Here is a 64,166-nt window from a genome sequence, read left to right as displayed (position 1 = left end):
AGCTTCTGCAGATGAAGGAGGAAGCATAATCATGTTGCTAAAAATACACGTCCGTGTTTGGCTCTTAGATATCAAATGGCTCACCCAGTACAAAATGCATGAAGCTTAGAGCACCTTGCAAAATAGCTGTGAGGACATGCCCAGAATAGGTAAATCTATAGAGACAGACAGTAGATCAGGGGTTGGCTGGGACCAGAGGAGGACAGCAGACATGGGGAATGACTACTAATGGGATTTCTTTGGGGGCTGATGACAAGGTTCCAAAATTAGATTGCAGGGATTGTTGCAGGAGTCTGTGAATATATTATACGGCAATGAATTGTATGCTTGCAGTGGGTGAACTCTCTGGTATGTAAATTATATTCCAATAGAACTGGTTTTTTTTTTAATTCTTTAGAAAAGAGAATCACAGTGATACCAGCCCACAGCCCTGATATTTAGCTGCTGAACCCGTGTCAGCAACAGTGTACCTACAAAAAAACTTGTTGGGTGAAAAATAATCCTGGCTTTTATTATGTTTTTTTTTTCAGATTTTATTTATTTATTTGAAGGAGAATAAGAAAGAGCTTGAGCGGGGGGAGGGTCCGGGAGAGAAGATTCCCTGCCGGTCAGGGAGCCCAATACAGGACTCAATCCTGGGACTCCAGGAGTATTACCTGAGCCAAAGGCAGTCACCTAACCAACTGAGCCACCCAGGTACCCTAATCCTGGCATTTAATGACCACTATTAGGCAGGTTTTCTGTGCCTTGCAGTCAAATTATTCCTAACTAGGAACACCTGGGTGGCTCAGTCGGTTAAGCTGCCACTCAGCTATGAAGAGTGGAAGATCGTGACCTTCCACTCAGGTCATGATCCCAGGGTCCTGGGATCGAGTCCTGCATTGGGCTCCTTGCTCAGCAGTGAGCCCGCTTCTCTCTCTGCCTCTGCCTGCCACTCTGCCTGCTTGTGCATGTGCTCTCTCTCTCTCTGATAATTAAATAAATACACAAATAAATAAAATCTTAAAAAGAAAAAGTATTCCTAACAGATCTGAATTTTTTATTCTACGGATACATATTGAATGCGTTCTCTATGACATGTATTGTGCTACATAGTAGAGAATCAGATTGATGTGCACTGCATTCCCATAATGTGCCAGGTGATTTATATACTTTGTGTCATCGGTGTCTCCTGACAGCCTTGGAGAGAATGGCCTATCCTTTCAAGGCTCATAGGGTGTCAGGAATTGTTTCTCTCCAGTGGTCTGTGGACCACCCACCTCCTAGCTCTCCAATGGTATTGTTGACAAATGCAGATTCCTGGCTTCACTCTGGACTTGCTGAATCAGATGTCCTGAGGATCTAGCACGGGCTGATTCTCTGTAAAGGTGGCACATTAAACACACCTGTGCCTCAGGAAGCGTTCCACGTCAATCTGCAGTCTCTGCAATATGCTCACTTGAACAGAACTTCTGACAGAGGGTGCACATCACATCACCTTGTGGTAGGAAAGCCAGGGAGTTGAAAAATATGTGTAAGGCCCAGTCTCTGTCCTCCAGTAGGTGAGGTGAGCAGAATTCCCAGCCCCTGACGGATGCACACCTTCTCGAAATATCCAGTGAAACGCTAATCCAGGTATGGCTGGTAAGGGACCTACAGATGTCTTCAAGGTTACAAATCAGGTGAAGATAAGACAGGGAGGTTGTCCTGGTGGGCATGACCTGATCATGTGAACCCTTTAAATCCGGGTCTAGAGGGACAGAGGAAGTCAGATTTAAAGCATGAGAGGAATTTGATGTGTGAGAAGTTGTCCATTGCTGGCTTAACTCTGAAGGGGGCAAGAGATGGCCTCTGGGAGCTGAAGGTAGTCCCTGGTTTATGACCATAAAGAAAATGAAGACATCAGTCCTACAACTGTAATGAACTGAATTTTGCCAGAAACTTCGTGGGCAGCCCAGCCAACATCTTTTTTTTATTTTTTTTAAAAATATTTTATTTATTTATTTGACAGAAATCACAAGTAGGCAGAGAGGCTGGCAGAGAGAGATGGGGGGAAGCAGGCTCCCCACTGAGCAGAAAGCCTGCTGTGGGGCTCGATCCCAGGACCCTGAGATCATGACCTGAGTTGAAGGCAGAGGCTTTAACCCACTGAGACACCCAGGCGCCCCCAGCCGACATCTTGATTTCAATCTTGTCAAACCCTCAGCAGAAAGCTCAGTTTAGTGGTGCCAAGACTCCTGACACAAACAAACTGTAAGGTATGAATTAATGTTTCAGACTGCTAAGTTTGTGGTAATTTTTATGCAGTAACACAAAACTAATGTAGAAGCAAGCTAGGGGAAGACAATGAAGTCAACAACTAATAGAATACTTAAAATGAGAGAATGGGAAGAGCCAGAAATGGCTTCCCTATATCGAAGTACTTCTATGTCCCTTAATGATACATGTTTAAAGGTCATGTCCATAAGGAATGCTTTTGGTAGGTAAGTGGAAGGCCCAGCCACTACTAAAGAACACTGAGCAGCACAAGCAATTTTTCTCTCAGAGCTAGTGTGGCTACTCAATGATGTGGCATAAGTCCTTTCCATCTTTCCGAGTTCCCACCATTTTTAATATGTTGGCTTTTGATCTTCATGTGTCAGTGATGGTAACATACCTCTGGGTGTCTCGTGTTTTTTCTTGTCAGGAAGAAAAGGATGGACAAAGGGTTTTGCCAACTGAGTCTGATCTTTTGTCTTGAAAAAACAAACTTTTCTGAAAGCCTACTTAGAAAACTCATCTACACCTGGATTACAAGGCCACCCTTTGAGCAATACGGGCCAAGGGGAATGAACTTACCAGCACCGGTTTAGACCAATCACAACTCAACCCCTAGCCTGAGGACAGAGATACCTGTCACCACCTGAACAAATCAAGGTTTTCTTCACAAGAAGGGCAGAGATAAGAATGGATATTGAGTAGGCAGCAGACGGTGTCTCAAAGGGCAATTCATCACTAACTCAACAGATTTTTACTGAGCGCTTATTAGGGTAAGGCCCAAGGTTTACAAAGATGGTGTGTGTGTGTGCCCACATACACGTGGGTGTGTGGGTGTGTGAGTTGGGGAGGGAGGAGGACACAGGCATGTAAACAATAATTACAGTGAGAACTGCTTTAATTGCAAAATGAAAGGTCTCTCCTTCTGTACCGACCATAATGTACTCCTGACCATAGATACATCAGGTGAGTCATGGCAACAGCAATAATAGGGCCCAAGAAAGCATCTATTGATTAGTGCTTTTAAAAAAGAGAAAATGTTTTCATTGGTAGAAAATATATTTAGAGCAAATTTCTAAGAACTATCAAGCTAAGTATGAATCAATACCTCGAACTAAAGCTGGACAAGAGAAGTAGCTCTCATTTAAATGCAAAAGAGATGAGCACACAGGTATTCAGTGCTCTCTGAATGAAGTGTTGCAATCTGTCTCTTTTATGGAAACTGTAACACTGAGTTTAATAGAATTTATGCAAGATTCACAGGTGCACCACCCCTTTTAATGTACTTTGTTTAACAATTTTATTTATTTATTTGTCAGAGAGAGAAAGAGAGAATAAGCAGGTGGAGCAGCAGGCAGAGGGAGAAGCAGGCAGAGGGAGAAACAGACTCCCTCCTGAGTGAGAGCGAGATGCGGAACTCGAACCCAGGACCCTGGAACCATGACCTGAATGGGAGGCAGACACTTAACTGACTGAGCCACCAGGTGTCCCAATTTACTTTGGGATATCTATCTATCTATCTATCTATAGATAGATTTTTTTTTTCAAATATTCAGCCTTGGTTCACCAACTCATTCTTGTGCAACGTCTTTATGGAAATAATAGTGTTTTCCAAACCATAATTTGAAGATAAAGAATATGACACTTGATCTTACTCATATTCGATAAATTAATCCACTAATGAATTGTTCTGACATAAACTTGACTTTAATCATGATAACTGGTTCACACCAGCATAATTAACCAGATGGATTTTGCTCTGACTTCCTTAGCCCCTACAATTACTGAAGATGTACTTTAAGAGCCATGTTAGCATGCTTTTCTACTCCATGTTGCTCTTTAAAGAGTTCTGTAGGGGCGCCTAGGTGGCCCAGCTGGTTGATTGGCTGCCTTCTGCTCAGGTCATGATCCTGGAATCCTGGGATCGAGCCCCACATCGGGCTTCCTGCTCAACAGGGAGTCTGCTTCTCCCTCTGCCCCTTCCCCTGCTCATGATCAGTCTCTCTCTCTCTTTCTCTCTTTCTATCAAATAAACAAATAAATTCTTTTTAAAAAAGAATTCTGTAAAAATAAAAATCTTTATTACAATGACTGAGCATAAGCATTGTGGTGGTGTTCTCTAGGTCTTTCTGATTTTCCACCCCAGCTATCTGCCAACTGCACCATTTTGCCTTCTCTCCCCTCTGCTAAGCACTGCGTTACTCTCGAAGACAATTCCTGGTTCGAGAAAGAGGAATCAGCAACAGTATAAGTTCCATTTTGCTGTTTGTTCACAAATCCCCTTTAAAGACCATTTCTTGCAATGATGAACTTTTGGGCTCTGGTGGCTCCAACGGGCAGTGGCTGGGCTTCCAAACCTTCCGTTCCTGCAGCCTATCCCAGCCTGCAGCTTCTGACCTCACCAGATTCACCTGTTTCACCAGATGCAGACATTCACCACAGATTTCTCTTTTGTAAGTAGTAAACTTAAGGCGAAGGTATTTTTCATCAGTAATTCCAGCACATAGGAAAATTCCACTGTTTATCTAACTAGCCCGCAGTTGCTGGCCACTTGGAGCTGTTCCCAGCGTTTGCTCTCAGAAACCAGGATGCCGTGAGCATTCGATGATACTGCTCTTGGTGCAGAGCGTCTCTGAACATCTTCTGGATCAACTGCTGGGGTGAACTTGCTGGGTCAAAGGGCTGTGCATTTTTAATTTTGAAAGATATTCCAAAATTATCCTGCAGAGAGATGTCACCGATTTCAAGGCCCTCTAAGAACATATGAAATTCCTTTCCTACTCAATCAATGCTATTAAGCATTATCAATATTTTAAATATTTGCCTATTTGTCATGTAAAAAGGGCATCTCATTACCTTAATTGCTTCTTTGTAATTAGAAGGGTTTATTGCCCTAATGTATCTCCTTTATTATGAACTGCCCGATCATTTTCCTTTGCTCCTTTTTTCTATTTTTTCCATATATTTTTTTCAGTTGCTTATGGATTCTTTGTACTACCAGAAAAATGGCTATTTTTCCATAGTACATGGGAATTTCCCCTATTTTATCTCTTTACTTGATGTTATTTTTGCCATTCAGAACTTTAAAATTTTATATGGTCATGTTTAGCAATGTTTTTCTATCATGGAATTGGTTTGGGTTTTGTAATATGCTTTAAAACGTCTTCTATATGCTCCTATTATTTTTTAAAAATCCACCCATATCTTCTTCCAGCACTCTTATTATTTCAGCTTCTAAGTTTAATATGGATCCACCTGGAATTTATTATAGTTATAGGGAATGAGGTAGGGATTTGCTCTCCCAACCCAGTTTGGATTTATCTTCCATCTCGGCCTATTTCTCACTATCTATTAAGAGTGGGGTGGTTCCTATACATTAACTACTAAGGGCAGAAGCTGAGACCACTTGGATTCAACTGAATGAATGTATTAACCAGCTCCTTATCCATCCCCTCCCCTTTCTTTTTCTCCATCCCCTTCCCATCTTCCTCCTTCTGCTCCTCCTCCCCCACCCCCTTTCCCTTCCTACTCTTCCCCTCCTCTTCCTCCTCTCCCTCATCTCATTAGTTGCTGTCCATAAGTGAGAAGTGATTTTGCCTTCATGCTGCAAACTGATGATTTTCAAGCTGCAGTGGGACTGGAGGAAGCATAGCATCCTAGAGTCTGGGCGGGGCATGGTCAAACATAGATTAGAAACAAAGTGAAGCTGGTATCTCAGTGTGGTTTTGATTTGAATTTCCCTGATGACTAATGATGATGAACATTTTTTCACGTGTCTGCTAGCCATTTGTATGTCTTCTTTGGAGAAATGTCTGTTCATGTCTTCTGCCCATTTTTTGACATGATTGTCTATTTTTTGGGTGTTGAGTTTGAGGAGTTCTTTATAGATCTTGGATATCAGTCATTTGTTGGTAGTGTTATTTACAAATATCTTCTCCCATTCTGTGGGCTGCCTCTTTGTTTGGTGGGTATTAAGGAGGGAACCTATTGCATGGAATATTGGGTGTGGTACATAAATAATGGATCTTGGAACACTGAAAAAATAAAATTAAATTTAAAAAAAAAGAAACAAAGTGAAGAGCTAGACTAACTGATTTCATTTGTGTACATCATAAAGGAGGGATAGAAGCTTTATGTTTATGAAAGGGTGGATGACTTTCAGAAGAAACACCACTTTCTAGAATACCTACATCACATGCTTAATCATGTCTCAGCAGCATTCATGCAGCTCGAGTGTGGCTGGATCTTATGTTCCCTCCCCTTTCAGCAATGTCCTAAAGCTTTCTTTTTCCATCATCTTCTCTCCTCACTTCAAGGTTTCAAAGTTCTCCACTACAAAAGTAAGACCTTGTGGATGCTGCTGCCTATCTTGGTATCTTCCCAATTTCTTCCATTGTCCAGTTTCCTGACTCAGTGTCCACCTTTGCTGCTGCCTTATTGACTCAACCTGTTCTCTCTCTATCCTATGCTCTGACTTCAGTGTCCACTGCCATACGAAAAGTTTTTTTTCCTTAAACATTCTCCTTTACCTTTGTTTCCAATTCCCTTTTTTTTAAAAAAAGATTTTATTTATTTATTTGACAGAGAGAGATCACAAGTAGACAGAGAGGTAGGCAGAGAGAGAGAGAGAGGGAAGCAGGCTCCCTGCTGAGCAGAGAGCCCGATGTGGGACTCGATCCCAGCACCCTGAGATCATGACCTGAGCCAAAGGCAGCGGCTTAACCCACTGAGCCACCCAGGTGCCCCCCCCCCTTTTTTTTAAGATGAGGTATTTTTTGTTTGTTTGTTTGTTTTGCTATCTTATACCCAAGTGGTTCTTAACAGGGTGGTGGGATTTTGACCCCAGGAGACGTTTGGCAATGCCTGGAGATATTTTTGGTTATTATGGTGGGAGAGGGGTACTCCTGACCTTGACCAAGAGAACGCCAAGGATGCAACTAAACATCCTACAGGACACAGGATGGCCTCTGCAACAGAGGACCCTCTAGTCCAGAATGTCAGTCTTGCCAAGGTTGGAGGTTGGGTAATCCTGCCACATAACCAGTAGTAGAGTGCCTGGAGGGGCATTCAAAAATGTGAGGAGCAATGGCCATCATTTGGCCATTACAATGGCTGAATGACTGGAGCTAAAGATGCAAAACATTCTGGGGAGCTGCCTAACCCAACATGCAAAGAACACACTTTTTTTGGAAATGAGCAATCCTGTTGTACCTCTACTCGCTTTCTCTATTTCCTTTATTGGTCTTCCCCTCTTGCCAAATTTGTGAATGTCATTCAAGCCCTCAGTTTCTCTTTCTACTTCTGCGAGCTCATCCTATCTCTTGATTTACTCCAGCTTTAACCACCCAGCAATGAGGTTGGTGATATTGGGCTTCTGTGGATGACAGCACGAGTTTGGCATCAAGATAAAAGCTCGGAGTTATCTTTCTTTGCCTGAAAGATGTCACTTGATTTTGTTCTGGCCTCCACTGTTTCTGGTGATGTCATCCACTATTTGTATTGTGTCTATTGAATGTGATGTGTCTTCTCCTCTACCAGCCTTTAAGATTTGCCTTCATTTTTGGTTTTGTTATTCTGTGCTTACATGTGGATTTTATCGTGCTTTGAGTTTAGGATCTGCGAACTCATATCATTCATCATTTTTGGAGTGTCCTTGACCTCTTTTCACACACTTGTTTGCCCCATTCTATCTGCCGCATTTCTGGGAATCACATTTCGTATGTATGAAGCTGAATGATGTTGTCACACAGATCTGGAGACACTCTCTATTCTGTCCTCTCCCCCACCAGCTCTCCTGTGTTTCAGTTTGTGATTCAAATGCTCATCTCTTCCAGAAACATCCTAACAAAAATATCCAGAAATAGTGTTCTGCCACTATCTGGGCATATTATCAACCCAGTCAAGTTTCTCATGAGCTGAACCACCACATTACCACTAGACCCTGTACGGTATATCTTGCGCCTCCAACACCATCAGCCCTGATATTGGTTTCTACCTCTGGAAACTCCATACGGTTGTCCCAACTGCCTCTCATTGCCAGAATGGACTCTGCATAGTATTCATTTATTCAGGTGACAGATAGCAACTGAGCATTTACAATATGACTCTTCTAGGGGCTGCAGAAACCCCAATAAGCAACCAAGACTCCTGCCTTTGTAGAGCATATATGCAAACTAAATAAACAACTTGCCCAGTTTTTCTGGACTTCCCCAGTTTTAGCACTAAAAGCCCCACATCCCAGGAAATCCTTTAGTTCAATGGCTACCTGGAAGAAGAGCATTCTAGGCAGTGGGAAGAGCAATAACCTTGAGGAGAGTGAGGTTCTGCTATTAGAGAGCAAAGACCACAGTGTGGCTCTGGTGGACTGAGATTTATATATTATATATGAAATTAAATAATTCATAATGATATTAAATTAATAGTATCTCCAAGTTTTGGTTTCTTCATTAGTAATTTGGGAAAAATAGACAACATTTGCTAATTCCGGAGAAGGATCATTTACTCAGTTTCACAGAAGGCTCTTTGGCAAGATTAGGCATATGACTCAGGGATCCCCTTGGTCATCTCACCAGAAGCCAGGAATAGATTTGGGATCATTCAGGAAAGATGGGTGGAGGAACCTCTTGTCTAATGGAGTAAATCTCAGTGACAAATGAAAGAGACCCACAATTTGGTTAAGAATGTTCTACCATCACGAACCAGTTTGGATAGTAAGGTATAGAGAGAGAACAAAAGGAGAGAACACTGACACACTTCTTAAATTCTACAGACTGGAAATTTACTGATAAAACTTTTAAGCTACAGATATGTGTTACCTTTCATGAAAAAGGAAGGACAGGGATGCCTGGGTGGTTCAGTTGTTGAGAGTCTGCCTTCAGTTCAGGTCATGATCCCAGGGTCCTGAGATCGAACCCCTCATTGGGCTCCCTGCTCGGCGGGGAGCCTGCTTCTCCCTCTCCCACTCCCCCCTGCTTGCGTTCCCTCTCTCGCTGTGTCTCTCTTTCTGTCAAATAAATAAAACAGAACCTTATAAAAAGAAAGAAAGAAAGAAAGAAAGAAAGAAAGAAAGGAAGGAAGAAAGAAAGAAAGAAAGAAAGAAAGAAAGAAAGAAAGAAAGAAAGAAAGAAAAAGGAAGGACATTTTCGAGTGCAGAGCAGGGAACCCAGAGGGCAGAGTTGTTTTTCAGAAAACTGGGGAAATGTCCAAGTTGTAACAGTGTTTTGAGAAATGAAAACAAGATATGAATACAACTTTGAAGGCAGAGAAAACTTTCAGCTTTAGCTAGAATAGACACATTACATTCTATGTCATAAAATCTGCAAATAAAAGGTCTCAATTTCAATAATATAATAATAAAACATACTCCACCTTATTTTAAAAAATCCTTTTTTCACCATAAATATGTAAGCTATATTTGCCAGAGTATAAAAAGCTGTGTAGTTAATATTCTTTTGTCTTTATTTAATAAACAAAACATTTATTCCTTAATTTAAAAAGCACATCCTTTTCAGGTCTCAATGGAATATTGGTCTCCTGCCATCTTTAATTTAAGTGGGTAGGATATGAAACTTGTTTGTAGGAATGAGTAATTTCTGAAACTCTATGAAACTGACCCTAGGACCAACTGAACTAAGAAGTCTTGTCTGTGTTCAGTTATGACCTTAGGCTGAATGATTTTAAAGTAGTTTTAAAATGACTACTGAAAAACCTTCCATAGGAAGAGACTTCTCAAAGCCTACCAGAGAGAAGCAAGCAAGAAAACTCTGATTTTAGGGGCGCCTGGGTGGCTCAGTAGGTTAAAGCCTCTGCCTTGGGCTCAGGTCATGATCTCAGGGTCCTGGGATCGAGCCCCACATCAGGCTCTCTGCTCGGCAGGGAGCCTGCTTCCCCCTTTCTCTCTGCCTGCCTCTCTGCCTACTTGTGATCTGTCTCTGTAAAAGAAATAAATAAAAATAAAATCTAAAAAAAACACAAAAAAAACCCTCTGATTTTTTTTTTAAGATTTTATTTATTTATCAGAGAGAGAGGGGGAGAGAGCAAGCACAGGCAGACAGAATGGCAGGCAGAGGCAGAGGGAGAAGCAGGCTCCCCGCTGAGCAAGGAGCCCGACGCGGGACTCGATCCCAGGACGCTGGGATCATGACCTGAGCCGAAGGCAGCTGCTTAACCAACTGAGCCACCCAGGCGTCCCACCCCTCTGATTTTAAATGTAATTTTTGGCCCCTGGGTCTCATATCAGTTGGCTTTCTTTTGTTATTATGGACCTCATAAGCCAACCTAAATAAAAGATAGTAAATTAATTTGAAGTGATTCATGTTTCTAATGCAAATAGGATATAAAGAAACCTAATTGTCCAAGACTGGTTGAAACTACTAGGCTGCTTCTCATCATAGGAAAAATAAAACCAAACCCTTGCAAAGAAACTTTTGGAATATACTTCTTAACTCCTCTACAACAGGAAAACACCCAATCACAGATGAACTTTGAAAACCCTGAAACAATGCATTGCTCCAACTCACAATATTACCAGCCAAAGAGAAGAGGTTTAGGCCTTATGGTCTACAGAATATGTTAACAAAGGAGAGAAGTACAAGGAAAATAAAGAAATCCAAATATGCTTTCCAAGGACTAAAATAGAACCTCTCCAAAAGATGGGAAGGATTTCTCCATCTCATGGAAAGGCAGTGGTCCGTAGCATTGCCGACTTTGTGGGGTTGAGGAAATAACTCTAGTTTATTTTAATGTACCGTGTAATCTGGCTCATTTCCCATATTGTTCTGTGATCTTAACTGTGCAATTCAAAGGAAAAGTTGGGCCAGCGTTTCAAATGTCATCTTGATACGACCTTTCCCATTTCCAAGCCCACTTCAGTAATTTGCTTTCCTTTTCCCCCTTTCTTATTCCTCTTAGGAAGTTGCGCCAATGATAATAAAATAAATAGAATCAGACGACAAGGAAAGAAGTTAGCACAGTACATGAAGAGCTGGGGTTCATAGGAGTTGGAAGGCAGATTCCTGATCCTTGTGACACGCTTTCCAGTACACTTACATGAGGGGCATTTTACTTGAACTATTTCTTGTTGGTAAATGTTTCACTTTCAACTCCTTCTGCTTTTATTCCGTTTCTCCCTAGAGCGTCTAGGTGTGTTGTACCCCTTTGGAATTTGGGTGGGGTAGGAAGGTTACAGTTGACACAGTTCAGGCTCTAACTGAAGGTCATTTTCAACAAAGGAATTCTGGCTTGTGTTTGTGTACAGCAGAGCTGAACTTAGCAACATGTGAGGTTGAGATAAGGTCCACCAGCTGCATGGTGCTCTGTTCAGGCACAGTTAGCCTTGGCAGAAGAACACCCCAAAACCCCAAATGACTCCTGAGAATAGAGTCTATCCAAACAGACTGTGAACTTGGCCAAGAAGGACTGAGGTGATTTCTAAAACCCTCTACTGGGCATTTCTATCTGTTTTGGACATAAAGAGATACCCTCAATGCAGAGAAAGGGAAACCCTCTTACACCGTTGGTGGGAATGCAAACTGGTGCAACCACTCTGGAAAACAGTGTGGAGGTTCCTCAAAAAGTTAAAAATAGAACTACCCTATGACCCTGCAATTGCACTGCTAAGCATTTACCCAAAGGATACAAAAATACAGATTCGAAGGGGCATATGCATCCTGATGTGTATAGCAGCATTATCAACAATAGCCAAACTATGGAAAGAGACCAAGTGTCCATCGACTGCTGAGTGGATAAAGAAGAGGTGGTGTACATACACAACGGAATATTACTCAACCATCCAAAAAAATGAAATCTTGCCATTTTGCAATGATGTAGATAGAGCTAGAGGGTAATATGCTAAGTGAAATAAGCCAGTGAGAGAAAGGCAAAAGCCATATGATCTCACCCATGTGTGGAATTTAAGAAAGAAAAGAGATGAACATGTGGGAAGGGGGAAAAGAAAAACAAAAGGAGAAAGGGAAACAATCCCTAAGAGACTCTTAACCATAGAGAACAAACGGAGGGTGGCTGGGGTGAAGGGGGGGGCCCTGGTTGGGTGATGGGGATGAAAGACGGCACGTGTGATGAGCCCCGGGTGTTGTATGTAAGTGACGAATCACCGATTTCTACTCCAGAAACCAATATTGCACTATATGTTAACTAACTAAAATTTGAATTTGAAAAAAAGAGAGAGAGAGAGAGAGAGATACCCTCAGATAGATAAATGTGCATTTTCAGACATAGGAAATGGTGTTCTTGGGTATGAAGAGAATGACTATACATAGGCCCCCAAAGTCTTTGCATGAATCCTTGCCACAATGAAGGCAAAGCCTTTTCAATCAAAGATTTGCCTGCCATTATAATCAGGTGATTTGACAGAAAGTCTCACCTCCCTTGTAGTGGTCTAGAAAATAATGTGTTTCTACGCTCTAAACTAAAGGAGCACTTTTCTCTTAACGAAAAGAGCCGAATCACATGTTCTGTTTCTTCATCAACATAAACTGCAGCCTCAAATCATTTCCCATATTCAATTACAAGAGTCAGGATTTGGTCCAGCTCTAATTGACTCCAGGAATATTTCATTTTTTCATTTAAAAGATAATTTAATTCACCACCATATGTTTGCTGGAGTCGTTCACTGGTCTTGGCCTCAAGGACGCCTCTGTCCTCATTGCCAGGTGTGGTTCCAAGGAACGCAGAGACCCCTGCTTTTTGCTCTGGTCTCCACAGTTTTCACTGTCTAATCTTCTCTGAACAGAATTTATTCTTCTGTGGGTTTTTTTCCCCTCTAGCATCTTTTGCTTTTTTTTTTTTTTTAATCATGGAAATACTCACGCTTGAATTGAAATAGTGAAGCCAGCTTCAAATGCTAACTCAAAATATCAGAAAGGAGCTACCAATTTCATGGTTCACAAAATAATGGTATCAATCTGTACTGTTTAAGAGATAGCAGAATCTTTTGACCCAAATGCAAACTCCAGTGGCCTTGAAATAACTTTTCTCATATTTGATAACAGAGGAGTCATATTAAGGTTTTGCTTGGAATTTTCCAGGTCAACGACTATCATCACTGACCTTCATCCTTAAACGGGCAGAAATAGGTGGGGGGCAGGGAGGGGAAGTTTAAAAGAATACCCATTTGAACTTGAGAAGATTCAGAATTACATTTTTCTGGAAAAATCAAGTACCTTCATCCAACTTATAAGTTCATGTAACTCACTTTTGTGCAGATATAGGATGGCCATTGATTAATTTAGGTGTGGGATCCATCTTCCCCTCCACATCTGTCAATTATTATTTGTGTAATGAAATATCTCAAAACTTAAAGGCTTAAACCAATAGTCATTCATTACATCTCTTGAGTCTGTGGGTTGACTGTGTAGTTTTGCTGACCTGGTCTTGCTCATGCTTCTGTGGTCAGCTGTCTGGTTGGCCAAGGGCCGGCTGGTCTAGGATGGTCTCAGCCAATGACAGTTCCCTTGCGCATTTGCTCACACAAGGAGGCTACCTTGTGCGTGTTCTCCAGGTGATGGCCCAAGTATGAGAAGGAGGGCTCAATTGTGTAAAAGAACAAGAAGAAATCACACACTTCTCAAGTCTGCTTTGTCAAGTTAGGTCTTGTCGTGTTAGCCAAAGAAAGTCACATGGCCAAGTCCAGGGCAGTGTGGGAGAGTCTGACCAACAGACATGGATACAGGAAGGCAGGAAAAGCTGGGGCTATCAATACAATCAGCCTGTCATCCTTACTCAGATATAACTAGAGCATGACAGCTCCAGAGGCCTACTGATGTGCAAGCACAGGGGAGGAAGGCCATGGAAGTAAAGTCCAAGGATGCCAAAATAAAGACCTGGAAGTTTAAATCCAAATCAGTGGGTCAAACAGGAAATGAAACACAAAATTGGGGTGTGCTTCTATAACGAAGTGTTCAAAGAGACAGAAAAGCCTAGAATGGAGACATGGAGTATACAGCCATGAGACATTTTACCTTGCCTGTGGGAGCACATTTGGAAGAATGTGGATGCAAAAGCTTTGCACATTTAAAAGCATGCAGGACATAACCTACGCAAAATGGCCATTAAAAGACTCCAACACCTATAGGCGATAGAAGCTCTCAAATTTCTATGCAAAGGAGTTAAGGAGTTTTTGTTTTGCTTTGAAGAAATAGCTGCTATTATGCCATTTAGAATACATATTCAGTCAAAGCCATAATGTAAAGCATTCTACAGGACATGGGACCAGGTTTCTTGAAGAAGTCAATAACCCAGAACAAATATAAGTGGGGAGAGACCATTTCTGATTAAGAGTCAAGACAGATCTTGTTTGGATCTTGATATGTACCAGTTTCTTGATATGTACAGTTTTCAAGATGTTTTTTAGCAAATAAGAATTTGCTATAATAAAATAGAATTTTATTTTATTATAGCATTAGATAGCATTAGACATTATCATTAGCTTTACTATGCATGGCCATGCAATGCAGTTAAGTAGGAAAATGCTCCTTTTTTGAGATTCATGCTATAGTACTTAGGGATAAAATAACCTGATTTCTGAAATTTGCTTTAAAAACTTGAGAGAGGAAGAACAGAGGAAATTAGTGTGGAAATTGATAATGGACATTCATGGTGGCTGCCGAGTCCTGGGAGGATTGAGTGAGTTTGTGATATTTTCTATTTCTGCATAGTTTTTGGAAGTTTATATACTACAAAGTAAAATTCAGTGTAATTTTTTAGTGTAATTTTGTAATTTTAGTATAATTTTGAAATATTACATAGAAAAGAGTTTAAAAGGACACGATACTTTCTTTTTTCAATTTTTAAATGTTCTTATTAACACCTTTGTTGTTTTGTTTCTAATTATAAAAGTAACACGTACTCAATATTATAAAAACAGAACAATACAACAAAGAGCAACGAGAAGATGAAAGTCACATGAAATCATAGATAGATGATTTGAGGAGAAACAAAAGAGATTATCTGAAGAAATAATCATACATCTCTCTCTGGTCTTTTGAAATTATTACTATATTTACTTACTTAAAGAAATAGCTCTGAGGTCAGCTATGTGCCCAATATATTTTCTTTGACTCCTGGTTGGGTTCTATTCAATGACAAATGGTTGGCATTTGATAAGAACCCCAAATGTTGGGTCAATTAAGTCATGTTGCTTCCCTACTGTAGCAACTGGGAATGTTTCCAAGAAGAGGCCCAGAACATTGTAGATGGTCAATAAAAATGCTTTCTTTTTTTCTACTTCTTCTCTTCACTTTCTTTAACTTTTCTTATTCAACTTCAGCTTAAAAATATATATATATTTATTTATATATTGAGAGAGAGAGGGAGAGGGAGTACATGAGTGGAAGTAGGAGCAGAGGGAGGAAATCCTCAAGCAGACTTCCTGCTGAGCACAGAGCCCATCACAGGGTTCCATCCCATGACCCTGAGATCATGACCTGAACCCAAACGAACAGTCAGTCACTCAATCAACTGAGCCACCCAGGTGCCCCATCAATTTCAGGTTCTGATTAAAACAATACCATAATTTAGTAATTTCTTTGCAAGTGGTAATGGGAGGAAGTTCTCCCTTTATTTTGTAGTAAGTAACTACCTATTTCTTTAAAATGGGAGAGAATGGATAGTTACCAATTTGATCAACAGAAGTTATCCATCAGTTTGACTTTGCCTATATAGAAGGCTATCGACACAACTCCAAAGTGAGGTAGAGCAAAGCTGTTAGAATTATACCTATCAGCATTAAAATTTAAAACAATGGCCAGATGTGGCTGTAATTTGGAGAGATAATCTCCCCACAACAAAGTGGGTGCTACTGTTGGGTGTTGGTCAATCTGAACATGAGGGATGGGTATCATCACTTGTCACCAGTAGTGTCCTACAAACCCTGGTAACCAAAGGTGACCTGACACTAAATCCAGGGGAGATGGTACCTGGAGGGATGACATCAGCAGGAATCTTTCTTAATCCACATGTAATCAGGTTCAAACGTCAGCCTTCTATTGATGTTATGGGCTTTCTGTTTTTTAGGGTCTTTTTTTATTATTTTATTTTATTTTTTTTACTGGGGTAGGGCACAAGCAGGGGGAGCAGGAGTGGGAGAAGCAAGCCCCTTGCTAACCAGGGAAGCCCTATGCAGGGCTTGATCCCGGGACCCTGGGATCATGATCTGAGCCAAAGTTAGCTGCTTAACTGACTGAGCCACCCAGGCACCTCAGGGCTTTCTGCTGTAATGTGAGGGAAGTACCCAGTATCATCTATGACGTTTTCCTGCCAAAACAACTAAACTGAATGTAATCAAGCTTCTATATCTGCATTATCTGCTTTTGCTGCAGACCAGATCACCCCAAAACTTGGTGGTTTAGAATAGCCATTTATTATTTCCTATTATTCTTTGGATCAGAGAGATGATTCTTCTAGGTTGAGCTTGCCAGATAGTTGACAATGGCTTCACGCTTGACGTTGGCCGGGAGTATGGAGATGTTGCCACATGTTGCTCCTCAGCCAGCAGGCTGGCCCCACTCAATCACAGGGCCCCCAAGAGCAGTAAGGACTGGAAAGTCCTGCCATACAAGCACATTTCAAGCCTTTGCTTCTGTCACATTTGCTAAGGTCACATTGGATAAAGCAAGTCACATGGCTGGGCCTGAAGTGAAGGGGAGGAGAAAGAGACTCTGCCATGTAATAGAAAAAATATTGTCAGTCCTACAATCTAACCACATCTAACTTCTAGTTTATATAAACACAGTCTGGAGAGGAACAAGTTAAATTATATCATAAGGAAATAATTAGTCAAATCTAAAATGTGAAACATTCTATAGACAACCTTCCTGTGTTTTCAAGAAAGTTAGTGCTATGGGGGGAGGGGAGACGGGTGGCAGGTCAGGGATAGACTATTTTAGATTTTTTTTTTTTTAAGATTTTTAAGAGAGAGAGAGAAAGCATGAGTAGGAAGGAAGGGCAGACAGAGAGGGAGAAGCAGGCTCCCCGCTGAGCCACCAGGTGCCCTGAGACTATTCTAGATTTTAAAAGACTAAACGGACATGAAAACCAAACTCAAGTATGAATCTTATTGGATCATTATCCAGGAAAATATAAAACAGTCAAAAAATTCTCTGGATAATTGGGGAAAATTGAATATGGATTAAATATACAGAATATTTTACATTTTCTCAAATGTAATAATGATATTAAGATTACATAAGGTAACATTCTTATTCTCAAGAGATGCAAAGTGATGTATTTAGGGGGCACCTGGGTGGGGAAGCTATTTGAATGTCCACCTCTTGGTTTCAGGCAGGCTGTGATCACAGGGTCATAAGATAGGGCTGCTTGTCTGGCTCTGAGCTCAGCACGGAGTCTGCTTAGTACTGTCTCTCCCTTTGCCCCCTAACCACTTTTTTTTTTTTTTTATTAAAGGGGATATATTTAGGAATGAGATGTACTAATGTCTGTTACAGATTTCAAGTAGATCATCAAATCAATACATCCGTATATTTATATATAGTAGAAAGAAATGGGCTGAATTATGATCTCCCAACATTCCTATGTTGAAATATCTTCACTACCAGTACCTCAGAATATGACTGTATTTAAAAATAGAGCCTGTATTTAAAAATAGCTCAGTTGCTTAAGCGTCTGGCTTCAGCTCAGGTCATGGTCCCGGGTTCCTGGGAGCTCAGCAGGAAGTCTGCTTCTCCCTCTGCCTCTCTCCCTGGCTTGTGTTTACTTTCTTGATCACTCCCTCTCTTTCTCTCTCTCAAATAAATAAAATCTTAAAAAAAAAAAAAAATAGAGCCTTTAGGGGTGCCTGGATAGCTCAGTTGGTTGAACTTCCACCTCTTGGTTTCAGCTCAGGTCTTGATCTCACAGTCCTGAGATCAAAGTCCCATGAAGGGCTCATGGTCAGCATGGAACCAGTTGGAGAGTCTTCCCCATCCCTCTTCTGTCCCTTCTCCTCCACTGCCCTTCACTCTCTCACTCTCTCTCTAAAAAAGATAAAATAAAATCTTTAAAATATATAAATAAATAAATGGTCTTTGAAGAGGTGATTAAGTTAAAATGAGGCCCTTAGAATAGGCTCTAATCCAATCTGACCAGTGTCCTTGTAGGAAGAGATTAAGATACAGACATATCCAGGGAGAAGGCCATATGAAGACAGGGAAGATGGCCATCTATACAAGCCAAGGAGAATGGCCTCAGAAGAAACCAACCCCATCCACACCTTGATCTTGACCTTCTAGCCTCTGGAACTGTGAAAAAATAAGTCCCTGTTGTTTGAGTCACCCAGTCTGTGGTATCTCATTATGCCAACACTCGCACTCGAATATCAACTGATATTCACAACAAAATTCTGTTAATTGTTTAATCTGAGTGTGGAATATACAGATCTTCATTGTGTTACATTTTTTGACTTTTCTGCACGTTTGAAAAAAATTTTTTTGAAGATTTTATTTATTTGACAGAGAGCGAGACCACAAGCAGGCAGGGAGGCAGGCAGAGAGAGGAAGAAGCAGGCTCCCTGCTGAGCAGAGAGCCCAAAGTGGGACTCGATTCCAGGACCCTGAGATCATGACCTGAGCTGAAGGCAGAGGCTTAACCTACTGAGCCACCCAGGCACCCCACGTTTGAAAATTTATGTATTAAAAAGTTGGAAGGACAAAACCTTCTAGGACATTGTCTTTAGTCAATGGGCTCTTAAGAAAATATTTTCAATCAATTATAATTGAATTCTGAAATATAGAGGCTTGGCTGCAACTTTGCTTATAGAAGAGATGAGGGGTTGGAAGTCTGACAAATTAAATGAGAAAACCATTTCTCTCCACACCAGCAGTTCCAATGTTTCAGATTTCAAGCCATTATATCTAGAGAGACACTTAGTGACATGATAGATTTGAAAATTGTTTTGTTCAGGAGAAGAAAAGAACAATGCAGCATTTGCTTTGAGTTCCAGCTCCAAGTTCTTCCAGAACAGCAGCAATGGCCGTTGGCACAGCCTCGGACATGGTGACACGGAAAAAAACAAGGTCAAGCCTAGAATTATCCAATGGGTGCATTAACTCTGTCAGTCTGCCAGCAGTTCAAACAAATATTTCCTGATTAAGTTTTATTACTTTTTAAGTAAACAATTTGGAGGTCTTGGTCATCAGATTTGACTGAAGCAAAAAAGCAGATCATTTTGTATATGAAGCCTGTATTCTTTCTTTTTTTTCCTGCGCTTTCCAATTGTTCAGACACCCATTGTCCTAGCTATTTTGCTTCTCCTTGGGATCAATTAAATGTAAAAGGTGTTATGATTATATATGTATATATATATTATTGGCATGCTATTAGTATACTATTATGTATTTAGGCATATTAGTATACTATTGGTATACTATGCTAGTATAGTAGACTACTATACTATTAGATATATTAGTATCCTATTAGTATTAATATATTATCATATATTTAGGTGTTACTATTCCCGATGGGTGTTGGTTTGCTTAACAGAAGGGTTCTCAACTCTGATGGCAAATGGAATCACCAGGAAGATTTAAATAAAACAAAATACCAAACAAAGACCATGATGATAAGACAGACCCTTAAACATTCTGGTTTAGTATGTTCTGAGTCAGGACCTCAGCATCAGGATTTCTTGTAAAAATCTTCCCAGGTGATTACAACGGGCAGCCAGGTAAGAACACTTGTTCTAACCTATAGAGAATTCCTAACCTCAAGTCCAGGCACTTCTTGGGGTGGAGGGGCTCTGAAGAACCTTTGCAGGGTTCTTTAAATCATCTCCAAAATGATCTTTTTCTTTGACTTAAAAATTCATCTTAAAGAAATTATGACTAAGTGTGCTATTAAAGTATTATTTTACTCAAAACAATTTTAAGGTATTTGCCAGCATGGGAGGCTGTTGTGCATAAAAGGGTAAAAAAGTCTAATGATTGTAGTTACCAAGCTATGACATCTAAAATATTTTCCCCCGTTGACAGTGTGGATTTCTAGAGAGCCCAGACCTTGATTTGTAAGTAATAGTTTCCACTAAAGGGAAGCAGGGCTGCTTAGAGAAAGGAGCTGTTTCAGGTTTGGTGCATGGAAAGTATACTGTAAAGCGAACATCTGTTTGCCCTCAGGCATGAAAGCACTCAAAGTCGAATGGGGATGTTTCAAAAGGGCTCCGAAGCCAGAATGAAGGAGCTCACATTGGCTAAATTTAGGACAACTGGAGAAGCAGAAGGAATAATGACTATACAGTGTTTGTAACAAATAAATAAAATCCCTGGTCCATATGACACTCAAACTTAAACAAAAAGAAGGAAAAGAACAGGGGAGAATAAAAGAAGAAATTCACTTGCCACTACTGGAGGTGATTACTGATCACAAGGCTTTATTCTGGGAGGGCAGGAAGAGACAGTAACTCTGACCTTACAGAAGGAACGGAGGCTCATCTCCAGGTAATGAAAGAAAGCTCTTCTTTCTAGAGATGCTACCTAATAAAGAAGAAATGGAGATATCATCAGCTATGCCTTTCGTATGACCTGCCATGGGATCACTTTGTGTTGCACTATCACCATCAAAGAATTCAAACAATACCTTTTATAATCCCCTTTTTGACATACAGAGACCACTGATAACTTCAGAATGAAATCTGCAAAGTAAAACTTCCACTAGGAAAACAATCTCAATATTCTTTATAGAGATGGAACTCTGTGATGCTTTGTAGAACATCCATACCTCCAGCTTTGGGGAATAAATGTATGTGCTTTGGGGCTCCTGGGTGGCTCAGGTCATGATCTCAGGGTCCTGGGATTGAGCCCTGCATTGATCTCTCTTCTCAGCAGGAAATCTGCTTCCCCCTCTCTCTCTGCCTGCCTCCCTACCTACTTGTGATCTCTCTCTGTCATATAAACAAATAAATTCTTGAAAAAAAAAAAAGAGAAAGAAATGTATGTGCTTCGTGGCTTTCTACCTAGGCAAACATTGGCGGAAACTGCCAATTTTCCTGCATTAAGACTGGTGGCCCGTTGTCATGGAAGACTTCCACTTCAGAACCTCAAGTCACCACTTTTTGAGGAGTTAGTCTGAAACAAGAAGGGCATCAGAAAATAATGTAATTTTCTTATATACAGAAATATGCTGGATTTCTGGAAGACGGGTCTTCAGCCCCTGAATGACCTTCAGGAAAATGAATATGTTGCAAGTAAAGGAATATTTACTTAAGACAAGTGAACATGGATGACTTTACTCATGGCTTATTGGTGGATACTTTTGATCAAATCAATGAAGTCATTCTTTCCACTCAAAGTCTTACATTCTATTAGGAAAGCTGCTAAGCCTCTCTTCCCACAACTGTTCCTCTGGAAAAGAAGACAGGAAGAGGCAATCACATTGACTTTTCAATGCTAGAAAAAATACTTCTTTAGGCTGAAATAGAGAGTGATTTTTCTTTTTCAATTTTTCTGCAGGCAAAAATCTCTAGGCACCTGGAACCCTATAGAATCCTTTTGATGGTTATTTCTACTCCAGTGATCTTGAAATTAAATGTGTGTTCATGACCCTTAACTTGCTGACATCAAGCATGCAGGCAATGCCAAAAATGACCTCACAAAGGAATTGATGCTACATGGATTAACCCAAAAGAGTCCTGGAAAAATCTGACTCAAGCCTGCCCTTGTCTCAAAAAGCGTGCGATGGGAGCTCTGATTCTATTACTGCGTTAGTGAGCTATGTTTGTGAACAAGAATTTTTCATCACTTGCCGACCAAATCAAAAGACAGAAACCACTGAACGTCAAAGATGGCATTTGTGTTTTATCTCATAGCGCTCCACAGTTTCATCCTTTCATTCAAGCTCAACAGCAACAGCTTTGCTGTTAAATTCACTTTGAGTAGATGAAAGCGTATCTTTTATTGGTCTGTATGGAAAACTTCACATTTGGAAATCTTTGTAACAGTTTTGCCCCCTTTTCAAAAAATGACCATTAATCACCAGAAAAATGACAGTGAAGTACAAGCATAAAGAGTGTTTTTATATTCTGCACGAGAGTAAAAAGTAAATTTCCTTTGTTGCAAATGGTGTGAAACATGCTTTTTCCTGTGATGCACCCCACTACTTATCTTGGTTTCTCAACGTGACACTAAAACCTGAGATAGCAAGGAACTCTGCTAAAGGATGCAGCTCCAACTGGATTTCCAGGCATTGGTTAGTAGCCGGAACAGGATTCATCAAGTACCCAGCTCTTTCCAGTGGCTTAAAACCTCACCATTAAGGGGGTCTCCTCCATCATCTCTTGCACAGTGTACTTCAAGAAATTAACAAAGAAATAATATGGAAAGCCAAAAGCTGATCATTAAAAAAAAAAAAATCCAAACGTAACCCCTTGCAAAAGTGACTTAGAAATATTATGTTTGGGGCACCTGGGTGGCTCAGTCAGTTAAGCATCTGCCTTTGGCTCAGGTCAGATCCTGGGGTCCTGGGATCAAGCCCCACTTCGGGCTCCCTGCTCAGTGAGGAGTCTGCTTTTCTCTTTCCCTCTACCCCTCCTCCTGCTTGTGTGCTCTCTCAAATGAATAAGTCAAATCTTTAAAAAAAAAAAAAAAGATTTAGGGATGTCTGGGTGGCTCAGTCAGTTGGGCATCTGTCTTTAGCTCAGGTTATGATTGCAAGGTTGTGGGATCGAGCCCCATGTCGGGCTCCCTGCTCAGCAGAGAGCCTGCTTCTCCCTCTCCTCACTCCTTATGCTCTCCCTCTCTCACTATCTTTCTATCTCAAATAAATAAAATCTTAAAAAAAAAGATTAAAAAAAAAAAGCCAAGAGGCTGATAATGTTCTTTTGGAAGTAATAAGAGAAATTGGTAATGTGATTAGGTACAAGATAAATACATGAAAAACCTAGAATAATAATTTTATCTGTAATAGCAATAACCAGTTAGGAGTAGAAATGGAAAACAAATATTCCATTGGTATTAGCCAAATCAAACCAAATAAACAAAAGCCCACAACACAAGAGGGGCATGGGACCTGTATTTGGAAAACTATCAAAACATGAACTAATAGGGAAATATTTCTTGATTCTGTGTGGGCAGTCTTAATATTAAGAAGGCCAGTCATTTCCCAATGGTTACAATACTTTAATGCAAATGCAATCATAATACCAATGTTTTGAAACCAGGCAAAATGAACATAACATGTATATGGAAGGCTAAGTATCTGAGAATAGCCAATGGTGTTAAAGGAAGACGTGTGTACGCATGCATGGGCCAGTGCACAGGCGAACATGCAGAGCATGGGTATCATCTTGCTTTGCTAAACATCAAAATTTATTACAAAACTACTCTGATAAAATGACATCCTGTCCATTAGCCTAAAACATTTTATGTTTTAATGTCTATGGGGCAATACTGAAAGAAATGAAGAACACTTGGCTCCTAGTAAACAAGACAACATAATTATTTTAATTTACTTATTCCAGTAGAGAACACTACCAAGCTATATCACAGCATATATTACTAGATCAATGAAATAAAATAGAGAAAACAGGAACAAATCCAAAGACAGGTAGTAGCTTGAGGCATAACCAAGTTGGCATTTCAACTCAAAGTAATAGATGACTATTTGAATAAATAACTTCGGCACAATTTACTTTCCACCTGAAATAAAGTTGAAAACAATAAAGTGATTTTTAAAAAATATTTTTAAAAAAATAAACTTATTTTTTTAATTATGTGAGAAAATACTGTAAGTTGAAAAGTAAATGGTAGACTGGAGCAAAATAATTGGCATTGTATGCGACAGGGCAAGTGTCATTTCCCCTAATATACAAATTCTTCCTATTAATTCATAAGAAAGACAAATAACCCAGCAAAAAGAATGGGCAAAGATATGAACAGGGTAATTGCAGACAAAATGCAATCATCAACAAACACTTGAAAATATACATAACTCTATTAGTAGTACAGAAATGTAAGTTAAGCAAGACGGTGTTTCAAGTTAAGATTATCAATTATTAAGAGCAACAGAATCTGATGTTATTTAGGGTGGAGTTGAAACTGGCAATTTCATACATAGCTGATGAGAATGTTCACTGCTACAATCTTTTGTGAAATTAATCTGAAAATAGCTACTGAAAATTGAAATATCCATATGTCTAAAGGGTTTCACTTAGAAGAATGTAGCCCATAGAAATAAAAAGCAATATATAAGAATATATTTTAAGAATCTTAATTATGGGGGCGCCTGGGTGGCTCAGTTGGTTAAGCGACTGCCTTCGGCTCAGGTCATGATCCTGGAGTCCTGGATTTGAGTCCCACATCGGGCTCCCTGCTCAGCAGGAAGTCTGCCTCTCCTGCTGACCTCTCTCCTCTCATGCTCTCTCTCTTTCATTGTCGCTCTCTACCTCTCAAATAAATATAAATTAAATTAAATTTAAAAAAACTTAATTATGGCATTATTTGTAATGTAAAAAAATCCACCTCTAAATGCCCTGAATGTACATTGTGAGGAACAGTTGATTAAATTGCTATACCTATAACGTGTAGTATTAGGCAATTAGTAGAAAGGGTGTTAGGTGTACATTATTCCTTTGGAGATATCCATGATATATTACTATCATGGATATGTGAAAAAAGACATTGTACAATAACGTGTGTGACATAATGCTATTTGTAACTAACAAGAAATCCCAAACTCTCCTTGCATATATGTGTGTGTATATGTATAACCCATGATCACTAAGTGATCATGTTTATTTATATATAAACATGAGCATAGAGACACAGAAGGTTGCACAGCAAAAGGTTACATTTATCTTGGGGGGCAGGAGTAGAGGGCAGATTGTTACATTTCTTAAATGTTTCTGTATTATTTGACTTGTTATATCATGTCACTTTTGTTATTTAAAAAAATCTAATGGGGGCACCTAGATGACTGTGTTGGTTAACTATCTGACTTGATTTCAGCTCAGGTCATGATCTCAAGGTTGTGGGATTGAGCCCTGTGACCGGTTCTGTGCTGGGCGTGGAGTCTGCTTAAGAGTCCCTTTTTCTTTCTCCCTCCCTCCATCCCCCTCTAAAATAATCTAATACAGTTTAAACAAAACACCAATAGGGAAAGTGTTCCAAATATTAGCACTGAATCACTTTACCTGGACAGTTCTAGGACAAGTGCTTCCCAAAACCAAAATACCATTAGCATTAGTGACTGAGTCCCTGGGAATATGATCACAGAGCCTCTAGAATTCCCCAACTGTCTTCAAAAAAACTGGAAAGACTCAGAGAAGTGACTCTTTAGCATTTTTTTTTTAGTAAATTCCATTGCATCTTAAGTATAAATATCTAAATTTCCTATGAATTAAAATTAGTGGTAAGTGACTCTTTTGAAACAACTAAGCAGATTTGAACAAGTAAAATGTAGATAATAGAAGGATGCTCCCACATTCTAACAAAAACTTACTCTAAAATATTCAAAGACTAAGCATTAAAATTATTTGGAAAGAACTTAAAATTTCTACTTACAAATGACAAGTTAATGTACAATGAAAAATTGTGTTATGATGAAAAATTACATTGAGAAGGAAATGTAAATTTAGAAAATTTACATGAAAATTTAGAAAACACTAGGGAGGGATAGTATATGATCTTTAAAAAGTACAATACAGGGGTGCCTGAGTGGCTCAGTGGGTTAAGCCTCTGCTGTCAGCTCAGGTCATGGTCTTGGGTCATGGGATTGAGCCCCGAGTCGGGCTCTCTACTCAGCGGGGAGACTGCTTCCGCCCCCCCGCCTACTTGTGATCTCTCTCTCTGTGTCAAATAAAATAAAATAAAATAAAATAAAATAAAATAAAATAAAATAAAATAAAAATAAAAAGCACAATACAAAATTCTGTATGCTTATGATCACAACCAAGGAAAATGACAGCAACAATAATATAACTTTTGTTTAGAAAAAAGACCAAAAGGAAATAGACTAACACGTCAATAAGTGATCGTCTTTGGAAGTTGTGTAATATGGGATTTTCTGTCTCTTCTTCTATTTTCTATATTTTCCAAATATTCAGAAATAATTGTTATTATTATACACCATTTTATTTTTATAAGTGTATGAAAACTTTATTTATTTTTAAGTATTGATGTATGTGTCTTTATGTACTATTACATCTAGCTTATTTTATACTTAAATAATATTATTAGTAGTAAATGATTACTAGTTGCTAGTACTACAAGAATAAAATACTAATACAACTATGTACTAGTAGTTATATAGGGATAAAGTGTTATATAATACAATGAACAGAGTATGAAATTCAGATAGTAGACATTTTATTTCTCTTAACAAGTTCTATATGATGGGGTGCCTGGGTGACTCAGTTGTTAAGCGTCTCCCTTTAGCTCAGGTCATGATCCTAGGGTCCTGGTATCGAGCCCCATATAGGGCTCCCTGCTTGGCCAGAAGCCTGTTTCTCCCTCTCGCACTCCCTGTGCTTGTGTTCCCTCTCCTCCTGTGTCTCTCTCTGTCTGTCAAATAAATAAATAAAATCTTAAAAAAAAAAAAAGCTCCATACGATATGTATAATGACTTTATTTTTAATAATAATTATTACATATAGTACTCTACTCCTTATTATTGGTAACAGTTATTTTGTAAATAATAATTATTGAGGGATAAATAAAGAGCTAAATATTATAAGGCAATAGCTAATATTTAGACAGTTGATTTAAACCTGTAATTGTATAAGAGATTTACTTCCTAGAGCTCAAGGCTGAGACCTCAGACGTAATTTGCTTCAACTCTAAAACCCATGCTTCACGGGCAGTGTGGAAGTTCAGCCCCCTTTCACTATGCCTGCAGGTCCTTGTATGACATTCCTGTGCCTTAGCTTAAAGCAGTTCCTGTCAATAGTGTTCAAGACTTTTGAAAAAGTCATATTAATAGTCAATAAAGAAGGGCTATTATGTCAATCCAGCGTGACACACGCCACCACCACAGATCATCACAGAGAGGCTATATGACACTGAATAACGGACACGATACAGGAAAGTGTTGGGGGAAACAGCGTTTGTCTCATGCAATCTTACTGGACCCTCACTTAGCATCCTAGAGCCTTTGTCCTCCAAACTGTCAACAGATACCATGTCTCTAAGTGATCATGCTGGTTAGAGGAATAATGATATATCAGTAAAGAATATTCCTATTTCTGGGCACCTGGCTGGCTCAGTCAGAGGAGCATGTGACTCCTGATCTCGGGGTCATGAGTTCAAGCCCCATGTTGGGTGTAGACATTACTTAAATAAATAAAACTTAAAAAAAAAAGAATATTCCTATTTCTGACTTCTCCCTTCTACACCTAGTTGAATGTTGGTGCTGCCCTCATCTTGCCCATTTGCCAACCAGCAAACTTGGTAGCGTTAAAGAAATGGGTGAGCTAATGATGCCAAGGATCCCAGTCCCATACCAGTAACTCGCCCTAAATGTCCCTTTTTTTGGTGAGGATCCTCTACTCACCAGAATAAGAGACACTGATATTTATATGACGTTTTGACTGTCATTAGCTTCCAAGAAAGAGTTTCCACCCCGAGTCAACAGGAAACCCAGGAAAGTTATCAAGTAAAAAGGAAACCATTTTTTCAGCATCCACTGTGCACCAGGCTCTCGGGGTTTTAAGGCATAGAAACCCATTCACACGAGGGTACGTATGATGGGGAGGGAGGTGGCAATAATTCAGGGCATCAGGGAAATCTCCCAGAACGGAAGGGTCATCGGTGTGCATGAGTCTGGAAACAGAATCAGTTCTAACAAGGCCTTGTCCCCTGTCAGGGAAGCCTTGTTCACTGACTTTGCCTGAGCCTCACCTGTTTCTCACTCACGTTGTCTCTGGTTCTCATGCTCTCCCTCGTCTTCCTCCTTCTGCATCCTTATCTCCTGCTTGGCCAATTTAGCTGTCTCAGCCTTGCTCTAAATGACCTTTCAGCCTTCCATGGATTAAAATGTCCCCTGGGTCCCTTAATTCAGATTCTAGACAGAGGGAATGTGATCCCTGAATCCATGGCTGAATACAGGCATGAATGAGTCAATCAATAAATTCAGCATTCCTCTCCTTTGAGTTAGAACCATTATAAACAATCTGCTGAACTCACATATTTGCCCAAAACATCCACAGGTAGAAATTTGCAAAGAGGACTCCAGGCAAGCATGTTAAGCCATGCGTTTCATCAGGAAGGAAATTCTATATGTAATATTTTGATGTTTCTGTTGTGTTTACCCTCCCAAACCATATGTACCAAATAGCATCATGTTGAGTAATTTCCATTAAAATGTAACAAAACTTGTATCTTTTTAAAGATATTTTATTTATTTGTCAGAGAGAGCACACAGCTGGGGGAGCAGAAGGCAGAGCAGGCAGAGGGAGAAGCAGGCTCCCTGCTGAGCAAGGAGCCCAACGTGGGACTTGATCCCAGGACCTTGGGATCATGACCTGAGCCAAAGGCAAATACTTAACCACTGAGGCATCCCCAAAATCTTGTATCTTATAAGTTAGGCACTTGTCAAGTACTTTATTAATGATTTCATTTAATCTTTACAATACCTAAAGAACAGATATGATTATTGGGCCCCTGAATGAAAAAATTTGGGCTCAGAGGGTTTGGAAATCATCTTTACACTGTCAGAGCAGGGAAAGGATTCCCATAGGGTCTCTCTGACTGCAGCTCCTGTGCTCAGCCCTTGCCCTGTGAAGCCTACTTTGTTCTACTAGGTGAAAAAAGACGTTTAAGCCCTGTGTTATATAAATCTACTTAATACAGACACTTTGCTAAACTTTTAGCAGTTAAGCGCTGTGAAGAGTCAGCAGTTACCTTGAAAATATAGTAGAGTTGGCAAAATGAAAAGCTGACATTCGTCATCTTTAAAGTTTCTTTTCAGCGCTTGAGATGTTTTAAACACTGGCAATTGATTCGGAACTCTGCATTTTGGAGGATGTGCATGTCAGCCCCACACTGTTATCGGTCAGCATTAGTGGGACAGAGCTGAAGTTATTCCTTATTCACAGTGAATTGTGGAATTGTTCCTGACTTGCAAAGTTTAAAATAGCATTTCTAGATTCCATCTCTAATTGCCCTATCATTTAAAAATCATTAGCCACTACTTTAAAATGGACATAAATTCACATAATTTAAAAAGCCAAATCCAATATGTAATGTTTAATGGGTACTTTCCTTTGGACGGTGATTATTATATATTTTGGTGCTCTCACGTATATACTACTCTGCTGTTGTCGCCAATAAACTGCCATGTCACTGCATATCCAGTTCTATGTTACTGCAAACTAGGACGCCTCTGGCCGTATTACGTGAGATCACAGCAGCCGTCCCTCAGTGCATCTGCTTGTCTCCATACAGCACTTCCACCCATCACAGCTGGAAGACTGTCTTTCCAGTCATCTAAATCTCCGACAAAGAAATATGGGTCTTTGTTATCTACACAATGGCCTCAATTCTCCCTTGTCCTCTGGGTACGAATGCTGCCTGATACAGCTTTGCCTCATCTGGAATTCCATGTTGCATTTCTTCAGTGAGTTGAGCTCTAGATGCAGCACAGGGGCGGGTGGAAGGTTCTAGGAAGCCGTATTTCAGTTCTCCTTTCATTCTGTTTTTTTTGCCCTGCTGGGATCTTGACTCTAGGGTCATATTCAGGTGCAGCCTCTCATATCATCATGGCATCTTACTCCACTAAAGTTTTCTTCTCTCTCATAAAGACAGTTTCATTGACCAATATTACCTGGGCATGGACCTGGCCCTAATAACTTCCCTAGGCTTATAGGGTTTTTATTAACCTTGTTTAAACTTCAAATATACCTTGAGTTTTGTGGAGCTATTTCAAAGAGAAATCAAAGCAAATGTGGCTTTGAGATCAGAATACAGGGCAAAAGTTTTTGCAAAATTGTCGCTGGCGTTTCTCCCTTCCTTCCTTCTTTCCTTTCTTCCTTCCTGCCTTCCTCCCTTTTAACCTTTTGATCCCCTTCTCCTATTAAAAAAAAATCTTTGGCAGAACACAGGCAGAATCTATCTGAATTCATCATTCAAATCTTTCCATTCTAATCAACTGCAGCACAAATCTATTTTGCCAACAACTTCCCTTTCTTTCTTTGAATAGCGCAGACAAAAATACCAATATTCGACCCACAAAGCACAAAAAGAGAAATCTTCTTAAAGATTAATTGGCTCAGTAGAAAAAGATATATGGAGGAAAATAATATTAGCTGATAACATTTCCCCTAGGTTAGGTGTTTCTAGCAACCTGCTAAAGAGAGAAAATCAGAGCTGGAGGATGGGTATACAACAGAGCCTTTTGTGAGGGCTCTGTGGCTCCTTGCTGCTGTGCCTATCACAAGGTTTCTAGAGATGGCAATTTCACTCCCAGCCATTAATTAAGACAATAATTGAAATAACAAGACAAGCTATATCCCTTGTTCCTGGCTCCCTTGCAAATTGCACTACATGAAGCAGTGGTTCTTTGCGTCTGCCTCAATGCGCTATGACTCCCCCACATACGTCAGTTATCCTATAAATTAGGAACCAGCCATAACCATTAAGCACTACATTGTTATTCCTTATTTTGATTAATTCTCTTCCTCCAGAGCACATGTCAAGATGATGGCATCTGTTCTGAAGAGTTTCCATCTGGAGAGCTACAGTTCTCGTTTCTTTCCATCTGCGTATGTACAATTCATTGTCATGAAATTGGTTTTAAAAATAGTATTAAATATTTTATTTAATTAACTTGCAGAAAATGTCAGTCTTTTAAAACTTCAAACTGAGGAAAGGAAATGTGAGATTAGTATAAGTAAAGCCGTTCCATCCTTAAAAAAAAAAAAAATCATATGTCTAATACTGTCAGTATGTTTTGGATTTGTAGCAATAATTGATTAATACAGTCTGCATATACTGCCCTTCCCAGAGTGGGATCCTATTACAATGGGTGTTCAATAATGTACATTGTAATTAATGATTTTTTTTTCTCGGAAACCAAAATGCCAATATGATTGTAGTGCATTTGCTGAGGACAGAGTTCAGCAGAGCCTCTCAAGAAGAGAACTAAAATAAAAGACAACAGCCCACTTACCGCAAAAGACTTGTGGGTTAATTAAACCTGCTCCCTTGGAACATTCAGTCTTAGGTAGAGAGAAGGTTTTCTGGACTGAGCCTCAATTTCTCCATCTGTAAAATGAGCATTCAAGGAGACATTTTCTGTCAGGTTCTACACAAGGAGTTCTCATTCCTAATGAGAACTTAATTGTTTTATATTCAAACACTCTGGAAGTTTATCTTTATACAGTCTTCCGGGTGAAATGCGTCATAAACTTCCTAGCTTTTCTACACATCTATAAGTTTTTAAATGAAGGCAGGATGGAAAATCCTTACTTTTTTTTTTTGATTCACCACGGCAGCTACATGCTAAGCGCGAATTTTTGATTCTCTTCTCTGTGGAAATCCCATTAAAATAATAGTACAGGAATAAAAACAGGAATAAATGCGAGCTATTCAGAGGATGACCTTGCAGATGAGAGAGTTAAGCAAATTTCTGGAAGAAAGACAGCAACAGAGAGAAGTTTAATAGCTGAGGAGGTGACAGTTTAGAATATTCTGGGAAGTAGCTGCGGTGGAGAAGGAAACCATTCTCAACACAGCTTCAGGGTGGTTTTGGGTTCAGGTATGACAGACACGTATGAGAGAGGAGCTAAAAATATAGGAATAGGGGTGTCTGGGTGGCACAGTCAGTTAAGTGTCTAACTTCAGCGCAGGTCCTGATCTTGGGGTCCTGGGATCGATTCCTACATGGGGCTCCCTGCTCAGTGGGGAGTCTGCTTCTCTCTCTCCCTCTGCCCCTCCCCCAGCACATTCTCTCTCTCTCTCTCCTTTAAATAAATAAAATCTCAAACAAACAGAAGACATAGTACTCATAGGAAGTACTTACATAAGGAGACCCTCAGAAAGCAAGAACGAAACTTCAGGTCATAGGCCAAGGCCTGGGGTATGTAATATAAAGCACGGTGACTATAGTTTAAAACATTGTATTGTGTAATTTGCAAGTTGCTAAGAGAGTAAATCTTTAAAGAGATCATCACAAGAAAAAAATGTAAGTATGCAGTGATAGATGTTAACTGAACTTATCATGGTGTTCATTCCAGAATGCATACATATATCAACTCATTCTGTTGTACACTGTAAACTAGTATAGCACTATATATCAATTATATCTCAGTCTAAACAAGGAAACAAGAACCAGCTCTTTGAAACAAGAAAATCTGGTAATGATTTAAATAATTTAAATAATTAAAAAATAATAATTTAAAAAATAATTTAAAATCAAAGGAATAATTGGAAGATAGAGTCAAAGGATTCCCCTCCCAAGGAAATAACAATAAAAACCTCAAAGAAAAAGATAATAGGAGGAAAAAAGACACAGAGGATCAATCCATTCCACTAATAAAAAATCTAATAAGGGGGAGCTTCACGTGCCAAGGAGACTAAATGAAAAGGGGAATATCTGATGTTTTATTTCCATTATATTATTCTTTATGTCCCTTCATGTCTTAAATATGTCCTAATTTTTAAAGACCCAGACTCTGATATATCACTGTGAAATCTGGGGACACCAAGAATAAGAGAATTTTCTAAATTTTTCAGAAAGCAACAACAGGTCACCCACAGGAAAAAATAGCTGCCTTCTCAGCAGCTAATTTCTGAGGAAAAACAGTTTTGAAACAAGGGTGCCATACAAACTCTATCAAGTGAGAATGGGAAATGGTCATTTTCCTTTTATGAGATGCAAGAACTCACAGAGTTTAGATCGCACTATTTCTGAAGAATTTACCTGAAGCTGAACACCAAGACAGAGGATGATGAAGATCTAAGAAACCATGCCACTAACCAGGCATTTAATGAAAGCACACTTCAAGGTGACCCTTGAGGAGCTATTCTGAAAAAAAACATCAATCAGTCCATGTTAGAATGTGAAACCAGACCACTCCAAGGGGACACTCTCCAAGAGAGAGGAGAAGGAGAAGAAAAAATCCAATCAACAGAATCAATAAGATACGCAAATAACAGTGAATAAGGCCCATTATTTTCCATCCACCAACAAGAATAAGAGAGAAAGCAATCAGAAAGTAGGGAAAGAAGTCAATTAAAACTCACAATTCAGGGGCGCCGGCATGGTTCAGTTGGTTAAGTGTCTGCTTTCTGCTCAGGTCATGATCTCAGGGTCCTGGGATCAAGGTATGTCCGGCCCCCTGCTCAGTAGGGAGTCTGTATCTGCCTCTCTCTCTACCTGCTGCTCCCACTGCTTGTACTCTCTCTCTCTCAAATAAATTCTTAAAAAAAAAAAAATCACAATTCAAATATACAGCTACCAAACTGGAGTGCGGTTCTGAACAGGATATAAGAAAGAAGACATTCGACCTTGATGCCTAGAACATTTCCCTTTGGGGAGGTTCAAGTTTCATGACAACGAAACCACAAAGAGGTATGTTCGAAGCACGTGACAGGGCTCTGTGATAAACCACTCATGACGCCTAAGAGTAAACACTATTTTTTTTCTATTTCAACACATAGAAGCAACCTATAGACAAAGTTAATTATGATTACAACAGAACATAAATTTATCAACACTGATATCATAAAGGTTAAAAAACAGTGAACAGAGGTCAGGGAGGGAAGAAATGTGGAAGAAAGGGCAAGGGTGTTAATATTCTCATCAAAAAAAGAGCAATCATGAGAGCCTTTGAAAACCAATGGAATAAGACATAATTTTTAGCATATTTACCATTACAAAGAAGCTAAAAATAGAAATACAAATATACAAATTGGAACAATGCAGGAACTTAAATCCTCACCCACAATAGCAGAAAATCAATATTTAATATCCAAAGTTGACAGATCAAGAAGTGGCGATGTAAGAAGGTAATTTAGAGATGCATTAGGTAACCGCTAACAGAACTTACAGCATAAATGATTAACGGTGGCTGCTTTGGGAGAAAGAGGCTGGGAGTGAGGAGCACTGATGTAGGGTCTTTTTTCATTATAAGTTGTTCTGAGCTGCTTGAATTTTTTAGCTACGTGCTCTACGGCTTGGATTAAAAAAATACATTTTAAAAGTCTAAATTATGGTATTTTACTACATTTACAGAAAATAATTTAACAGGGACTCTAAAAACTCTAGGCCTCTACTAAGTACCTATTCTCCACAACTGTAATGAAATAAAACTGAGGTTCAAAATCATGTAGATATGCTTTTTTTTTTTTAAAGATTTTATTTACTTACTTGACAGAGATTACAAGTAGGCAGAGAAGCAGGTAGAGAGAGCGGGGGAAGCAGGCTCCCTGCTGAGCAGAGAGCCTGATGTGGGGCTAGATCCCAGGCCCCCGGGACCATGACCTGAGCTGAAGGCAGAGGCTTTAACCCATTGAGCCACCCAGGTGCCCCTGTAGATATGTTCTGAGATACGGATATGCCTTTGTGAATGAAAAATAATACCATTTTCCAAACAGTTTCAATGTTGAGTTTCATCTTTTTACTTAAAAAAAAAAAAAAATTCTTATTTATTTACTTGACAGAGAGATAGAGCAAGAGAGCCCAAGCTGGGGAAATGGCAGAAGGAGAAGGAGAAGTAGACTCTCCACTGAGCCGGAAGCCCCACATGGGGCTTGATCCTACATGACATGAGCCAAAGGCAGACGCTTAACTGACTGAGCCACCCAGGTGCCCCCTGATTTTAATTTTTAAAATTTTTGATAGAAAACATATGATGAAGACAATGGCTCCTCCCTACCCAAATATTTAATTAAACTAGATCTTTTTCCCGGCACAACTTCCTGTGAATTTACATGGTCCTCAAAGTTTGGCAAAATCAAAGAAAATATTTCACTCTGATTCCTAAGAGAGGCAATAAAGGGAATGGAGGTGGGGGAAACTGCACTTTGTTTATTTATTTATTAAATAGGGCAGGCTTCATGAATTTGCCTGTCAGCTGCCGCAAGGGCCATGCTAATCTTCTCTGTATCATTCCAGAAATCTGCACTTTAGAACATTTTTTTATATTATTGTGCAAATACACAGTTTAGAATTTTTCAATGTGATATCCTTATTTTTAAATTAAAAAAAAATCCCTGTATACTTAAGACACAGTGTTATATTAGTTTCGGGTATCACAATATCTTATTTTTTCAAAGGAAGAGAAGGAGTCCTACGTCTGTTTTTGTTTTTGTTTTGTAATGAAGTAAAAAGTAGTTTGCAAGTTGAAGGTTTCTTCTTACTTCAAATAGGCCGATCAGAATGTAACCTCATGATACTTATCACAGGGTGGGTTTTCCAGAAGCAGATACTGAAATGAAGGTTGGGGTTCGAGATGTTTACTGGGGATCAATAGTGATGAAAGCTTGTGGGAAGAACTGGGCTGAGGGAAAAAGGAGCTGCAGGCTTCATAAAGCCCCTGGACTGGTGGGGAACTATAGAGCACGCAATGCCTAGGAAAATTGTCCCTCAGTGCGGGGAGCTAGCTGGGTCTCCATATTACCTCTAGACGCAGGCTGTCTAGGGCGGGCATGGTTTTAGGCCCAGCTGCTGTTTGCGGCCCAGGGAGGCCCTGAAGGAGACATCACCTGGGAGCTGTGTGGTGATGGACCTCTCCACAGCTCAACGGGGAACCTTCCTTGAGCGGGATATAGGTGGCCCATCTCCGGGTCCGTCTTCCCACTGACTGGTGATAGTGTGATAGCCAAATGCAAAAAAGCACCCATCTTTTTACGGAGAAACACATTCGGTAAGCAGATCTTGGGGTTAGCTGTTCCAGGCCCCCCAACAGCTGCGGGAGATGGCCTTGCCAGTTGTTCTAGCCATCCTTGCTTCTGCTCAAAAATTACTTTCGCATGTACACCACCATGTACTTCGGAAACATCCTCACATGGGCTTCTGTTGACTTTGCTTCCTTGGGCTTTGGATCTTGACTCTGCATATGATGGCAGAATTTTCTTGGCTTAGTCTCCTTGGATCCACCACCTCATCTTGGACTGTTGCAAAACTGCTTGCAGCCCATCTCACCCGAACAGGAGGCAGAAAGCTGCAGATCGCCAGATGGGTTCTGGAGCACCCCTCCCCATGGCCCCATGCCCCCAGCTGTCAGGAGCCAGGCCTCAGACATGCATGGCACTGGGGCTGGGCAAGTCTGAGACCTGAACAAAGACAAAGCAAGTGTGCCCTCAGTGAGAAGCGGCTCTAGAGTTCACTGAGCCAACCACCCGTTCATCAGTTGTTTCTGCCTGCAATCCTGCTTTTCCTTAGGGGAACAACCACCCCCTTTCACAGGCCCATGGGTCAGTGAAGCTGACCAGCCCAGATGGCCCGAGGTGGTCCTCTGTCTCAGGTCTAGCCAGACAAATGTTCTGGATGCAGCCATTGGGTCAGAAATGGACACTTGATCCAGCCAGGGCAATAAAACGCTCTTGCAAGACTCATTATTGTAAGGGATGCTATCTCTCTGTGGACAGTGCTCCATGGAAGGCTATGTGAAACTTCAGTTCAACCACACTTGAAATGGGCATTTCAGCCACAGAAGCCTATAAGTTCCTAACTATGCCTAAACTAGTTTGAAATGGGATTTTCTATTTGCACCCCAAAGAGTCTGAACTAATACGAAACCTATGACAATCTCCTCACTGGGTGTTGGTATAGCCGATTTGACGGCGAACTCACCGCTCTTGCTGGCACCAGATCAAAAGCCTCTTTGTAAGTCCATCCTTTATTCCCATGGAGCTGTGGCAGGCAGAGGCATTCACCCAAATATTGTATCTACATTGGTGGTTCTCAAACTTAGCAGCTCATCAGAATCAGCTGGGAAACTTGAAAACTGGAGATTCCTGGGCCTCACCCTGGGTAGAATTCTGTAGAATTCTGATTTTACAGAATCAGAATTTCTGGGTATATTGTGTATGTGTATTTTTAAAAAGCTACAGAGATGATTTTAACCCCAAATTTAAAAGCTACTGATACCCCCGGGGCACCTGGGTGGCTCCGTGGGTTAAAGCCTCTGCCTTTGGCTCAGGCCATGACCCTCGGATTCTGGGATCAAGTCTCACACTGGACTCTCTGCTTGGCAGGGTGCCTGCTTCCCTTCCTCTCTCTCTGCCTACTTGTGATCTCTGTCTGTCAAATAAATAAAAAAAAAAAAAAAAAAAAGAGCTACTGATCCCATAATGCCAAGTAATTATTCTGTTAAATGTAATAAACTGGCCAGCTAAAATACAGCCATGTACACGTCTCCTACACGTTTGTGTCGTATTTTCTACAGATCTGGTCCTTAAGTTCAAGTTTCCTTCATTCCTAAGGAAACAACAGCAGCTTGGTGGAAGAAAATTGGGAGTGGACGAGAATGAAGAAATGGATTTACCATGAAGCTAATAAACTTGAAGTTTCATTAAACTTGAAGGCTCCTCGTGGGAAGCACCTGTATGTTTTTGTAAATGGCCATATGTTCTTGTAAAATTTATAGGATTAAAAAAAAATTTATGTGTGTAACTACACATGGCTGGGGCCAGTTTCTTTCCCACTACAGCTTCTCCTCAGTCATAGTTCTCCTTGTGTTGGGTTCTACAGGAGGAGCCATGGGCATTTTGGATCATGACTAAGGAAGCTGATGGGGTTACATCTAGTTTTGGCTGAGTGGGATATTTATGTGTTTCACAGACTCTTCTGTGTATAGTTTAGTTATTTATAGCTGCCTCCCTACAGGAAGAATTGTTAGTAATAGTTCTAACACCCAGTCTCCCAACAGAGCCCACCTTGATAAACGAAGGTAGAGGGTCTGATGTGACCATCATAATATGCCCCAACATGAGGGGCCCCTGAAGACAAGCTGGTCCATGAGTGTTAACCATTCAGAAAGTACGTAAGATTCGCTTCTCCAACAACAAACCTCTGAAATGCCTTGAAATCCTATAGCTTGCATGTGAAAGACACTTGAGAGAAGGTTTCCTAAAATTGATAACATTCCTAAAAAATGTACCAAGAATAAGAGGTGAAGCCAACAGAAATCTTTCCACACTATCAATCACAAAAAAAAGAAAAGAAAAAGAAAAGAAAAAAATCATTTCACTCAGGGCAACAAAGCAAAACAAAAACATCATTGCATCTGCCATGATGACTCACCACCAATCCATTATTGGATTGATCCAATCCAAGAAATTCTGATTTCTCTCTCTATTCTCTCTGTAGAAAGCTGGACAAAATCACTGTTGCAAGAATGGGCCATCAAGCATATGCAGATGAGAATTTTATTGAGTCATCTATCAAATAGCTAAGTAGTAAATATGTTTTTTCCTAAATTTGGAGATCTTCCCAGAGTTTATCAAGTCTAAGTGTTTTGCTGTTAGGGTGGTCATTTACATGATGATTCTGAGAGAATATTCAGTGTCATGTCTGAGAGTGTGAATTACTTAAAAAGGGTCTCCAACGAGCGCCTGTTGGGGACTGCCTTCGGCTCAGGTCATGATCCTGGAGTCCCAGGATCGAGTCCCACATCAGGCTCCCTGCTTGGTGGGGAGTCTGCTTCTTCCTCTGACCCTGCCCCCTTCTTGTGTTCTCTTTCTCTCAAATAAATCAATTAAAAAAATATGTATATATATATATATATATATATATATATATATAGAGAGAGAGAGAGAGAGAGGGTCTCCAAGGGGCGCCTGGGTGGCTGAGCGGGTTAAAGCCTCTGCCTTCGGCTTGGGTCATGATCTCAGGGTCCTGGGATCGAGTCCCGCATCGGGCTCTCTGCTCTGCAGGGAGCCTCCTTCCTCCTCTCTCTCTGCCTGCCTTTCTGCCTACTTGTGATCTCTGTCTGTCAAATAAATAAATAAAATCTTTAAAAAATTTGTCAAATAAATAAATAAATAATATAAAGGGTCTCCAAAACTGTCTGAGCTGCAGGTCCACAGATGCTCCCTTGGTTGGAAGTGACCACCTCGCCCCTGTGTGTCAGCAGTGGGTGTGATATCTTCTCATGTATCTGCCCTCTACCGCTTCCTGAGTCTCCTGAAAACTAAATCTGCTGATTATTAAGTCAGCAAATGTGCCATTGATGGATTTAATGACTCTGTAGAAATGAGTCAGTAATGACTCTGAAGGAATCTGTGTGGCCAGACAGATAAATAATACATCATTTAAAGGTTTCTGAGCTCTTAGTGTTTTAGAAGAAGCCATTCCTTAAAAGAAATTAGGAAGGAGAGTATATCATGGCCAGGGAGAGAAATACATAAACAACCAATATGATTAATCATGCTGAATGAAAGGTAATTTGTTTTGCTCTTATTTTGCTGTATTGAAAACACTCCAAATCATTGTCATGTGAAGAGGTGATTAAGTAGGTCTCGTCTCACAGATCTCGTCTGGCCTGGCTCAACATAACTGCAGAATCCATTCTCTCTTTTTCAGCAAGGGCATTGCTGCAAATAGGATGGTACACGGTTTCATGCACAGAGCATATGGAGGAAATGGTCCAGTTTCTTTATTATAAACACGCCCAGGCTTCCATGCATGCCGACTGTCACCCCAGGTTTAGCTCCTTATAGGCACGAAGGGAGAAATCCATCCTGTGCTGGCTGATGTGCCCCTGTGTCCTATGCATCTCGTTTCTAGCACCACTCTGAAGAAACTTAGTATTTACAATGCAGCATTTAAAAACTGTTCATCTACGGGCACCTGGGTGGCTCAGTTGGTTAAACATCTGCCTTCAGCGCAGGTCATGATCCCAGGGCCTGAGATAGAGACCCATATTGGGCTTCCTGCTCAGCGGGGAGCCTGCTTCTCCCTCTCCCTGTTGCCCGCCCCACTGCTTGTGCTCTTTCTCACTCTCACACTCTCTCTCAAATAAATAAATAAAATCTTTTAAAAAAAATAAATAAAATAAATAAACACTGTTCATTTAAATTCTCTGCTCTAAGTGCCTTTAGTCATACCTTAGATTCATGGAACATTAACAAAGTTTACTAAAACAACAACAACAAAAAAACTGTAGCCATAACAGTTTAGTAAACACTGGTTTATACAAAACTGAACTGATTTCTTTATATATCTGCAGCAGGATTTCTCAGAGCTTTTAACAATGAATCTCTAAGTGCAGATTACAAAAGAATGCAGTTTTGCAATGCTTCCCAAATTACTTGATCATAAAATGTTTTTTTGAAGAACCAGTATTACAGGGACCATAACTTTGGGACATGCTGCTTTGGACTAAAATACAGTGACATAATGGACTATAAATGCTTTATACAACATAAAAGCTAAACAAATTATATGATACCGTGGCGATCACTATTATTGTCGTTATTACTAAAATTACTATGCTCTTGGGGTGCCTAGGTGGCACAGTTGGTTAAGTGCCCAACTTTTGGTTTCGGCTCAGGTTGTGATCTCAGGGTCGTGAGATCGAGCCCTGCATGTCAGGCTCTACTCAGCAGAGAGTCTGCTTGAGATTTCTTTCTTCCTCTTCTTCTGCCCAACTCCCCCCCCGCTCACTTGCGTGTGCTCTCTCTCTCTCAAATAAATAAATAAAATCTTAAGAAAGAAAAAAGATTACTGCTCAAAGGAAACAACTGATTCTCTCTTTCCTTTCTCCTAAGGGCCATTTAACCTGTAGAGATCTGAAAAAGAGACAAACTAAGACAAATACATTTACTGGCATAATTTTCTGCTGTGATAGTTTTATTTTACAAAGAGGTTGAGAAAATTATACATGCTTCAGTTTTATTTTACAAAGAGGTTGAGAAAATTGTACATGCTTCTAGCTTCTGTCTACTGCCTTGGTAGCTTTCATGACTTTTTTTGAGATTCTTCACTGCATTTATTACAGAACAGTGACTGTCTGGGCAATCTCTATGAAAAATCCCAGTGGCATTTTTTTGAAGACATAGGAAAATTCATCATTCATCCTAAAGGATGGAATCTTAAGGAGCCCCGAATAGCCAAAACAATTTTGAAAAAGAAGAAGAAAACTGGAGGGCCCACAATTTCTGATTAAAAAAAAAAAAATCATAGGCATGCCTGGGGAACTCTTGATCTCATATTAGTTCTTGATCTCATGGTCATGAGTTCAAGCTCTGTGTTGGGATCCATACTGGAGTTTATTTATCTTACTTAAATAAAAAATTTAAAAATTACAGAGCCACAGTAATCAAAGCAGCATGGTACTGGCATTAAGACACATGAATAGACAAACGCAATAGAATAGAGAGCTCAGAGGGGTACCTTGGTGGTTCAGAAGGTTAAGTGTCTGCCTTCAGCTCAGGTCATGATCTCAGGGTCCTGGGATCGAGCCCCACATAGGTTTAGCAGGGAGTCTGCCTTTCCCTCTTCCTCTGCCCCTCCCCACTGCTCGTGCTCTCTCTCTCTAATAAAGTAAATTAAATCTTAAAAAAAAAAAAAAAAGAACATAGAGATCAGACATGAATCCTCACAGATACGGCCAAATGACCTTTGACAAGGGCTGCAAGATCAACCGAGGGGGAAAAGACAGTTTCTTCAACAAATGGTGTTAGAAAACTGGATGTGGGACACCTGGGTGGCTCAGTTGGTTAAGCAGCTGCCTTCGGCTCAGGTCATGATCCCAGCGTCCTGGGATCGAGACCCGCGTCGGGCTCCTTGCTCCGCGGGGAGCCTGCTTCTCCCTCTGACTCTGCCTTCCACTCTGTCTGCCTGTGCTTGCTCTCGCTCGCTCTCTCTCTGACAAATAAATAAATAAAATCTTTAAAAAAAAAAAAAAAGAAAAAAGAAAACTGGATGTGCCCATACAAAAGAATAAAGTTGGACCCTATACAACAATTAAATAAAAATGGATTAAATCCCTAAACATAAGACCTAAAACTATAAAACTCCTAGAAGAAAATAAAGGAAGAAATCTTCATGACATTGGATGTCACAAGGATTTCTTGCTTATCACACCAAAAGCACAAACAACAAAAGCAAAATAGACAAATGAGACGACATCAAACTGAGAAACTTGTGCATCAAAGGACATACCAATAGAATGAAAAGGAAACCTATAAAATGGTAGAAAATATCTTCAAATCATTTACCTGAGAAGGGATTTATATCCAAAGCATATGAAGAATGCCCCCGGGCACGTGGGTGGCTCAGTCAGTTAAGCATCCAACTCTTGATTTTAAGTCTTGACCTCAGGGTTGTGCGTTGAGCCCCTGGTTGGGCTCCACATTGGGTATGGAGCCTACTTAAAAAAGTAAATAAATCTGTAAAAAGAAACAATAAAAAAAGAACACCCACAATTCAACAACAGGAATCAACCAATTAAAAAATTAGTGAGAGATGTGATCAGACATTTCTCCAAAGATGACAGTATAAAAATGGTCAACAAGAATTTGAAAAGATGTTCAACATCACTAATATTCAGAGAAATCCAAATCAAAACAATAAGATATCATCTTATACCCATTAGGATGAAAGAAAAAAAGTACCAGAAAATAATAAGTGTTAGTGAGGGTGTGGGGAAATTGGAACCCTTGTGTATTGCTCGGGGTTGGAAGGGGGGGACTATAAAATGGTATAACTGCTACGGAACAGAAATTAAACTAAAAGAGAACTACCGGGGCACTTGGGTGGCTCAGTGTGTTAAAACCTCTGCCTTCAGCTCAGGTCATGATCCCGGGTCCTGGGATCCAGCCCTGCATTGGGCTCTCTGCTCAGAGCAGAGCCTGCTTTCCCTTCTCTCTGTCTCTGCCTGCCTCTCTGTCTACTTGTGATCTCTGTCAAATAAACAAATAAAATCTTTAAAAGAAAAAAAAAAAAAGAACTACCATATGAGCCGCCATCCTATTTCTGGTTTATATCTAATAGAACAGAAAGCAGGATCTTGAAGAGATATTTGCATATCCATGTTCATAGCAGCCCTATTTACAACAGACAAAATGTGGAAACAACCCAAATATCCATTGACAGATGAACAGATATATAAAATGTGATACATTAGGACGCCTGGGTGGCTCAGTTGCTTAAGTGGCTGCCTTCCGCTCAGGTCATGATCCCGGGAGCTTGGAATCAAGTCCCGCATGGGGCTCCTTGCTAAGCGGGGAGTCTGCTTCTCCTTCTGCCTGCTGCTCCCCCTGCTTATGTTCTCTGACAAATAAATAAATAAAATCTTTAAAAACAAAAAACAAAAATGTGGTAAATACATACCATGGATTGTTAGTCAAACTTCAAAGGGAAAGATATCCTGTCTATGCTACAACATGGATGAACCCTGAGGCTGTTAATGCTAAGTGAAATAGGCCAGTCACCGAAATACAAATGCTGTATGATTCCACTCCTATGAGGTATCTAAAGTAGTTAAATTCAGGGGTGCCTGGGTGGCTCATTTAAGTGTCTGCCTTTGAGTCAGGCCATGATCCCAGCATCCTGGGATCCAGCCCCACATCAGGCTCCTTGCTCAGTGGGAAGCCTGCTTCTCCCTCTCCCCCACTGCTTGTGTTCCCTCTCTCACAGACCTGTGTCTGTTGAATAAATAAAATCTTCAAAAAAAAAATAAAGTAGTTAAATTCATAGAAATTGTAAGTAGAAAGGTGGTTACCAGGGTCTGGGGGGAGGGGGCAGATGGGAGGTTGCCTGTCTAATGGGTACAAAGTTTCAGTTTTGCAAGATTAAAAAGTTCTGGAGATCTGTTTCACAGCAATGTGAATATTCTGAAAACTATTGAGCTGGATATTTAAAAATGGTTAATATGGTAAACTGTGTGTTATATTCTATTTTACCACACAAACACAAAAGAACAGTGACTGTCCTAGAACTACTCACAGATGAATCGAGGTCATTTACATCCAGACATTTTTCATGTTTCTTCTGTTTACCCTTCTTCACTTTTGTTCTAACCAAATGTAGATATTCTTTTTAAAAATTTCTCTTAAAGCCAGAATTCTTAAGAGATTATAAATTGACTATACAGGTGTGTTAAACAAAAGAGCTAAAGTGAGAATTTCACAATGGGTCTGAAATGGTTTTTTAATTAAACTTAATTTAAATTAAATTAATTAACATATGAGGTACTATTAGTTTCAGAGGTAAAGTTTAATGATTAATCAGTCTCATATAACACCCAATGCTCATCCCATTACGTGCCCTCCTTAATGCCCGTCACCCAATTACCCCACCCTCACACCACCTCCCCTCCAGCAACCCTCAGTTTGTCTCCTATAGTCAAGAGTCTCTTATGGTTTGTCTCTTATGATTTCATCTTATTTCTCCCTCTTTTTCCCTACGATCCTCTGTTTTATTTCTTAAATTCCACATGTTTTCATTTGAAATTCCCTTTCCTTTCCAATTTTGCAGTTGGAGATTGAACTCATCAAGTAACTGCTTGGTCATCCACGGTCTGGGAAGCCTTTTGCTACCCAGGACTCTGCAAAGCATTCAATAGACTAGAGTCTCAGAAGCTGGGCCATCTCCTTAACACCCCCAGTCCATGAGCACCCACAATCCCTCTCCTTCCAGTGAAGGTATGCTTAGATATTGTGTGTACAGACTCATACCATCTTTGGCCTTTATTGTCCCTAGAGGTCAAGACAATCTGTAGTGTTAGGCTGGGAATCCCAGTGTCTTATATTTTCCACATTTGGGCAGCCTTCAGAGTCTTGGGAGTCACTGCAGTGACAGAAGCATTGGCACAGACACTGGTCAGAAATGCAATACAAGGGTCGCCTGGGTGGCTCAGTGGGTTAATCCTCTGCTTTTGGCTCAGGTCATGATCTCGGGGTCCTGGGATCGAACCCCACTGACAGGAACATTTTCAAATATTACAAAAGAAAGTATTAAAACGAAGACCTAAATTCCTATCACCCAACTTAAGGAATTTTTATACATGGTGACACCCATGTATTTCTTCTATTCTCCCACTTTAAAAATATATATATATATATATTATTTATTTATTTATTTATCTCAGAGAAAGAGAGAGAGAGAAAGCAAGGAGAGGAGCAGAATGAGAGGGACTAGCAGACCCATACTGAGCATGAGCCCCACACGGGACTTGATCCCATGATCCTGAGATCATGACTTTAGCCAAAATCAAGAGTTGGACGCTTAAACCACTCAGCCACCCCGGCGCCCCTCTCCCACTTTTAAATTTATTTATCTATATATTTATTTTTGCTGGAGTATATTAAAGCAAATGCAAGACATCACACTCCCCTACAATACTTTATTAGAGAGGATAAGGAAGTTTTTCATAATCCCACTGCTATTATTTTTTTTTTAAGATTTTTATTTATTTGACAGAGATCACATGTAGGCAGAGAGGCAGGCAGTGACAGAGGAAGGGGAAGCAGACTCCCCGCTGAGCAGAGAGCCCGATGCTGGGCTCGATTCCAGGACCCTGAGATCATGACCCGAGCTGAAGGCAGAGGCTTTAACCCACCGAGCCACCCAGGCGCCCCAATCCCACTGCTATTATTATACCAAACAAAATCAATAATAATTCCCTCATACTACCTAATAACAAGTTCTGAGGCTCCACTTCACCTGTCTGGGTTCATTGGCACAAAAGAGGGAGCCAGGACACATTCGTCTGACACCTTAGTCTCTTGTCCCTTCTCCCTGCAGACCCCTCCCAGGCTAGCCTTACCTGAGCTCCTCATGAAGCCTCTTTCCCAAGGTAGTACTGACCCCACCCACTTCCTTAGAGCCAGAAGGGCAAAGCAGTTCATGGGAACGTGTGTGTGTGTATGCACATGCATGTGAACATGGAAAAATAAACTGGTTTTAGTTTAATACATTTATGTTATTCCACATTATCCAGTTAACCTGTGTTTTCCACAGGTTATTTTCATGGTGCCACATAAACGGTGGACCACAGTTAAAACAAATAATGGGAAATGAAGTATCTTCTCCAGTGACAGGTGCAATATTATATGCTCCTGATTTATAAGCCCTCCTCAATTTTTCTTGAAAAAACAGCAAAAGAACCAACTTAATTTTGCCAATAATTCAGTCACTTCTTTTTCGGTTTACAAATCCCCTTTTTGGGGTAATAGCTCTGTCAGTTCAGGACTCTGACCTTCTCTCTCCTTTTACTCCGGACAACATCTGGGGCCAACGAAGGCAGAGGCAGGAGGTAGAGAGGAGCAACTGGGTCCATGCTGGCCTTTCCTCAGGAGACCATCATCCCATCTTGGTCCCTGGTGCATCTGAGGCTCTGTTGCTGGGGCTTCCTCTCTCAGATCCATCTGCCTCTTCCCTCTCCCAACCACAATCTCCCTTTGGACTGTCTCAGACACATCTGCTCCCCACTCAGGCTCAGGAAGTTGTGTGTGCTCTCCTGGAGTGCACTGGGGCATCAGGCATCTTGAAACTGGGGGGGTAGAGTGAGCTGTGTCTAATTCTCTCCACATGGAACTGCCCCTGCCCCACTGTGACAATATACTCTGGGGCTTTGGGGTGCAGCTTCTCTTAGGGGCTTGGAATCTTCCCAGGAAATGCTCTAAAAGTGAGAAATAAACATACACATCCTGAAATCCCCTAAAATATATCTATGGGTTACTACTATCCTCACTCTAGTTTTTAGTTCAAGAGGGGTTCAACAAGAAAAGCTTTTGCAAATGTGTCTGAACATTCTTTTTCTGCTCTCCCTTCTTTTCAAAGCTTTTCCCCATACCTTTTTTTTTTAAGATTTTATTTATTTATTTGACAGAGATCACAAGTAGGCAGAGAAGCAGGCAAAGAGAGAGAGGAGGAAGCAGGCTCCCTGCTGAGCAGAGCGGGGGGGGGGGGGGGGGGCGCTCAATCCCAGGACCCTGGAATCATGACCTGAGCCGAAGGCAGAGGCTTTAAACCTCTGAGCCACTCAGGTACTCCGCTTTTCCCCATATCTTAACTGGAGTTCTTCCAGAAGTGAACCAGGAAATAAGACAAGAGTTTGATCCCAAGGGAACACCAATAAGAGGGGTAAGAACAGGAAGCAGGAAAGGGAAGCAGCTGCTAAAGGGTGCCCTGTATCAGTTCCCACTGTGAGTGTCTAGAGCTTCACTCTGCTGGGGAAACTGAGAGCAAGGAGAAAGCACATGCCCCAGAATTTACTTGCCTGAGGAGGGATGAGGGAGCTGGTGTAGGAATACAACAGGTCTCATTCGTCCTTGGTGGAGGGCTACTCCAGGGGGCATTAATTCAATATGCCAGGCAGCAAAGGAGGCTCTGGTTGAAGGAGAAATTTCCCAAGGATGGAAATGTGGATGCTGGATTCCTATGACCAAAAAAAAAAACCAAAAAACAAAAAACACAAACACCAAACCAAACCAAACCAAACCAAACCAAAACAAAACCTGCTTTTACATTATTATATATATTTTTAAAGATTTTATTTATTTATTTGACAGACAGAGATCACAAGTAGGTAGAGAGGCAGGCGGGGGGGGGGGGGCGGCGGAGGAAGCATGCTCCCTGCTGAGCAGAGAGCCAGATACAGAGCTCCATCCCAGGACCCCTGAGATCATGGCCTGAGCTGAAGGCAGAGGCTTAACCCACTGAGCCACCCAGGTGCCCCTACATTATTATATTTTATGGCAAAGTTTCCTAACTGGTCTACTGCAGCCCACTGTTGGGCTTCTCTCAGCTCTTTTGCAGCTGAGTGGGGGCTGGGGCAGATGCAACATAAGGACCAGTCAACAGTTGTGAGCAGCTTTACTGGGGCTGCAAAGCTTATATGTTCAAGAAAATAACAGCCCCTAAAGATGTCCGCCCCTGAATCCCAAGAACCTACGCATATCTTACTTTAGGCACCTGCAAAAGGCACCTTGCAGTTATAGAGTTTGACATAGGGAAGGTATCCGGGATTATCTAGGAGAGCCCAGCACAATCATGGGGTCCCTTTAAGTGGGAAGCAGGAGAGTTGGAGTCAGAGTTGGAGGAGATATGAGCTTAGAGGGAGGTGGCCATGGGGCAAGGAATGAGGGTATCTTCCAGAAGCTGGAAAAGGCAAGGAAATGGATTCTACCCTACAGCCTTCAGAGAAATGCAGCTTTGATTTTAGCTGCATTTACCCCATGGCTTTGGGGTAAACAATTTGGGCTTCCCCTGGTCTATATTAGCACCCTTAATGTGAAATGGGAGTAGAAAAACAAAGAAACTGCCAAATATTGCCGCGAAGATCTACAAATTTGAGGGCAGAAAAGCATTTTTCAAATTTCTTAATTAAGGAAAAAAACATTTTAAGACACAAGAATCTGATGCTCTAACCATCTCCCATCTTGTTTAGGACTGATTCTGTTTTGCGTTGGGGCGTAGACACTTGACAAGCCTTGGTGATGGCCAGCTGACACAGAAACCAACCATAATACCAATCACTCTGCCAGCTGGGATAAGCTCTGGGACATTAGACACTTCCTAGGTTTGCATAAACAATGGGAAATACACAGGGTTAGGAACCCCAGAAGCCTCTGGCTCTTTTGGGGGGCAGCTCGAATAATCACATTTAGAGAAAGCTAAAACTTTTTTTTTTTTTTTTTTGACAGAGAGAGATCACAAGTAGGCAGAGAGGCAGGCAGAGAGAGTAGGGGAAGCAGGCTCCCCCCTGAGCAGAGAGCCTGATGTGGGCCGCAATCCCAGGACCCTGAGATCATGACGTGAGTGGAAGGCAGAGGTCTAACCAACTGAGCCACCCAGGTACCCCTGGAAAAGCTAAAACTCTCAAAAGCAACTACTAAGAATCCCCGGGGAGTACAACAGACGTGCATTTTCTTGCATAAGCTACAGTTTAAGCTGAGTACTAAAACACCAAAAATCCGATGAAACAATAAAATATATGAGAAATGGAGTGAATTTATTATGTTAACTACAAAACCTACCTGATTATTCTTTCTTTACTCATATCTTGCTGGAACAAAATTAAAACAAGCAACAGGAAAAGAAATGGTTTTATACTTATAATAAAGTTCTTGAAGAGAAAAAAGTTATTCTTTTTGAAAGAAAAAAAACCTCCTCCTTCATAAACACAAATATTGACAGGATAAAAGCAGTTTCTTGGGTGATCAAACGGTTTCTAAATAACAACTCAAACTGTCAAAGAATAATTAATGCCTAATATAATGTAAAGTCATCCAGCTAATACATTTTGCAAATTGCATTTTTCAAGGATAATGGTCTATAAAAATTCCATGTCTGAGATTTAGTCTTAGAGAATTAATCCAAAAATACAGCCAAGGCTATATGTTGAATATTTTAACTGCCATAGGATTTATAGGAGCAAAATATTCTACCTAAACACCCACTGATGAAAGAATGCTTAAGAGGGATGCCTGGATGGCTCAGTCAGCTAAGTGTCTGCCTTCGGCTTGGGTCATGATCCCGGGGTCCTGGGACCAAGCCCGACACAAGGTTCCCTGCTCTGCAGGGAGTCTGCTTCTCCCCCTCCCACTCCTCCTGCTTATGTTCTCTCTCTCTCTTATCTCTGTCAAATGAATAAATAAAATCTTAAAAAAAAAAAAAGAATGCTTAAAAAAATTATGGTAGAGGAGCACCTGGGTTGTTCAGTGGGTTAAGCATCCAACTTTTGGTCTTAGCTCAGGTCTTGATCTCAGGGTCATGAGTTCAAGCCCCACATTTGGGTCTGGAGCCTACTTAAAAAAAAAATGGAAAAGAAAAGAAAATTATAGGAGAGTAAAAGGATAAAAAATAGGATAAAATAATAGTAATAGGATAAAATGTTAATCACCCATTCAAACTCACTTATTCTTGGGGCACCTCTGTGGCTAAGTGTCTGTCGTGGGCTTAGGTCACGATCCCAGGGTCCTGGGACTGAGCTATGTGGCAGGCTCCCTGCTCAGTGGGGAGTGTGCTTCTCCCTCTGTCTCTCCCCCTCTCCCTACTCATGTTCTCTCTCTCTTACACACTCTCTCTCTCAAAAAAAAAAATAAGTAAAATCTTAAAGAAAAAAATCACTTCATTCATTCAAAAATATTTTTTGAGTGTCTACTGTGTGCTAGGTACTAGTCTAAGCATAGCGCTAGGGCAGAGCACAAAACACAAAAACCTTACCCTCCACAGACTTTATGTGATTATGAGGAGGGACAGACAGTAAACAAAACAGCTAGTTAAATATATGACATGTGTAAGCAGGGCTGGCTTCTCAGGCTTGTGACAGGGTCCTATACCCAGAAGGGCCTCCCACTTGCTCTAATGCTCTCTGGCAAGCTTCTTGACATTCTTTTCTTAAAAGGATTATATTTATTTATTTGAGAGCGAGAGCCTGAGCAGCAAGGGGCAGAGAGGAAGAAGGAAGGATCTGAATAGACTCTGCACTGAACACAGAAGCCCCATGTGGGGTTCTATTCCCCCAACCTCGAGATCATGGCTTGAGCAGAAACCAAAAGTTGGATGCTTAACCGACTGAGCCCCCCTCGCCCCGACCCCGGGCACCCTAAGCTTCCTGAAATTCTTTTTTTTTTTTTTTTTTTAAGATTTTATTTATTTGACAGAGATCACAAGTCACAAGTAGGCAGAGAGGCAGGCAGAGAGAGAGGGGGAAGCAGGCTTCCCACTGAGCAGAGAGCCTGATGCTCGATCCCAGGACCCTGAGATCATGACCTGAGCCGAAGGCAGAGGCTTAACCCACTGAGCCACCCAGGCACCCCAGCTTCTTGAAATTCTTAATAATTTTTTAACAAATGTTCCACATTTTTAATTTGCATTGGGCCCCAACGATTGTAGCCACAGAATGAAATACAGCAGGGTAAGAACAGGAAATGGGGAGGAGGTTCCAAGTTGGGATTGGATGGTCAGCAGCAAGCATCACTGTTACTGTATTTGAATGAGGAAATGAAGGATGTCCTGATTATAAAAAATATCAATATCATGGAAAAATGCTTATTGCATTGTTGTTAAGTTAATGATTGCTATTGACTAAAACAGGTACGCTGGAGCTTTTGGATTTAGGACAAAAGTCCTGGAAACATCCTTGGAAACCGTTCTCAGTCCCTTGCTCCCCACATCTGCAAGTGCCGCCAGCCTCATGTTCATGTACAGGACCCAAGCAGTCCCAGGGAATTGAGCACCTTCCTCTATCTAGTTTTTTTTTTTTTTCTCTTAAGGTTTTATTTATTTACTTAACAGAGAGAGACACAGCGAGAGAGAGAACACAGGCAGGGGGAGCAGGCAAAGGGAGAAGCGGGCTTCCCGTTGAGCAGGGAGCCCACTGCAGGGCGCGATCCCAGGACCCTGAGATCACAACCTAAGCCGAAGGCAGATGCCTAACAACTGAGTCACCCAGGTGCCCCCTCTATCTAGTTTGTTAACCAGAGTCACCTACTCAGGTTACCTGTTTCTAAACTTGCCCTCTAATCTATTCTTCACACAGCAGTGATAGTGATTCTTTGGAGACCTAAAGCAGATCCTGTACTTCTCTCCTGAGAACCCTTCAATGGATTCTCATTTCATTCTAATTAAAAACCAAAAATCAGGGTGCCTGTGTGGCTCAATGGGTTAAGCCTCTGCCTTCGGCTCAGGTCATGATCTCAGGGTCCTGGGATCAAGCCCCACATCGGGCTCTCTGCTTGGCAGGGAGCCTGCTTCCTCCTCTCTCTTTGCCTACTTGTGATCTCTCTCTGTCAAATAAATAAAATTCTTTTTAAAAAAAAGACTTTATTAAAAACCAAAAACCATTAAAATGTGCAAGGCCCTACACGATCATCTCCACTCTGACACCTACTGTGGCCTCATCTCCTGTCCTTTCCCCTACTTCACTTTACTCCTGCTATTGGCTTCCTTATTGTTCGGGGAACATATCAAGTATGCTCTTACCTCAGGACCTTTGAACATGCTCTTTACTTTGCTTGGGGCACTCTTGGAGTAGTACATGGTTCTATCCCTCACTTCCTTAGTGTCTTTGCTCAAATATCACTTTATTAGGTGAACATTTCTGGCCTCTTTATTTAAAATAGCAACTTACCCTTTTGACACCCTAATATTCCCAGACCTCCTCTCCTGCTGTATTTTATTTCATAGCAGTTTCCACTTCTTAATGTTACCTATTTATTTATTGTTGCCTACACACACACACACACACACACACACACACAAAAGAATATAGTCTTCATGAGGGCAAGCATTTTGTCTGTTTTCTTCACTGTGTGTTTTACATTGTCAACCTGGAAAAACACTGTCTGATACACAGTAGACACCATAAATAGTAATCTGAATGAATAAATCAAATTAAAGTGAAGCAAAGTACATACTACTATTACAACTATATAAAACACATGCCTAAGTGAATAAATTCAGTGATGGAATAGCTATGCTGAAGTACTAGGTTATAGGTTATTTTAAAATTGTCTTTTCTGGGGTACCTGGCTGGCTCAGTCAGTGGAGCGCACAACTCTTGATCTCAGGGTTGTATGTTCAAGCCCATAGAGATGACTTAAAAAACAATAATAAAATTCTCTTTCTTGAATTTTCTTCGAAGTAGTTGAACAGTTATATACATTTTTAAAAATCACTATTAACTGCACATCATAAAAAGTATTAAGATACTCTAATGCAGTAAATACTAAATCTAATGTTTCCTTGTAAGGCTTTTCAAATCTTGGTTACTAGATTTTACCTGAAGTGATAGGGAGGCACAGTAAGCAGACACGTCTTAATCCCCAGGGATGTTAGTTGTCTTGTGATTGCAAATCTCCATGAATTGACCACATTTTAAAAAAATAAACTTTTTATTTTAGAATAGTTTGAAATTTACAGAAAAATTACTGTGACAGCATAGAGAGTCCCATATACTCTGTACTCAGTTTCCCCTATTATTTATATCTTATGTTAACAGGCCACATTTATCATACCTAATGAACCAGTATTGATACATGGTAACACGAAATCCCATGATTTATTCAGATTTCCTTAGTTTTTGCCTAACGTCTTTGTTGTTGCTGTTCCGGTATCCCATCCAGGATACATCACATTTGGTCATCCTGTCTCCTTAGGGCCCCTTTAAGGGCTATGACAGTTTTTCAAACTTTCCCTGTTTTTCATGACCTTGACAGTTTGGGGAGATCCTGACCAGGTGTTTGATTGAATATCCTTCTGTTGGGATCTCTCTGATGTTTCCCATGCTTAAACTGAGATTATGGGGGGTGCGTAGGTGGCTCAGTGGGTTAAGCCTCTGCCTTCAGCTCAGGTCGTGATCCCAGAGTCCTGGGATTGAGTCCCACATTGGGGCTCTCTGCTCAGTGGGGAGCCTGCTTCCTCCTCCTCTCTCTCTGCCTGCCTCTCTGCCTACTTGTGATCTCTGTCTGTCAAATAAATAAATAAAATCTTTAAAAAAACTGGGGTTATGGGTTTTTGAGAGGAGTATCACAGAACGTGCCATTCTCCACACATCACATCAAGGGTACATGTGATCAGCTTGACTTACTGCTATTGAAATGAACTTTGATCACCTGGTTGAGAGAGTTTTCATTATGAGTTATTTTTACTTAGCAAAAAAGAAATGATAATTTCCCTTAAAAAATATTTTGGGTTTTTTTTAAAAAACAGTTTATTTACTTATTTATTTATTAGAAAGAGAGGGAAAGCACGTGTGCCCAGAAGCGGGGTGGGGAGGGGCAAGGGAGGGAAAGGAGCAAGCAGACTCCTTGCTGAGTCCTGAGCCTGAAGAGGGGCTCAATCTTATGACCCTGAGATCATGACCTGAGCTGAAATCAAGGGTTAGATGCTTAACCCACTGAGCAACCCAGGCACCCCAGAAAAAGAGTGTCTTTTGAATCACTGCAGATTAGTCCTGTTTCGTTAGCTTCTTTTCTTGACATGTTTGTGGCACTTACCATGTACTAGGCACTGTTTGAGGTTGAACAAAGATTAACTCATTCTGACCCTGCAACAACCATATGAAGTCCATATGAAGTAGATACTACTCTCCTATTTTACAGGAGAGAAACTGTAGCCACAGAAACTGAGGCACAGAAAGGTTAAGTAACTTTTCCAGGATTACACAGCTAGTAAGCAGCTACTAGTGTTCTTAACCACTAGACCATACTGTCTCTACACAACAGGAGAAAACTTATCACCATAAATGGAATACATTAATTCTTTAAAAGTTATATTTTTGCAGTATATAGAACAATGAGATCTAGTGCCTAAAGTAACCTTTTAATTGATACAGGTCTCTCCTGAAAGTCAGTACCAACTCTGGCCCACCTATCACACCCAAGCTCAACCACCCAAGGATACTCCTGCCCTGTGTTGACTGTGGACCATCCAGCTGTCTACAGAATTAAGCCCAACCCTCCTAGTACAGCATTCTCGGTTTCCCTCGACAGTGTCCTACACACAGCATACTCTCTCTGAAGCAGGCCACTAGCCATGCCCTCAACACACTGCTTTCCCTGCTGCTGCCTTGAATGCCTTTCTCTCTGCATTTTTCTAAACCCTCTACAAATCACTGACCATGAGCCTATGGAAACCTCTTAACTCCCTAGAACAGAAATAACTTCTCTCTCCTCCTTATTCCCAGCAGACCTTGTCCCTGGACCACAAACTTGCCTCATTCTGCCTCCGAGTTCTGCACACATTTAATATCCTCTATTAAAGTCTTAGTTTCTGGAGGCCAGGTGCCTTATCACATGGCAATAATGCCTGCCAAAGTAGGACCTCAATAATGTCTAATTGAATCAACACGGCTTCTATCTTAAAATGTCAACTTTTTGATTGACTCATCTACTACTTGCTTCTGAGGGGCATTATCTGGCTATACATCTATTCTTCCAATATTACCAATAAGACTTCACTTTGTCCTCATATTTTATACACGACTTTATTTATTACAACTAACAGATCAATAATATGTGGTTAAATTCTTAGGTCAGGGTTCCTCCTCCTTGTCTTTCTGACTGAGATGCTAAATGCATCTCTATCTCTGAAATGATGGGAGACTTGGTTTAGAATTGCTCTGTCGCTACTAGTGTGTCACCTTGAGCTGGTGACACAAACCTTCTGGCTTCTCTCATAGGGTAGTTGTGAGGACTGATGAGATCAGGAATAGCAACACCTGACAGAAACAATACTGAGTGTTAAGAGAGGTCCAGGGGTGGGGGTTCCTGGGTGGCTCAGTGGTTTAAGCCCCTGCCTTTGGCTCAGGTCATGATCTCAGGGTCCTGGGATCGAGCCCCACATTGGGAATCTCTGCTAAGCAGGGGGCCTGCTCCCCCCACCCCCTGCCTGCCTCTCTGCCTACTTGTGATCTCTGTCAAATAAATAAATAAAATCCTTTAAAAAAAAAAAAAAAAAGGAGGGAGGTCGGGAACTCTGTGTGTTATGTGTAGAACATACTCAATCTTCACAACAGACTTATGTCACTACTCATCTCCATTTTAAAGTTTGGAAAACGGAAGCACAGAGAAGCTAACTAGCATATCTAATGCCACACAGGGGGTGAGGAGGAAAGCTTAGCATTTGGACCCAGGATGATTAATCCTAAAACTAAAACACACACTCTCACTCTCTCTCTCTCTCTCTCTCTCTCTCTCTCTCAATGGTTGATGGAGGAAATACATGTAAAAGAGTACCTGAGACTAGTGGTGTCTTTCATTTATTTAGGTCTTCAGAAAGAAAACAATTCAGCCAATACTGAGTATCTAATATATTCAAGGCTTAAACAAGATTCACAAGCAAAGCCAATTCAAACCCTGATGTGAATATTGAGTTTCTTCTTTCTGGCTTAAGATCCGTTTCAACACAGTTTTCACCACAAAGAAAGCATAATTCCTACATGAATGACCAAACTTCACTATTTACTGCTGCAGGAGACATGGTAAGCACTGGGCCTTAACAGCTCATTAAGGCCGATGCCTGTGGCCTACAGCATCCAAACTCACACTCTTCAGGTATGTTGTGGCTTCTCATTGCACAGACAAAAGCCCCCATGTGACACCTTTATGAGACCTAAAAATAATTACTGGCCCTAGGATATAAATGAATGGAGATACTGAGTCCCTTTAAAAGCCATCCAAACACAGAGAGTAAATTCTAGCATTGCTAACTGAATCCTGGCAATTGTTTATGATCCTATCAGTAGAATGTATGGACCTCTCAAAGAGGGTGCTAGGGTATCTAAGGGACCATGAGCTGTAGAAAAAATGTTGGTAGCTGCTAAATAATTACCTCCAACTCCAAGGCTATCTTCGCTTGTACCAGTTAAAAGCTGGAGAATGTTAGTTCTTTTGGTCTCCCCATAACCAAATCTGTGACTTTGGTAGAGACCTGTGATTCTCCAGCAGGTTTAAGTATACCCCCCAGGATGAGTTTACCCCCATGTCACCACTGGGAATGGGCTGATACTGACACCAAGTGGGTAGAGGCCAGGGATGTCACGAAACATCTGACAATGCACAGATCAGCACCACAACAAAGAATTCTCCAGCTCAAAATGTCAATAGTGCTGAGACAGAGCAACTCTGCTCTAGCCCCATGCTCTATTTCTCCATTCTTCCATCCAATGCTGAGAATCCATAATCGAGTGAAAATTTAAAATCTTCCATGGTTTTGCCCAGTGCAGACATGTGGACTTTCAGAACACTTTTCCCATCCCCCTTTGGCATGGAAGCTGCATATGTCCTAGGAACTGGGTGGTTGTAAGGACAAGACATAAATACACACTAGTTCTCCTATTTCTGTGCTTATTTTTTCCCCATGCCCTGTTTTTAATTGTTTCCTACATCAGCATTATGTCTCATCTCAGCAAGGGGCGATCAAGGCTTAAGTAGAAGAGGGGTGCCGGGGTGGCTCAATGGATTAAGTATTTGCTTCAGCTCAGGTTATGATTTCAGGGTCCTGGGATCAAGCCTGAGTTGGACTCCCTGCTCAGTGGGAGTCTGCATCTCCCTCTGCCTCTCCCCCTGCTCATGCTCTTTCTCTCTCAAATAAATAAATAAATAAATGAAATCTTCTAAAAAGTAAGAAATAAAAAATTCAGAAAGGGCTTGAGTAGAAGAACCCAGTTTAAAACTGCACATAAAATGCATGATTCTAGGGGTGCCTGGGTAGCTCAGTTGTTAAGTGTCTGCCTTTGGCTCAGGTCATGATCCCAGGGTCCTGGGATTGAGTCCTGCATTGGACTCCCTGCTCTGCAGGAAGCCTGCTTCTCCCTCTCCCACTCCCACTGCTTGGGTTCTCTCTCTCTGTCTGTCTCTGTCAAATAAATAAATAAAATCGTTTAAAAAAGGCACGATTCCAGGCTCATCACAATCATACATCTCAAGGAGGAAAAGAGGTCAGGCACCCAGTTCCTTCACTGAGTGGTTGGTTTGCATAACTTTGTAATATTCCAAGGCCAGATGAGGGCCTTCTCCTGATGTCCCATCACCCTGTCCTCTGCTCATCCTAGCCCCCATCACAAAATGATATATTTTAAGAAGAAAGAGTTTTACCCCAAATCATATTTATAAAATTTGAAACTAGGAAATGAAAGCTAAAGGGGTCTTTAATGAGTTTTCCTAAGATCCCTCACACTTAAGACATGTATCACATTCATTATTCACCAACAGTAAAAAGAAAATTTACTTTCGAATGTCATGGAAACTTACTAGTTATTTATGACAATTCCTGCATTGGTGGCTTCTCAGTTTCTTTTTGTCCTTTTCCTTCATCGGCTTCCCCGTTCATTTGTCCTTGCCACAAACATTCTCTGGAGCATCTTACTGCCTTCCGCAGAGAACCTGGAGAAAAAGTGGAAACATTCCCATCTCTTAGGAACCCAGAGAACCATCCTCTTCCTCTCCCTTCTGGTTCTCTCTTCACGGGGGAACGTCCAACCTGGAGAAACAGGGAACAGAACTTTGTGGTTAGGAATATCTGAACAGCACCTTTTGGATGGTCCCCCAAAACCACTAGTCCTGTATTCTACTGGGTGTTCCTTCAAGAAATACTGCTTCTTGCTAACCTGCCCAGCGCAGCTTCCATTAGCTGTAATAAATCAGGAAGATCCATCCTAGGTTACTCAAGAAATTCTGGGCTCTCTACGTTTGCATATTAAAAGTTTAAGTGGAGGAAGGTGGTGAATGGTGCCAGGGGCTAGTTTAACCCGGACTTTAAATTCCGAAAACCTGTCTGACAATAACATTTCCCCCTGCTGCCTTCATAAACGCCTGCGCACCAGCGAAATAGCTACCTCCTCCCCTGTGGTCAGAGCCAGAAAATCAGCAAGACCTGGCTATGAGTCTGTGTCTCCGTGCCTCCTTAAATCTCAACAGGCAATATTTCACGGGGAAAGAAAGATACCGTTTAGCTCCAGAATTTCCTCCAAATGGTGAAATGAAAATGCCAGCCCGCCGCTTCCAGCCTGTGAATGCTGCAGGGTCACCGGGGCTTTGCTAATGCAAGTGGAAAGTGTAAATATCTGGTTGATTACTGGCTTTCGCCCTTGGACAGAGAAATGAGATCACGATTTTCACCAAGGACAGGAACCAGCGCTGCCTCCACCGCTGCCCAGGCTGCTGCTTCCCCTCCCTGAGCCGGTCCCGCATTACATCACCGGTGAGCTCTTGCTGGTGGGGGGAGAGGAGGCTCCGCCAGGGACTCAGCCCCAGACCAAGGGGAGTAAACACGGAATAAGAAGGATAAAGGGGGAGGAGGGCGAGGAAGCGGAACAAGGAAAAAGAAGGACCAGGTTTCCCACCACCACCCGCTGTCTGCAGGGGAGGGGGAGGAGGGTGTGTGCAAGGGCGCCACATCCTTAAGCAGCCGCACCCCAAATTTCGTTCCTGCACCGCCCCCCTGCATCCCTCCACTTCCAAGTCCAAGTCCAACAAAAACTGACATCCAAAGGGACCAGGACAGTGGCCTTGAGAGGCTCAGAGGGACGGCAGAGAGACGCCAGGGGACTGGGAGTGACCGAGGCGCCCGCGCCTTGGGGCAGCGGGCAGGGAGGGGGTGGGAGGGGAGGCGGTCGCCGCGGCGCCCCCGCCCGGCCCAGCTAGCGGTGCCTCCCCCGCCAGGCGACAGCAGCCCGAGGGGGGAGGCAGAAGCGCCTCCTCCCCGCCGGGAGCCGAGGCGGCGACCGAGGGGGAGGAAGGCGCCTCACCTTGCCCCCGATGAGGGGCGGATCATGCCATGGCAGCGCCGGCGAGCGACAGCGGCGGCGGCGAGCGAAGCCCAAGCTGCAGCCCCGGGAGCTCGGCAGAAGCCGGGGTCGCCGCGGCGGGAGACCGGGACAGCGGGAACGCGGGAGCTCGGAGCGCCGCGGTGACGGTCCCCAGCCTCCCTCCGCTCGAGGACTACGAGTGCAAAATCTGCTACAACTACTTCGACGCGGACCGGCGCGCGCCCAAGCTGCTGGCGTGCCTGCACACCTTCTGCCAGGAGTGCCTGAGCCAGCTGCAGCTCCGCGCGGCCGCCGCCGCCGCCGCCTCTGCCAGCGCCGCGCCTGAGCGCCCGCTGCGCCCGCCGCCCTGGCACGGCCCGCCTGGCGCCATCGCGTGCCCCGTGTGCCGCCACCGCACGCCTCTGCCCGACAGCCGCGTGCACGGCCTGCCCAACAACACTAAGCTCGCCGAGGCCTTCCCGCTGGCGCTGCGCGCGGCGCACGACCCGCTGCCCCAAGACCGCCTCCCGCCGCTGCCCGCGCGCCGCGCCGCACCCGCCGCCGCCCAGACCCCGGCCCAGCCGCCGCCGCCCGCCGAGGACGCCGTCCCCGGACCCCGCGCCCGCGCGGGCCTGCGCGCCCCGGGCGCCTACGAGAGCTGCCAGAACTGCAAGCGCGCCGCGCTCACCGCCGGCTGCGTGTGCGTCGTCTTCTCCTTCCTCTCCATGGTGGTGCTGCTCTTCACCGGCCTCATCTTCGTCAACCACTACGGCGGCGGCGGCGGCGGCGGCGGGGGGGTACCTCCCGGCGGCGGGGCGCCCCCTGGCGCTGCCCCGGCAACCGGATCGCCCTCGCCTTCGCCCGTGGGGCCCATCTGCCTGTCGGTGGCCAGCATCCTGGCGCTCTTCTCGGTCGTCGTCACTTGGGTCATCTGCTGGCTCAAGTACCGGCCCGAGGGCGCGGCCGCGGGCTCGGCTGGGGGCGGCGGAGGTGGCCCGAGGGCTCGGGCTGCGGCGGGCGGCGGCACGCGGAGGAGCGACACGTAGTCTGGCCGCAAGCCGGGCCTCCGCCGCCACCCCAGCCCCGCGCCGCCAGAGAGGAGGGGGTCTCCGGCTCCGCGCGCTCGAGCTTTGCCCTTTCCATGCGGGCCCCGGACGCCCGGCCACCTCCGGGCCTGGCTGTCGCGCCTCTCCCGCCTCCCACGCCCCGCCTCCTCCGCGCGGGGTCGGCGAGGGAAACCGAGGAGGCGGGGATCCTGCCGGGGAGTCCCGTCTGCACAGACTGTGCAAGGTCAACCGCCGCTTCGCGCACCACCCTCGTCCTCGCCAGAGTGCACGACCGTCCCTCCCCAGAGCCCGAAGATTTGCCAAGAGGAGGTCAAAAGGAGTGGGACCCCCCGCCCCCGGGCCTGAGAGCTGGTTTTCCGGCGGCCGCGTCCAGAGTTTAAGGGAAGAGGTGCGCGCGCGCGCTGTTGTGAAAGGACTTGAATTGTCCAGAGTAAGAATGAATGAGATGTCAACGTGAGGGAAGGCTTTCCCTGCTTCCTGGCGGTCCTGGACGGGGAAGGAGCCGGGGCGCGGAAGGCGAGGTCCACCGCCCAGGGGCACGGAGCAGGAGAGTGGGGCGGCGGCCCGCGGCAGCCGCTCGCAGCGGGGCGACCCCCCACCCCCACCCGGCAGGTGCGCAGCGCGCGTGCGCGCCCGGGCTGCCGCCGAGTCCGCGGAGTGCAGAGGTGGCGGCTCGCGCTAGGCGGTGGGTCCTGCAGCTCCTAGCCCGGCGGAGTGCAGAAGTCCCATCTCCTGGAAACTTACGGTGGTTTTATGCACGTTGTTACTACCAGGAAGTCATTTCATCTTCTGTAACTGGACTCAGGGAGCTTAAAGAGCCCGTTCTCTCTTCTCTCAAAACTGACTTACTGTTGCCCCCACCTGGAAGATATTGAAAGCTTTTCACGCAGAATATAAGCTGTAGGCTTCCTCCGCCTTTTTTCCTCAATTTCATTTTTCTAAAAATAATTTATTTTAGGATGTATTAATCTGGAAATTTTGTATATTGAAATTTCCAGGAAAGTGTTTGATAAACAGTAATATTTCTCCCATACCTCCAGTCCAAGTACATTTCAAAATAAAGAGCAGAAAATAAAGGCGTGTTGGTAATTGAGTCAAGATTTTATACTGTGAAACAACTACTGACTTTCAATTATCTGTAAAATAGAAAATAGCTCCCCAAAACGAAACTTAAAAGTCTTAACTGACAAGTCTTTCTTCCTTTGATTACAAATATATATCACACTTATCAGGAAAATATTATTTTGAATTTAACTGTCATTGTTGGAAATCACTGAGATGTTCACATCGGTCACATTAGATGAAAAAGAATACGTATCTACCTGATTTTGTAACTAAAAAGCTGAGTTGCGAGTGTATGTTGCAAGCAGATTAGATGCCTTTTTAAAGAAAAAAAAAAAAACACTGTTCCAAATGTATTTTATATGAAAACGTTCTATATTCCATCTTTTGAAAATTGGAATAAGACAAAGTTTTCATGTCTAGAAATCACAGAAGCTATTGAGGGTATGCTATTATTCCTCATGTGTTTATGCAAGCTGTCTGCATGATATCCCGACACTATTCTATTAACTGAATTTGAATGGAGCGTTTGTGTCTGTCTTGGAGTGAAGTAATTAATTGGTCATTGATAAGTGGTATGGCTGCAATTTAGGAATTGCAATATGGTGTGTTTTATCTCTGCACTGTCTTAATAAAAACAAGAAGAATTTATAGAAAAACCTGTTTTCATGCTCCAAATTATTCGTATAGCATTTTTCTTGAAATACACATTCCCATCCAAATCCTAATCTCACACTTTGAATGGGGCTGAGAGAAATAACTCACACATGGGAGAAACGTCCATTGCTAGGGTGGGCATTTTATGGCATTATTTCTAAGGGTTAACAGGACTCCTGAAGGGCAAGGGAGATCTGTTGTATTTTGAAAGAAGCAGCAGCTTACCCACCCACTAATATAACGTCCACTAAAACTAAACTCTGTTGTCGGATTTTGTTCTCAGTTTCTGATGAATGTTTTCAGGTTCCTAATGGTTTTATGTTCCTAATACTAAGAGGCGCATCTCAGAGACTAGTTTTGATTAGTTTATACCTCCGACAAATGACTTGGGTTACTTCCATGTTCATTTTTATCTTTTACTTTTGTTTACTTCCAATGCTGAGGTTGTTTGTATTCACAACTGTTTTGTTGCGCAAGTGTATCCACACATCTAGGTGTGCACGTGTACTAGTAACAGAACTTGGCTTTGTGGATGTAACAATGTGTACATGTGTGCACACACCTTTGTTATTTCATTCCCTCAAACTGGCAACCTGGAAGTCTGTCTAAAGTTACTCGGGGACCAGCTTGCTTTCTAGAGAGTTTATTTATGTTCCACAGAGATAGATACACCAACAACCTAAAGTGAATTATTCCTCGTAAACCAGAAAGATATCTGAATTGCCTCAGTCACAAGACAAGCCACATTTCCCTTCTTTCATAGGCTGCACATGTAAATTTCTTGTAATGAGAAATTTGAGTTAGAATTATTTATTTATTTATTTATAGATTTATTTGACAGAGAGAGAGAGACTGCGAGAGAGGGAGTATAATTAGTGGGAGTGGGAGAAGCAGGCTTCCTGCTGAACAAGGAACCCGATGTAGGGCTCAATCCCAGGACCCTGGGATCATGACCTGAGTGGAAGGCAGCCATTTAATGACTGAGCCACCCAGACGCCCTGAGTTAGAATACTTTAAAACAGGGGCACCTGGGTGGCTCAGTGGGTTAGAGCCTCTGCCTTCGGCTCGGGTCATGATCCCAGGGTCCTGGGATCGAGTCCCGCATAGGGCTCTCCGCTCAGCGGGGAACCTGCTTCCCCCTCTCTCTCTCTCTGCCTGCCTCTCTGCCCGCTTGTGATCTGTCTCTCAAGTGAATAAATAAAATCTTTAAAAAAAAAAAAGAATACTTTAAAACAAAATAGATGCAATTAGTAGTTCAGTACCTAAACAGGGTGAAGTTTTTTGTTTGTTTGTTTCCTTCTTTCTTTCTTGGCTGACTTTGTATCATTGCTAATTTCTGACTTCCTTATCAGAAATTAAATGACAGGTCATGGAACATGTTTGGTCAATTTCCAGTGTCTCCCATTTTGCATATGTGCTTTAGTCATTCCTACATCATGTGAGAAGTCCTGATACACCAGAACCTTAGGTAGACAAAACGGGAGTTTAAAAAGTACTTGTTGAAATGGTCAGTGAGTTGTAGAGAGGGCTCGTGGTGGCAACGGAGTGCTTTTCTCCCTTCTCATGGAATTTTCATCTTCTTGTAAGAGCTTGACTCAATTCTGGACACATCTCCAGCTCATGGGTGTTAACTGCCAATAAAGTCGCTATAAAAAGCCAGCCCTGGTCTGGTTTGCACACCTGCTCAAGAGCTCAGGATTTCCATGGTCCAGGCTCTACTTAGGTTCTGGAGCTGCAGGTCAGAGTTATCATTGTGATTCAAACGGTGTCCATATCTAGAAAGAACATTAAGGCGAGGTCTAAAGACTGGTAACAGCACCCGGGAGTTGTGAGTCAATAGGGACTCTCTCCTTTCTTGGAAAGACTTCGGCAATTAATTTAATCCCTTTGAGACTTGGACTCATTTGCTACAAGATGGGACACCAAGTATCAGCCCTGCTTTCCTCAATGGGGTGGGTTTCAGGACTTGTATGCACAAGAGGACATGTAAGTAGAAATGCTTTGGAAACTGAAGTCCTGTGTGGATCCATGGCCTTGTTTTCCTTCAGATTTCCTAGGTT

The 64,166-nt window shown here is 42.0% G+C and overlaps 1 protein-coding gene, 1 long non-coding RNA gene and 1 other non-coding gene across 4 annotated transcripts; 1 reads left to right on the top strand and 2 right to left on the bottom strand.

The window, feature by feature from the left end:
- Positions 1-23,390: 23,390 nt before the first annotated feature.
- Positions 23,391-42,477, bottom strand: LOC116597471. Of its 2 annotated transcripts, none has more exons than XR_004288617.1 (3): positions 42,339-42,477; positions 31,339-31,433; positions 23,391-23,873 (listed from the first exon to the last, which is right to left on the bottom strand). It is a non-coding gene; the product is annotated as an uncharacterized LOC116597471 (long non-coding RNA). The 2 variants fall into 2 exon arrangements; XR_004288618.1 differs by lacking the exon at positions 42,339-42,477 and adding an exon at positions 33,091-33,488.
- LOC116597995 lies at positions 35,211-35,313 on the bottom strand. Its single transcript, XR_004288906.1, has one exon. It is a non-coding gene; the product is annotated as a U6 spliceosomal RNA (small nuclear RNA).
- A 16,206-nt stretch (positions 42,478-58,683) lies between the features above and the next one.
- LOC116597470 (forkhead box protein D1-like) lies at positions 58,684-60,477 on the top strand. Its single transcript, XM_032355239.1, has 2 exons — positions 58,684-58,773; positions 59,235-60,477. The coding sequence occupies exon 2, from the start codon at positions 59,350-59,352 to the stop codon at positions 60,364-60,366; it is 1,017 nt and encodes a 338-aa protein (XP_032211130.1). The 5' UTR covers positions 58,684-58,773; positions 59,235-59,349; the 3' UTR covers positions 60,367-60,477.
- The last annotated feature ends 3,689 nt before the right edge of the window (positions 60,478-64,166 follow it).

Source organism: Mustela erminea, chromosome 8 (assembly GCF_009829155.1).
Source record: "Mustela erminea isolate mMusErm1 chromosome 8, mMusErm1.Pri, whole genome shotgun sequence".
NCBI lineage: Eukaryota > Metazoa > Chordata > Mammalia > Carnivora > Mustelidae > Mustela > Mustela erminea.
The sequence above is the reverse complement of the archived record's forward strand: the minus strand, read 5'-3'. Positions and strand labels throughout refer to the sequence as shown.

Coding starts and splice junctions, on each gene's coding strand:
- LOC116597470 (XM_032355239.1), top strand. CDS start 59,350: ATGGCAGCGCCGGCGAGCGACAGCGGCGGCGGCGAGCGAAGCCCAAGC.